This window comes from Rhinoderma darwinii, chromosome 2 (genome assembly GCF_050947455.1).
Source record: "Rhinoderma darwinii isolate aRhiDar2 chromosome 2, aRhiDar2.hap1, whole genome shotgun sequence".
In the NCBI taxonomy this organism is placed as follows: Eukaryota; Metazoa; Chordata; class Amphibia; order Anura; family Rhinodermatidae; genus Rhinoderma; species Rhinoderma darwinii.
The window spans coordinates 119,636,227-119,708,315 of record NC_134688.1 but is presented as its reverse complement, the minus strand read 5'-3'; positions in this window follow the sequence as shown (position 1 = coordinate 119,708,315).

Genomic DNA, 72,089 nt, shown 5'->3' with positions numbered 1-72,089 from the left:
TGAATTGGGCTGAGAATTTTAAAAAATATATTTTTTTCCAATAATATGCAGTTTTAGCTCAAAATTTCTTATTTTTACAAGAAATAAAAATACTCCATTTTGTTGCCCAATTTGTCCTGAGTGTAGCAATACCCCATTTGTGGTGACAAACTGCTGTTTGGGCCCATGGGAGGGCTCAGAAGGAAAGGAGTGCTATTTGTTCTTTGGAGTGCAGATTTTTCTGGATTGGTTTTCGGGTGCCATGTCGCATTTGCAGGGCCCCAGAGATATCAAAGCAATAGAAACACACCAGAAGTGACCCCATTTTGGAAACTACACCCCTCAAGGAATTCATTTATTGGTGTTGTGACCATTTAGACCCCATAGTTTCTTCACAGAACTTATTTGAATTGGGCTGGGAATTCAAACTAAATTAATTTTTTCCAATAATATGTAGTTTTTGCTGAAAATGTCTTATTTTCACAAGAAATAAAATACCCCATTTTGTTGCCCAATTTGTCCTGAGTGCGGCAATGCCCAATTTGTGGTGATAAACTGACGTTTGGGCCCATGGGAGGGCTCAGAAGGAAAGGACCACCATTTGGCCTACTGGGGATTCTCTGGTGCTAAGTCATGTATGCAGAAGCCCCTGACAGGGCCGGCCCTAGGATAGATGGCGCCCTGTGCGAAATGATCTTTCAGCGCCCCACCCATCATAAAAAAAAAATGCCCCATAAAAAAATGATAATGCCCCTTTAGTGCCACCATACAGTATAACAATAATCTAATATATTACAACCCCTTCAAGGACACAGTATTTTGTCCTCTAATTGTGTCCACAGTATTATGCCATCTGTAGTACCCCTACACAGTATAATGTTCGCTTAGTGGCCCCCACACAGTATAGTTCCCCCCTGTAGATTTTGTCAAACAGCATCCCTGTAGACAGTGCATAATTCCCCACCTCCTTTTTGTAGATCGTGCCATACAGCCCTCCACCTCCCTCTTGTAGACAGTGCCATACAGCCCCCCACCACCCCCTTGTAGACAGTGCCATACAGTCCCCCACCTTCCCCTTGTAGATAGTGCCATACAGTCCCCACACCTCCCCCTTGTAGACAGTGCCATACAGTCCCCCACCTTCCCCTTGTAGACAGTGCCATACAGTCCCCCACCTCCCCCTTGTAGACAAAAATTGTACTCACCTAGGCCCCGTTCCCATGACGAACTGAGCTGCTCCATGACCCTGTAGCCTAGTACAGAATTTCCCAACCTTTTCGGACTCGAGGCAGCACTGGAAAAACAAAATTTCCTCAGGGCCCCCCTACCAAAAATTGTATTGAGAAAAACAGAAAACGGCTAAGAACAAGCACTCCACTCGTAGGGTATGTTCACACACGTTTTTTGTAATGCAAAAAAAATCTGCCTGAAAATTCCTTCAGCAGCTGACAGCATTGGAAACCACTTGAAGACCATCAGTAAAATGACCATCAACCCCCCGCTTACAGTAAAAGGACCATCAGCCCACCACTCACAGTAAAATGACCATCAGCCCCCCACTCACAGATTCCCCCTGTAGGTAGCGCCACACAGCCTCTTGTAGGTAATGCCATACAGCCCCTTGTGGGTAGCGCCACACGGCCCCCTTGTAGGTAGCGCCAGACAGCCCCCTTGTAGGTAGCGCCTCACAGCCCCTTGTGGGTAGCGCCACACAGCCCCCTTGTGGGTAGCGCCAGGCAGCCCACTTGTAGGTAGCGCCACACAGCCCCCTTGGAGGTAGCGCCACACAGCCCCCTTGTAGATAGCGCCACACAGCCCCCTTGTAGATAGCGCCACACAGCCCCCTTGTAGATAGCGCCACACAGCCCCCTGTAGAGTGGGCCGCACAGCCCCCTGTAGGGAGGGCCGCACAGCCTCCTGTAGGGAGGGCCGCACAGCCTCCTGTAGGGAGGGCCGCACAGCCCCCTGTAGGGAGAGCCGCACAGCCCCCTGTAGGGAGTGCCGCACAGCCCCCTGTAGGGAGTGCCGCACAGACCACTGTAGGTGGTGCCGCACAGCCCCCTGTAGGGAGTGCCGCAAATACCCCTGGTAGGGAGTGCCACACAGCCCACGGTTGGTAGTGCCCCATAACCCCCTGGTTGGTAGTGCCCCACAGCCCACTGGTTGGTAGTGCCCCAAAGCCCGCTGGTTGGTAGTGCCACACAGCCCACAGCCCCCTGGTTGGTAGTGCCACACAGCCCACAGCTCCCTGGTTGGTAGTGCCACACAGCCCACTGCCCCCTGGTTGGTAGAGCCACACAGCCCCCTGGTAGGTAGTACCACAAAGCCCCCTGGTTGGTAGTGCCACACAGCCCACAGCCCCCTGGTTGGTAGTGCCACACAGCCCACAGCCCCCTGGTTGGTAGTGCCACACAGCCCACAGCCCCCTGGTAGGAAGTGCCACACTGCCCACAGCCCCCTTGTAGGTAGTGCAAGGACTACAAAATGACCCTGATAGCTGGCGGGCAATAGACATTCAAAAAAGGACAACTGTGCAGGAGCACACAAAATACCCAGCTTTCCCAGCTATCAAATAAATGTGTGGCAATAAACTAAGATATAACTTTTATTTAGTCTGAGTAAAGGATTAATCCTTTTAGCTAGATTAAATAAAGGTTATATCTTAGTTTATTTCCACACTTTTTTTGATACCCGGGAAAGCTGGGTATTTTGTGTGCTCCTGCACAGTTGTTATTTGTAGGTAGTGCCACACAGCCCACAGCCCCCCTGTAGATAGCAACCCCCCTTCCAATAAAGATAACACCACTGTAGCTCCCTGAAGGAGCGGAATCCCCGTGTGGCCGGGGGATTCCGCTCCTGGAGCGCTGCTTGATGCCTCTGTCCATATATGGACAGTGACATCAGGGAAAAGTCCTGAATTGGAATCCCCGGTCACAACGTTGCAGACGCTATGACCGTCGATTCCACTCCAGGAGAAGCTCCTGTCGTCTGTGTCCATGACGTCATCGGCTTCTCCTGGAGTGGAATCCCCGGTCATAGAATCTGCAATTCTGTGACCGGGGAATCCGCTTCAGGAGTTTCCCCTAATGTCACTGTCCATATATGGACAGAAACATCAAGCAGCGCTCCAGGAGCGGAATCCCCGGTCACACGGGGATTCCGCTCCTTCAGGGAGCTACAGTGGCGCTAGTAGACAGCAGAGCAGGGAGATACCACCCTGCTCTGCTATAGTGCCCCCCTGTAGATAGCAACCCCTCCCCCCTTCCAGTATAGATAGTGCCACTGTAGCTCCCTGAAGGAGCGGAATCCCCGTGTGCCCGGGGATTCCGCTCCTGGAGCGCTGCTTGATGTCACTGTCCATATATGGACAGAAACATCAAGCAGCGCTCCAGGAGCAGAATCCCCGGCAACACGGGGATTCCGCTCCTTCAGGGAGCTACAGTGGCACTAGTAGACAGCAGAGCAGGGAGATATCTCCCTGCTCTGCTATAGTGCCGATGCTACCGCTATAGCAGCTGCAGCGGCTGCTAGCGGCGCCACCGCCCTCGTTCTCGGTGTCACCGTTAGCAGCCGCTATGGCTGCTACAGCGGTAGCGACGGCCACTAAGTGAAGAAGCGCCCAGGTGGAAAGGCGCCTGCAGTTAGTGTGTGTATCCCCGCTGCTAGTTGCAACGGCGCAGGGATACACACACCCGCTGGCGCCCCTCTTGCCGTGTGGTGGCTGGCGCCCTGTGCGACCGCACTGGTCGAACATAGCTAAGACCGGCCATGGCCCCTGAGGTACCAGTACAGTTGTAACCCCCAAGAAGTGACCCCGTTTTAAAAACGACACCCCATAAGGCATTCATCTAGAGGTGTAGTGAGCATTTTTACCGGAGACATATACCCCATAAACTGTAATGTGGGTTCTCCCGGGTACGCCAATACCCTCAATGTGGCTGTTATCAGCTGCCTGGGCACACGGCAGGGCTCAGAACGGAAAGATGAGGGGGATAAGTTGTGCGGAGTGCATTAGGGTAAGTAAAACTGAGGTAGATTAAAAATCAAGGGATGTATGATACATTTTTAAGCACTCTTTCATACGGAGCCTCTTGAAATTCCAGGAAAGTTCCCGTCTGGCCTGCACATCGACGTAGCACGTACACATTGTACAATGCCATCTGTATGATGTGCACGGCCAGCTTCTTATACCACACCGCATGGCGCTGTAGGGCTTCAGGGCTTGATCTGTCAAGTCCACCCCTCCCATGTACCTACTGTAATCCAGGATGCAGTCTGGTTTGGGGGTGTCTGTACTGGTACCTCGTACAGGTACATGGGTACTGGTGTTGGCATGTATTGTTGTCAATACAAGGACATCTCTCTTGTCCTTGTACTTGATACACAATATGTTGCTGCTGGATTGTGCCCTGCTCTCACCCCTTCTGAGTGTTTGCCCAAGCAGAGTCTTAGGGAGGCCTCTCAGATTTCTTCTAGCAGTGTCGCATGCCGCAGTACTTCTGGAAACGAGGCACTTGAAGAGTGGGACGCTGGTATAAAAATTATCCAGGTAGAGGTGGTAACCCTGGTCCAGCAGTGGGTGCAACAAATTGCACACAATTTTTGCATTAACTCCCAGTAATGGGGGGCATTCTGGGGGCTAAATACTGGTGTCCTTCCCTTCATATATCGTAAATTTGTAGGTATACCCTGATGCACTCTCGCACAGCTTATACATCTTCACGCCATACCTTGCCCTCTTACTCGGCAGGTACTGGCGGAATTGAAGCCTCCCTTTAAAATGTACCGAGGACTCATCAATAGAAATACACGTCTCGGTGGTGTATGCTTGGGAAAACCGGGCACTGAAACGGTCTAATAGGGGTCTCCGTTTATACAAACGGTCAAAACTGGGGTCATCTTGGAGTAGGCAATGCTCATTAGGAGAAGCGAAGTATTGCCTCTTTTTTTTTTTAGGTTCCAGTTCAGTTCTGAAGTTGCTTTCAGGGGCCTATATATTAGACACCCACATCAAACACCCCATTTTAGAAACTAGACCCCTCAAAGTATTCGCAACAGCATATAGAAAGTTTATGAACTCTTTAGGTGTTTCACAGGAATTTAGAGCAAAGTGGAGGTGAAATTTACATATTTATTTTTGTCAGAAAATCCTTTTTATACCATTTTTTTCTAAGACACAAAAGGTTTTACCAGAAAAATGCAACTCAATACTTATTGCCCAGATTTTGCAGTTTAGGGAAATATCCCACATGTGGCCCTAGTGTGATAATGGATTGAAGCACCGGCCTCCGAAGCAAAGGAGCACCTAGTGGATTTTGAGGCCTCTTTTTTATTAGGCACCATATCTGGTTTGAAGAGGTCTTGTGCCAAAACAGTGGAAACCCCCCAAAAGTGACCCCATTTTGGAAACTAGACCCCTTGAGGAATCCATTGTAGTTTTCTTGGGGTGCATGCGGCTTTTTGATCAGTTTTTATTCTATTTTTAGGTGGCGTGGTGACTAAAAAACAGCAATTCTACTATTGTTTTTTTATTCTATTTTTTTTACAGCGTTCACCGTGCGCTATAAATGACATATTCACTTTATTCTGCGGGGCGATACGATTACGGTGATACTATATATTTATAGTTTTTTTTATGTCTTATGGCGTTTGCACACTAAAATAAGTTTTGGAAAAAATCATTCACTTTTTGTGTTACCTTATTCTAAGAGCCAGAACTTTTTTATTTTTCCATCAATAAAGCCATGCAAGGACTTATTTTTTGCGTAACGAACTGTAGTTTCAATCATTACCATTTTTAGGTACGTGTGACTTTTTGATCTCTTTTTATTCCATTTGTTGGGAGGTGAAGTGACCAAACAATTGTGATTGTGGTACGGTTTATTATTATTTTCTTTTACGGCGTTCACCGTGCGGGATAAATAACAAAATAATTTTGTAGTTCAGGGCGTTACGGATGCGGCAATACCAATTATGTATAGTTTATTTGTTTATTTATCTATTTTTATTAATAATAAAGGACTGATAATGGAAAAAGGGGGATTTTTACTTTTATTACTTTTAAAACTTTTATTTTCTTATTTTTACACATCTTTTTTTACTTTATTACTTTATCCCACTAGGGGACTTGAGGGCAGGAGGCCCTGATCGCTATTCTAATACACTGCACTACATGCGTAGTGCAGTGTATTAGAGCTGTCAGCTACTCACTGACAGCAAGCATAGTGGGTCCTGACTTTGTCAGGACCCACTAGGCTTCCATCGATGGCATAGCTGGACGCCATTATTTGGTGTCCGGTTGCCATAGTAACCATCGTCGGCCGCTATCGTGTAGCAGGCCGGCGATGGTAGCTTAACCCCTAAAAAGCCGCGATCTCTATTGAACGCGGCTTTTAAGGGGTAAATCAGCGCGGACACAGCGATCGGACCCCGCTATAGGAGCTGCGGCAGCTGCTGTACGAGACAGCAGCTGTCACAGTTCCTGTATGTGCCGGGAGGACGGCCGAAACGGCCGCTACTCCCGAGACGTACTATTAGGTCATGGAGCGCGAATGATACAGCTACCATGACCTAATAGTACGTCCAGGAGCGGGAAGGGGTTAAGGGGTTAAAGACCAGGCCAATTTGAGTTTTTATTTTCGATATTTCCTCCCCGCATTACAATAGCCAGAACGTTTCTATTTCTTCAGCGACATAGCCATATGAGGTCTTGTTTTTTGCGGGACAAGTTGTCGTTTTTCATAGCACCATTTATTGTGCTGCATAATGTACTGGGAATCTGAAAATAAATTATTTGTGGGGTAAAATGGGCAAAAAACAGCGATTACACCATTTTTTGGGGGGTTTTGTTTTTACAGCGGCCATCAGGCGGTAAAAACAACATATTCTCCTTATTCTACAGGTTGATACGATTACGGTAATACCAAATTGTTTTGTTTTATGTTTTACCTCTTAAAAAAAATAAAACTATTTGGTAAAAAAAAAAAATTAACTTTACTTTTTTTTCCATCAATTTAGAGGTGTGAGGGCTTAAATTTTGCGCGGCAAGCTGTAGTTTTCACCAATACCGTTTTCGGCTACATGCAACTTTTTGATAACTTTTTATTCCTTCTTTTTGGAGAGCTAAGGTGGCCAAGAAACAGCAATTTGCATGTTTTATATACTCTTTTTTTTTTTTTTACGTCGTTAACCGAACGGGTTAAACAATGCAATATTGAGATAGATCGGACTTTTACGGATTCGGCGATACCAGTTATGTTAACTTTTTTTTTATTTTTTAACATTGCTTTAGGGAATAAATGGGAAAAGGATTTTTTTAACTTTTAATATTTTTTTTGGGGAACATTATAAAAATCTTTATTTAACTGTTTTTTACTTTTTTTTATTAGTCCCCTTAGGAGACTTGAAGCAGCGATCGTTGGATCGCTTGCATGATATACTGCAATACTGATGTATTGCAGTATATCGAGATTCTGATAGTCTCATTTGAAGCCCTGCCGTAGGCCCAGAGGCTGCCATAACAACCACTGTAAATGGCCGATCGTGCCGCGGGAGGGTACGATGGAGTGCTTGAGGGGGCGGCCCCCCCTGACTCTAACAATTTAAATGCAGCGGTCGCGATTGACTGCAACATTTAAGGTGTTAAACCGGCGGAATGAAAGTGATCTTTGATTCCGCCCGTTGCAGTGAGGTGTCGGCTGTATAACACAGCCGTCACCCGCTGCGTATGGAGCGAGCTCAGCCAGTGAGCCCGCTCCATACTTTCCCTAAATGGCTGCCGTGTACCAGTACATAACATGTCGTTAAGGGGTTAATATTTATCCAAGTACCTCCGAAGATGGAGGTACAGTTTAAGGTTGCTACACTTTCAAATCCTCTAAGGCTGGGTTCACACGTGGCGGAATTTCACTTAAATTCCGCTGCGGACACTCCGCAGCGTTAATCCGCAGCGGAGCCGTTTGTCCATTGACTTACACTTTAATTTAGCAGTGTTCGTTTAGACGAGGCGTAAAATTCCGCTGCGGAGCATAGGCTGCGGAGCGGAATTTGGTGTCCGCAGCATGCTCTGTCTGTTGCGGAGCAGTGGCGGACTCATGGCGGAATTTCACCATTGACTTCAATGGAGATTCTAATTTCCGCAATGAAGTCCGCAGCTGTCATGCACATGTTATGTGTGCTGCGGATCCGTCTTGCTTTTTTAACTTGACATTTCTTCATTCTGGCTGGACCTATGTATTTCTAGGTCTACAGCCAGACTGAGGAAGTCAATGGGGCTCCCGTAATGACGGGAGCGTTGCTAGGAGACGTCAGTAAATAGTCACTGTCCAGGGTGCTCAAAGAGTTAAGCGATCGGCAGTAACTGTTTCTGCACCCGGGACAGTGACTACCGATCCCAATATACATGTATCTGTAAAAAAAAATGAAGTTCATACTTACCGAGAACTCCCTGCTTCTGTCTCCAGTCCGGCCTCCCAGGATGACGTTTCAGTCTAAGTGACGGCTGCAGCCAATCACAGGCTAATAACAGGCTGCAGCGGTCACATGGACTGGCGCGTCATCCAGGGAGATCGGGCTGGATGCCGAAGGAGGGACGCGTCACCAAGACAACGGGCGGTAAGTATGAATTTCTTTGACTTTCACAAGGGAAAGTGCTGGCCCTTCTCTCTATCCTGCACTGATAGGGAGAAGGGAAGTACTTTTACCGCAGTCCGCAGCAGCTAGTCCGCATCAATTTACTGCACATTTTGTGCAGATCCGCAGCAGAATCTGCAACGCAGATTCTGTGCGGCATTGATGCGGACAGTTGCGGAGGAAATCCGCCACGTGTGGTCATGCCCTAAATGAGAAAATGAAGCTGAAATACTCTCTTCTGCTGTTCTTGTCAACTGACTATGTATTATACCCGCTATTACCTGACTTCTTCAGGAGTGATCATTCCATCATTTCTGCACTTTCTGATCAAGGAGATGTTTCATCAAATAAGATCCTCAATTATGTTTAGGGAACGTTACAGTAGTCACAGGACAGGACGCTGACACTGTGATATTTATTGCCAAGAGATATTGTGACACTGGAAAAATTAGGCTGCCCAGATATTAATAACATAGGATCTACTTTTACCGTGGTCACTTTCTCTCAAGAACTACCATTCAACCAGTAGCTACCATGGAAGCAAATTATCCCGCATTTTTATGTACATCGCATAAATTCCACAAGACTTTCACAAGCTAAGGCCTCATGCACACGACCGGAATAGTTTTTACTGTCTGCAAATACAAATCTAATGGCTACGGATATACTTTACTGCACGGATACATGGATATTGCAATTGCGGAAGTGCCCATAGACTTTTATGGGCGAGTCCGTGACGCAATTGCGGACAAGAATAGGACATGTTCTATATGTTGCAGATCACTTCTACGGCCCGGATACACATCTGGATATATATACGGAAAGTTGTCAGTGGCCAATAGAAATAAATGGGTCCGCAATTTAAAAAGGCTCTGTCACCAGATTATAACTGCCCTATCTCCTACATAATCTGATCAGCACTGTAATGTAGATAACAACAGTGGTTTTTATTTTCAAAAACAATCATTTTTGAGCAAGTTATGAACAATTTTAGATTTATGCTAATTAGTGCTGTGTGAGTAAGTCCCACAAAAACTTTACTGAAGTGTTGGGAGTGAACCTGAATCCTAGCTGGAGGCAATGTCTATTCACTCTCAAGACACTTCAGTAAAGTTAATGTGGGTGTATGTGACAGCACAGCGTGATCTCGCGAGATCAGGTTGTGCTGTGAATACAGATGAACATGAATGGAGAGAAGTGTATGATGCTGATTGGTCAGCGTCATACACTTCTCTTTACAACTCCCACTTGGTCAAAAGTTAAAAAACGCCCAGTTGGGCATTAAGAAACTAATTAGCATAAATCTAAAATTGTTCGTAACTTGATAAAAAAATTATTGTTTTTCAAAATAAAAACCACTGTTATCTGCATTACAGCGCCTATCAGATTAGGTAGGGGATATGGCATTTATAATCTGGTGACAGAGCCTCTTTAATATGTAAATACGGATGAGAATTACGGTCGTGTACATAGTGCCTAACAAGCATGTTTTTTGTTTATTTTCTGAATGGGCAGGGTAGATAAACTGAGCATACATCCTAGCATCCATCAGAAAAAGGATCCTAGGTCAGTATGTAGAGGTTCACCTTTACTAGACCATTTTGGGGATGCGATAATAAAAGATCAGTTATTGTGACAGATGACCTTTACATTCTGAACTGGGATTTAAGATTAAATTGCTCAAATGTTAGGCCAATATTTAAAGGGAACCTGTTATTAAGCTTATGCCACCCTCACTGAGGGTGGCTGTTTAATGTTCAGATGCATCAGTTCCTCCAGGGAGGGATGCTCTTTGTAGCCACTCTCTGTTCTGTAATTCTTTAAATTAGTGAATACCTCTGGTGTGCTAGGACAGCAATGGTGTCAAGGCTCTGCAGCTTCAAACGAGAACTAAAAAGCCTTAATTGATATAAGAAAGAAAGGTGTGGTTTTGCAAGTGCTGCTGCAAGTATTCACATATGCCACAGAAATTGGTATTGACTATGGGGGCATGGCTATTAAGAGTAAAACTAAACATATAAAATTCACAAAAGAAATAAAAATATATCCCAGCACTTTTTCACTCTCTCTTGTCTTTGATGACTGAGAAATTTATAAAGAAATCTTCTCTGTGTGTCCCAGGATCTCGACTACGTCTCCCCTCCTCCTGTCTTGTGTCGTGCTGTATGATAACTGGCTGCAGCAGGAGACTGCCCCCTCTGATCTGTCTGCAGTAGGACAAAAAGGTTTTAAAAACATGTTATTTTTGTGAAAGAATAAATGACTGCAAACTAGAATAGTTAAAATAATGGGACATTTCCTTTAAATCTAAATCTGAAAATTAAGTCCTTAAAACAACTTGAGTCACATATCCTTAGCTGTTCCTCAGTTTTACCAAAGTTGCTTGCACATCAACAAATGGGAATTTAAGACTGGGGCTGGCTCATTATTGCAGTACTGACTTGTTAGATTGTTGGCTTTCACCCCAGCACCGCACCAAGCTGATCAATGCCTCTAATCCATGGTCATTACTAAGTGAGAATTCTTTGCACATAACATACTATTTTCATTTGTTTGAAGAGGTAAGTGATCATTGACGGCGTGAGTGCCCTATGACTTACAGCTGTAGTAATATTTCAAGAATTCAACATCTTAAGATTCAGTAAACTAATCAAAGCCTCATTCTCATCTAAGAATCCCCGGTTTTCATAGCAGTTATAAATACAGGGTGGCCCATTTATATGGATACACCTAAATAAAATGGGAATGGTTGGTGATATTAACTTCCTGTTTGTGGCACATTAGTATATGGGAGGGGGGAAACTTTTCAAGCTGGGTTTTGACCATGGCGGCCATTTTGAAGTCGGCCATTTTGTATCCAACTTTAGTTTTTTCAATGGGAAGAGGGTCATGTGACACATCAAACGTATCGAAAATTTCACAAGAAAAACAATGGTGTGCTTGGTTTTAACGTTACTTTATTCTTTCATGAGTTATTTACAAATGAATGGAACAAAATGGAACAAAATCTGACGTATATCATAGCACCATAAATAGGCTCTGTCACCAGATTATAAGTGCCCTATCTCCTACATAATCTGATCTGCGCTGTAATGTAGATAACAGTGGTTTTTATTTTGAAAAACGATCATTTTTGAGCAAGTTATGAACAATTTAGATTTATGCTAATCACGCTGATGACGGGACTTCCTCCCACAGGTCCTTCACTGGAGCAATGGCTTTTCAGTCTTCCATGGCACCGATGAAGAACCTGTGGTAGGAAGTCCCGTCACAGCGTGAACTCGCGAGATCACGCTGTGCAGTGAAACAAGCTGGGATGTGTAGCGTCCATGGCCGTGGGCCGTCGGGTTTACTCACCTCCCGACGCCCGCAGCCATGGATCCGTGAGCGCTGGTCCCCGTCTCCCTCCTAGGAGACGCCAGCGCTCACTTCCGCTCCATTCGGCTGTGTCCCTTAGGGTGCGCGCGCACGCTCGCAACCCGGCCTTAAAGGGCCAGTGCGCGCAAATAGGAAGTCGTCATCATCATCAACTACCACGATTTCCTGGTCTATAAGAAGGCCCCAGGCCTTCTAATCCTTGCTTGAGCGTTGTTAGTCTATCCCAGTCTGTCTCGCAAATGGTCCCTTAGTGTTTCCCGTTCCAGCTGTTACCCGAGCCCTGTTACCTGTTCCTGTAATCCGTATTGTTCCAGTTCCTGTGCCTACCAGCGTTGGAGTCGTGTCTTCTGCCACGTCCAGTGTCTTCTGCCACGTCCAGTGTCTTCTGCCACGTCCAGAGTCGTCTGCCACGTCCAGTGTCGTCTGCTTCATCGCATACTGCCCGCCACGTCTGGCGCCACCTGCCGCACCAGCCTCCATCCATGCTGTAGCCACAGCCACTGTCCGGACTATTTCAGGTACCCAAGCATTACTGTCTGCCATTGACTTTCGCATAGACTGTGACCTGGTCAGCTGCCTCCCCGCTACGGCGGAGCGGCCTAGTGGGTCCACATACCCTGTGTCCGTGACAGGATGGAATGAAGAGAAGTGCATGACGCTGATTGGTCAGCATCATACGCTTCTCTTTACAACACCCACTTGGTAAAAAGTAAAAAAACACCCAGTTGGTAATTAGCATAAATCTAAAATTGTTCATAACTTGCTAAAAAAAATAAATATCATTTTTCAAAATAAAAACCACTATTATCTACATTACAGCGCTGATCAGATTATGTAGGAGATAGGGCACTTATAATCTGGTGACAGAGCCTCTTTAAAGGGAATGTGTTGCTAGCAAAAAATGTATTATTTTTTTTAGTTAAACAATTAGTGTGTAGGTGATTAAACATTGTTCTAATTCTTTTTATTTTTTTCACGAGTCAGGAAATATTATAAATTAGATTCTAATTTATAATATTTCCCAGCACTGGTCACTAGATGGAGCAATTCCCAAAATTGCAGCATTGCATGTGGTAAAGCAACCACATTGCTTTATGCTGCAAAATTGGAAAAAAATCCCTCGCTCTAGTGAGCTCTCAGAATCCCCCCCTCCTTTATCCTGGCTAGTGCCGGGAGAAACGAGGGGATTGAACGGTCAAACCTCCTACACTGTGTGTCACCATTTTTTGAGCTAACACACAGTGTAGAAGGTTTACATACACTAGTAAACACACACTGAAACACGAACATACATAGAAATCACTTACCTGCTCCTGCCGCCGCCGCTCCCTCCGGTCCGTCCGCTCCGTCTGCTGCCGCTGCTCCAAGTGCACAAGTCCGGAAGCCGCGATCGGAAGTAGTAATCTTACTGTCCGGCCGCGACTTCCGGTCTACAGGAAAATGGCGCCGGACGGCGCTCAGTTCAACTTGGACTGTGTGGGAGCGGCGCATGCGCCGTTCCCACACAGACGGTGTACAACATAGTGGATGGAACGGGCCCCGTTCGCATTCACTATGGGACTGTAGCTGCCGTATTCCATGTCTCTATGTGTCGTTAATCGACACATACAGAAATGGAAAAAAAAATGGCAGCCCCCATAGGGAAGAAAAAGTAAAAAAATAAAAAAAGTAACACACAAACACACAAATAAATACAAAAGTTTTTTTTATAAAACACTAACATCAAACTGATATAAAAATTTTTTTGGGCGTGACACTGTTCCTTTAAAGAGGCTCTGTCACCAGATTTTGCAACCCCTATCTGCTATTGCAGCAGATAGGCGCTGCAATGTAGATTACAGTAACGTTTTTATTTTAAAAAAACAAGCATTTTTGGCCAAGTTATGACCATTTTTGTAGTTATGCAAATGAGGCTTGCAAAAGTCCAAGTGGGTGTGTTTAAAAGTAAAAGTCCAAGTGGGCGTGTATTATGTGCGTACATCGGGGCGTTTTTAATACTTTCACTAGCTGGGCGCTCTGAAGAGAAGTTACATCCTCTTCTCTTCAGAACGCCCAGCTTCTGACAGTGCAGATCTGTGACGTCACTCACAGGTCCTGCATCGTGACGGCCACATCGGCACCAGAGGCTACAGTTGATTCTGCAGCAGCATCAGCGTTTGCAGGTAAGTCGATCTTACGCCCCGATGTACGCACATAATACACGCCCACTTGGACTTTTACTTTTAAACACACCCACTTGGACTTTTGCAAGCTTCATTTGCATAACTACAAAAATGGTCATAACTTGGCCAAAAATGCTCGTTTTTTAAAAATAAAAACGTTACTGTAATCTACATTGCAGCGCCTATCTGCTGCAATAGCAGATAGGGGTTGCAAAATCTGGTGACAGAGCCTCTTTAAGGCCAGGATCACGCAAACAATTTTGATGCAGTTTTTGTGGCAGTGTATGGCTCAGTTTTTTGAGCCAAACACAGGAGTGGACAAAAGAAAGAAATACACATCAGTCTTTCCTTAATAACCTTTCTTCCTTTTGTATCCACTTCTGGCTTTAGCTCAAAAGAGTGAGCGAAAAACTGCCACAAAGACTGCATCAAAACTCTGTGTGTGATCCTGGCCAAAGGCTGGAATCACACATTAAATTTTTGATGCAGTTGTTTGTGCCAAATCCAGGGGTGGATCAAAAAAGAAGGGAGGTTTAAAAGAAAGACTAATACATTTTCTCTCTTTGAATACACTCAGATTCAGTTGGAAGAGGGACCAGCGCGGTCAGCGCTTTCTGGCAACAGGGGCCCTGTGGGACAGGCAGGCTTAGGGGCCAGGTCGCAGTTGCGACCACTATAGCTACGCAACTGCTTTTCTATATACCTTTCCTTCCTTATGGATTCACTTCTGAATGCAAGCCTTTTTTTAAAGCCATCTACTGTCCCTGCTGCGACCGGCTCCTGCGGTAGGCTATTCCATAGATTCACAGTTCTCACAGTAAAGAAGGCTTGTCGCCTCTGCAGGTTGAACCTTTTTTTCTCCAGACGGAGGGAGTGCCCCCTTGTTTTGTTTTTTTAAATTCTCTTTTTTATTGAACATTTTTTGAGAAAATAAACATACAAAATTGTACATAGTGCAGATCCCCAAAATGATAATGACATACAATCAAGGAGGTTCAATGATACAAAATCTTCAGGGGATATAGTAATGACACAGAGTAACTTCATCAGAGATGAAAATATAACAAATAACCAGTGCAGCGGACAAAGTAGTATGAAAAGAATCCTATTACAGGGAATACAAATCAGCTCCAATACATGTTGTACAACCAAGTAATCTACAGAAACTATATACAAAGACTCAAAATATCTGGCATATATAGAGTTATTGTGTGTAAAAAAGGAGGGGCGGTAAAAAGGGGAAAGGAGAGGAAGAGGGGGAGGGTTATGGGGATCCATACCAGAAATAACAAAGACTAATTTAAAGAACCTCTATGTTCCCTCCATGTTGACAAGGTATTCATGAACGCCGAGTGTCTTCTATCTGCCCAACTAGCCAACTCCTCCATTCTGCAGATATTATCTACTTTTTCCACCCATTTGCAAAATCTCGGTGGGGAGGTATTTCTCCAGTGTAGGGGAATTAAGAGCTTTGCTGCAGTTGATAGATGGGTGGAGAGGTCGTTTTTGGAAGGCCTAATTAGCCATAGAAGTTGACATTAATAAGATTACCTCTGGGGAGGGAGAAATACTCTTCCATGTAAGACGGTGTATACCAGGGGTCTCAAACTCGGCCGGGTAAGTGGGCCGCATATAGAAAAAATGGGAAGTTGACGGGCCGCATTACTTTCAAATTTGATACAATATAAAATTATTGTTAATCAATTAGTTATTTGAACTACTATAACACTACATTACTATAATAATAATACTACATTACTATAATAATAGCGCTAGGTTTAAAATTATGCTTATTTCAACAATCCAGCTTTCCAGTTTAAGTGTCGCCAAATGCAGTCCGGCGGCTCAGTTAGCACACATGTCAAGATTGGGCAGCCCCTTTTTAGATAGTGCCGCAGTGCCCTCTGTGGATGCTGCCGCAGTGCCCTCTGTGGATGCTGCCGCAGTGCCCTCTGTGGATGCTGCCGCAGTGCCCTCTGTGGATAATGCAACACACCCCTAGATAATAAATCCTATATACAGGGCATGCATGCTGCATCATCTGGCACAATATATATATATCCTCCCTTATAACTTGCGACTGTACTCCCAAAATATATTACACCGAACAAGGAAAGAACCAAGGAGTCTCTAAGTCAAAAAAATATATATACATAATCTTTTTATTTGACAATATTACACTGTTTACACAAAACGAGTTTCTAAAAATTAAACACAAATAAAAGCATGGCCGCCACATGGGTCAACTGTTAATCAAATATGGTCATGTAAGTAAAGACATATTAAAGTATACCTCAAAACAACAGTATAGGTAGCATAATATAGATAAGGTGAGGTATACTGGCTACAGGTGATATGTTAAACTGCTTCAAAAAGTCTGTGAGAGGGATGTTACTCCCATGCATGAAAAGTGCAATAGAAATAGGACTGAATGAACAATGTGTTATAATGTCCAAAAAAGAGAGCTAATGTATGTATAGATACTAGGCTAATAACCATATATATATAAAGGCCCAAATACCAAAAAAGCAGCGAACAATAGACCAAGGAGTACTAGCAAAGTACTAACCCATGTAGCTGAGACTCCAAGAATGGCGGCCGGCCCCAACGCGTTTCGGCTTCCGCCTTCGTCTGGGGGTGGCATCTACAAATATATCCCTCCTATTTATCTAACCTAGGGACCAATCAGGGAACGATTAGCCAGGTGAAAATATTATACAATACAATTACCTCAATCAGCTGTGGCGTCATGTCCGCGTTTGTCAGTAGACAAATATCACATGGTGTGGGCATCATGTGATACGCGATGAGTGCGCCGCGTGATGATGTCACAGCGGCGCCCTTCATCCCGCGCACATCAAGATGCCGACTCCTAGTGAGTTGCTAAGGACGCCAGCGCATGCGCACTAGATTGAGGCATGTGGATGATAATTCCACCAAGTACAATATGTACGTATAGAAAAAGATTACACACCGTGCAATAGAATTAAGATATTCAATGTTTATAAGTGTATCAGTACCCATAGCTGTCTATGAAAATATATGGTTTTTAACACAAGGAAAGCACCTTTGTGATATACAGCACAAGATCTTTAAGAAATTGCATAATAGATTATATTAAAATACGTGACTTTATATTAAAAGAAATATTGACTCATAGGTGAGCATGGATTAAACCATATTCACACAGAATATACTGTGTTTAAAAATACAAATTAGTGTATATACATATATTTTTTATAGTGAAAAAAAGAAATAAAGTGAATAAGTAAGTGTTGTACATGACAGGAAAATATATACATATATATACATGCAAAATATACGTCGCAAACGCATGACAATATATTATATAAAGTGAATATAGAAATAGATATATATCATAAAGTGATGAATAATTATTGTCATACTCATGTATATATCTGTACATAGATCATATGCATATATAGTCGGGTAAAGAAATATATATATATATATATATATATATATATATATATAAAAATTTGTGTACAAAGTAAATTAGTGCTAATATAATACATAAGGGTATAAAAATATACATTTCAATACTAAAGTGCAATAGTGCAAGAATTCATAGAATTGACAAATTTGTTAAAAATTATACATTTCATTATTTTATTTTACGCTGCCATATATAGACTACTGTAGGAATTAGAAAACATCTGAAAAGCAAGTTACTCTATGTATATAAATCAATAGGAAAAGAGGGGGGAGGAATCCTCCAGCTCACCTGACACTGTGGGTTTGTGTCACGAATAGCGCCCGGATCCTCGTGTCGGCACACGGTCTGAAGCAAGGACCATTAAACTTGGAACTCGTTTCCGTTTTAAACCCCACACAGCGCTGGATCCACACACCCCTCTTCTTCCTATATAAATCAATGTAACACAACGCTTTGGCATAGTTTGTTGTCTTTCACTGCGAAAATAATGCATCACTGAATATCGATGGTATTTCATACACGTCTACATCTGGTAAACTAGGAAAGAGAAACTAGGAGAGAAAAGGAACATATGTTAAAATCACAATTTTCCTGTCATATACAACACTTACTTATTCACTTTATTTCTTTTTTTCACTATAAAAAATATATGTATATACACTAATTTGTATTTTTAAACACAGTATATTCTGTGTGAATATGGTTTAATCCATGCTCACCTATGAGTCAATATTTCTTTTAATATAAAGTCACGTATTTTAATATAATCTATTATGCAATTTCTTAAAGATCTTGTGCTGTATATCACAAAGGTGCTTTCCTTGTGTTAAAAACCATATATTTTCATAGACCGCTATGGGTACTGATACACTTATAAACATTGAATATCTTAATTCTATTGCACGGTGTGTAATCTTTTTCTATACGTACATATTGTACTTGGTGGAATTATCATCCACATGCCTCAATCTAGTGCGCATGCGCTGGCGTCCTTAGCAACTCACTAGGAGTCGGCATCTTGATGTGCGCGGGATGAAGGGCGCCGCTGTGACATCATCACGCGGCGCACTCATCGCGTATCACATGATGCCCACACCATGTGATGTTTGTCTACTGACAAACGCGGACATGACGCCACAGCTGATTGAGGTAATTGTATTGTATAATATTTTCACCTGGCCAATCGTTCCCTGATTGGTCCCTAGGTTAGATAAATAGGAGGGATATATTTGTAGATGCCACCCCCAGACGAAGGCGGAAGCCGAAACGCGTTGGGGCCGGCCGCCATTCTTGGAGTCTCAGCTACATGGGTTAGTACTTTGCTAGTACTCCTTGGTCTATTGTTCGCTGCTTTTTTGGTATTTGGGCCTTTACATATATATGGTTATTAGCCTAGTATCTATACATACATTAGCTCTCTTTTTTGGACATTATAACACATTGTTGATTCAGTCCTATTTCTATTGCACTTTTCATGCATGGGAGTAACATCCCTCTCACCGACATTTTGAAGCAGTTTAACATATCACCTGTAGCCAGTATACCTCACCTTATCTATATTATGCTATCTATACTGTTGTTTTGAGGTATACTTTAATATGTCTTTACTTACATGACCATATTTGATTAACAGTTGACCCTTGTGGCGGCCATGCTTTTATTTGTGATTCATTTTTAGAAACTCGTTTTGTGTAAACAGTGTAATATTGTCAAATAAAAATATTATGTATAAATATTTTTTTGACTTAGAGACTCCTTGGTTCTTTCCTTGTTCGGTGTAACACCCCTAGATAAGGCCACAGTGCCCTCTGTAGATAAGGCCACAGTGCCCTCTGTAGATAAGGCCACAGTGCCCTCTGTAGATAAGGCCACAGTGCCCTCTGTAGATAAGGCCACAGTGCCCTCTGTAGATAAGGCCACAGTGCCCTCTGTAGATAAGGCCACAGTGCCCTCTGTAGATAAGGCCACAGTGCCCTCTGTAGATAAGGCCACAGTGCCCTCTGTAGATAAGGCCACAGTGCCCTCTGTAGATAAGGTCTCAGTGCCCTCTGTAGATAAGGCCACAGTGCCCTCTGTAGATAAGGCCGCTGTGCCCTCTGTAGATAATGCAACACACCCCTAGATAATGCCAGTGTCCTCTTCAGATACTGTCACACACCCACTTGTAGATAACGCCACAGTGCCCTCTGTAGAGGCTGCCACAGTGCCCTCTGTAGAGGCTGCCACAGTGCCCTCTGTAGAGGCTGCCAGAGTGCCCTCTGTAGAGGCTGCCAAAGTGCCCTCTGTAGAGGCTGTCAAAGTGCCCTCTGTAGAGGCTGCCCCAGTGCCCTCTGTAGAGGCTGCCCCAGTGCCCTCTGTAGAGGCTGCCCCAGTGCCCTCTGTAGAGGCTGCCCCAGTGATGTCAGGGGCTTGCCCAGAGCTGGAGTCCCAGGCAGAGCGCTAGTAGGCTCTTCCTGGGACTCCAGCTGTGCTCCTGACATCACTGGCACTCCTGCTCTGGGGAAGCCCCTGACATCATTATCGATGTATGGACAGCGATGTCAGAGGCTTCCCCAGAGTCCCGGAGCAGAGCCAATAATAGCGCTCTGCCCGGGACTCCGCTCTGGGGAAGACCCTGACACACTGTCCATATATGGGCAGATATGTCAGGGAATTTCGCAGCGTCCCGGAGCAGAGCCTATACTAGCGCTCTGCCCGGGACTCCACTATGGGGAAGACCCTGACACACTGTCCACATATGGGCAGCGATGTCAGGGAATTCCACAGAGTCCCGGAGCAGAGCCGACACCAGCGCTCTGCTCGGGACTCCGGCTCTGGGGAAGCCCCAGACATCGCTGTTCATATGTGGACAACGATGTCAGGGAATTCCACAGGGTCCAGGAGCAGAGCCGACACAGCGCTCTGCTCCGCTCTGGGCAAGACCCTGACACACTGTCCATATATGGGCAACGATGTCAGGGAATTCCACAGAGTCCCGGAGCAGAGCCGACACCAGCGCTCTGCTCGGGACTCCGGCTCTGGGGAAGCCCCAGACATCGCTGTTCATATGTGGACAGCGATGTCAGGGAATTCCACAGAGTCCAGGAGCAGAGCCGACACCAGCGCTCTGCTCCGCTCTGGGCAAGACCCTGACACACTGTCCATATATGGGCAGCGATGTCAGGGAATTCCACAGAGTCCCGGAGCAGAGCCTGTACTAGCGCTCTGCTCGGGACTCCGGCTCTGGGGAAGCCCCAGACATCGCTGTTCATATGTGGACAGCGATGTCAGGGAATTCCACAGGGTCCCGGAGCAGAGCCGACACCAGCGCTCTGCTCGGGACTCCGGCTCTGGGGAAGCCCCAGACATCGCTGTTCATATGTGGACAGCGATGTCAGGGAATTCCAGAGTCTCGGAGCAGAGCCGATACTAGCGGCTCTGTGTCCCGCGGGCCGCAGATGACAGCCCCAGGGGCCGCATGCGGCCCGCGGGCCGCGTGCTTGAGACCCCTGGTGTATACAATCAAGTATCTCCCGCCAATAAAGTTTAATAAGAGGGCATTCCCACCAAATATGGAGATATGAGCCTATACCCCAGACATCTCCAACATCTTTTATCAGGAATGAGGTTGATTTTGTGTAAATATTCCGGCGTTCGATACCACCTGGTGAGCAATTTGAAGGAATTATCCTGGATTGTCACACATCGCGAGAAACCATGAGAATTGCGAAGAATAACCAATGTTTCTTCTTTAGACCATGTAAAGGAAAGTTCAGATTGCCAGGCCAAAATATAGGAAGGTTTAGAAGGAGTATCCCTTCCCACTAGTTCAGTGTAAATGTTTAAAATTAATTTAGTAGGAGGAGAGGGAAAATTAAGGAGGGTGTCCAACCACGATGGAGGGTGAAGACTGGGAAACTTGTTAAGGAAATGTTTAGTTAGATTTTTTTATGCTCTCAGCGTGTAGAAAGTTAAATTTATCCTTTGGCGAAGAGTTTATTATAGAGTCTAGTCTGGGGAGCGAGAAAGCCTGAAAAGCTTTATCGAGCGGCAAGTCATTCATGTTATACCATACGCTCCCCTCATTGAGTGGGAGACCTAGTGTAAGAGGGAGTAGATTAATCGGTGTCAATGAAGAGAAGTGAGTGGCTGGATCTTGGTTTTCCAGACATCTATGGAAAGCCATGATAGTCCCTTTTTAGATGGGATTTAGTGTGGCAACCGGAATAGAGGACGTAATTGAGCTCCACAACAATGGTGCAAATTTTGAACCCAATATAAATCTTTCTACATCTATAGGAGGAGGGGTTTCACTTTTCCTTTGTAGAAGGACCCAACGACTGAGATGATTGGCAAGATAATATTTGTAAAAGTCTGGCAAGCACATACCACAAGAAATCTTTCTCAGCTAAAGGAATCTGTGTGACAGTCTAGGGTGCTTCTTCACCTAGAGGAATTTGGAAAAGGTTCGTTGGATGCTAGAGAAAAAATATTGGGGAGAAAGATTGGCACTGTTTGGATGGTATAAAGGATCTTCGGGAGGATATATGATTTAAGAAGGTTTTTTCTACCTATCCAGGAGACAAACTGAATTTTTAGTTAGTTTAGTTGGGAGTCTATCAGGTTTAGTAATGGTTTATAATTTAGGGTAAATAATTGTTTCGGGTCCTTGGGTAACTGTATCCCCAGGTACTTTATCTGAGATACTGGCCATTTGAAGGGGGATCCCGGTTTGAGTGAAGCTATATCTAAAGAAAATGCTGAAATATTTAAAACTTCAGATTTGGAGAAATGTATTTTGAAATTTGAAACCGTACTGAAATCCTCAAATAACTGCATTACCTGAGGGAAAGCCTGTACCGGATTGGTCATAAGGAGAAGCAGATGCTTCTGTGAAAGCAGCAGTGTGGCATGACCCCCTTGTTTTTTGAGGCGCTTTTACATGGAACAGGATTTCACCATGTTTTTTGTATGTGCCATTAATATATTTATATAAGTTAATCAGGTCCCCCCCTTAGTCGTCTCTTTTCAAGGCTAAATAGGTTTAATTATTTTAATCTTTCCTCATAACTTGGATTTTCCATGCCCCTTATTAGCTTCATTGCTCTTCTTTGTATTTTTTCCAACTCCAGGGCATCCTTTCTATGAACTGGAGCCGAGAACTGAACTGCATATTCGAGATGAGGCTTTGTAAAATGGTAATATTATACTCCTGTCCCGCGAATCCATGCCTCTTTTAATACACGACAATATCTTGCTGTCGTTTGAAGCAGCTGATTGACATTGCATGATTTTATTTAGTTTATGATCTACAAGTACCCCCAGAACCTTCTGAACAAGTGACACCCCAGTGTAGCTCCCCCTAGGACATATGATGAAGGTTGTTGGTACCCAGATGCATAACTTTACATTTATCTACATTAAACTTCATTTGCCAAGTGGACGCCCAAACACATAGGCCTCATGCACACGACCGTATTTTTTCCCACGCGTAAATACTGGCGTAAACATGGGTCCGGTGTCACCCGTATTCCACCCGTATTTACGGGCACGTGTTTGGCTGCAAAATAGCACTGCACTAATTGGCAGCCCTTCTCTCTATCAGTGCAGGATAGAGAGAAGCGGCAGCCCTTTCTGTAATAAAAGTTAAAGAAATTCATACATACCTGGCCGTTGCCTTGGTGACGCGTCCCTCTCTTAACATACAGCCCGACATCCCTGGATGACGCGGCAGTCCATGTGACCGCTGCAGCCTGTGATTAACCTGTGATTGGCTGCAGCGGTCACATGGGCTGAAACGTCATCCAGGAATGTCGGGCCGGATGTCGAGAGGGACGCGTCACCAAGGTAACGGCCGGGAGACCAGACTGGAGGAAGCAGGAAGTTCTCGGTAAGTATGAACGTCTTTTATTTTATTTTTTTACAGGTTGCTCTATATTCTGATAGGAATTCACTGTCCAGGGTGCTGAAAGAGTTACTGCCGATCAGTTAACTCTTTCAGCACCCTGGACAGTGACTATTTACTGACGTCGCCTAACAACGCTGCCGTAATGATGGGTGCACACACGTAGCCACCCGTCATTACGGGAGCTCCATAGACTTCTATGGGCTGTCCGTGCCGTTATTACGGCCTGAAATAGGACATGTTCTATCTTTTTCAACGACACGGGCACCTTCCCGTAAGAAAACGAGAAGGTACCCGTGGCCAATGGAAGTCTATGAGCCCGTTATTACGGATCGTAATTACGACCCGTAATAACGGGAGTTTTTACGGTCGTGTGCATGAGGCCTTAGTTTGTTTAAATCCGCTTGCAATTCACGAACATCTTTCATAGACTAGGCTGAACATTACTACATAGCTTGGTGTCATCTGAAAAAATAGAAATAGTGCTATTAATCCCATCCTCTATATCATTAACCCTTTCAGGACCAAGGGTTATCGATGCCTCAATGACCATTTTTTCAAATCTGACGTGTAATTTTATGTGGTAATAACTCTGGAATGCTTTTGCCTATCCAAGCGATTCAGAGATTGTTTTCTCGTGACATATTGTACTTTATGTTAGTGGGAAAATTTGGTCAATAAATTCATAGCTTATTTGTGAAAAACACCAAAGTTGAAAGAAAATGTGAAAAATTATGATTTTTCTAATTTTAAATGTAATCTACTTGTAAAACAGATAGTAATACCACACAAAATTGTTGCTAATTAACATCCCCCATACAGTGAAGGAAATAAGTATTTGATCCCTTGCTGATTTTGTAAGTTTGCCCACTGTCAAAGACATGAACAGTCTAGAATCACATTGTCAAAATTATATATATTTATTTGCATTGTGCACAGAGAAATAAGTATTTTATCCCCTACCAACCATTAAGAGTTCAGCCTCCTCCAGACCAGTTACACGCTCCAAATCAACTTGGTGCCTGAATTAAAGACAGCTGTCTTAAATGATCACCTGTATAAAAGACTCCTGTCCACAGACTCAATTAATCAGTCTGACTCTAACCCCTACAACATGGGCAAGACCAAAGAGCTTTCTAAGGATGTCAGGGACAAGATCATAGACCTGCACAAGGCTGGAATGGGCTACAAAACCATAAGTAAGACGCTGGTTGAGAAGGAGACAACTGTTGGTGCAATAGTAAGAAAATGGAAGACATACAAAATGACTGTCAATCGACATCGATCTGGGGCTCCATGCAAAATCTCACCTCGTGGGGTATCCTTGATCCTGAGGAAGGTGAGCGCTCAGCTGAAAACTACACGGGGGGAACTTGTTAATGATCTCAAGGCATCTGGGACCACAGTCACCAAGAAAACCATTGGTAACACATTACGCCGTAATGGATTAAAATCCTGCAGTGCCCGCAAGGTCCCCCTGCTCAAGAAGGCACATGTACAGGCCCGTCTGAAGTTTGCAAATGAACATCTGGATGATTCTGAGAGTGATTGGGAGAAGGTGCTGTGGTCAGATGAGACTAAAATTGAGCTCTTTGGCATTAACTCAACTCGCCGTGTTTGGAGGAAGAGAAATGCTGCCTATGACCCAAAGAACACCATCCCCACTGTCAAGCATGGAGGTGGAAACATTATGTTTTGGGGGTGTTTCTCTGCTAAGGGCACAGGACTACTTCACCGCATCAATGGGAGAATGGATGGAGCCATGTACCGTCAAATCCTGAGTGACAACCTCCTTCCCTCCACCAGGACATTAAAAATGGCTCGTGGCTGGGTCTTCCAGCACGACAATGACCCGAAACATACAGCCAAGGCAACAAAGGAGTGGCTCAAAAAGAAGCACATTAAGGTCATGGAGTGGCCTAGCCAGTCTCCAGACCTTAATCCCATCGAAAACTTATGGAGGGAGCTGAAGATCCGAGTTGCCAAGCGGCAGCCTCGAAATCTTAATGATTTACAGATGATCTGCAAAGAGGAGTGGGCCAAAATTCCATCTAACATGTGTGCAAACCTCATCATCAACTACAAAAAACGTCTGACTGCTGTGCTTGCCAACAAGGGTTTTGCCACCAAGTATTAAGTCTTGTTTGCCAAAGGGATCAAATACTTATTTCTCTGTGCACAATGCAAATAAATATATATAATTTTGACAATGTGATTTTCTTCTTTTTATTTTTAATATAATCTATTTCTCACTGGTAAAATTAACCTAGCCTAAAAATTCTAGACTGTTCATGTCTTTGACAGTGGGCAAACTTACAAAATCAGCAAGGGATCAAATACTTATTTCCTTCACTGTATGTCTACTTTATATTTGCATTGTTTATTGAAAATTATTTTATTTTTCTAGGACATTATAAGGCTTAGAACTTTAGCAGCAATTTCTCACATTTTCAAGAAAATTTCAAAAGGCTATTTTGTTAAAGACCAGTTCAGATCTGAAGTGGCTTTGAGGGCCTTATGTACTAGACAGACCCCATAAATCACTCCATTTTAAAAACGGCACCCCTCAAAGTATTCAAAACAGCATTCAGAAAGTCTATTAACCCTTTAGGCGTTAAACAGGAATTAAAGCAAAGTAGAGGTGAAATTGACAAATTTAATTTTTTTGCCGAAATTCATATGTAATACATTTTTTTCTGTAACATAGAAGGTTTTATCCAGAGAAATGCAACTCAATATTTTTGCCCAGATTCTGCAGTTTTTAGAAATATCCCACATGTGGCTCTAGTGTGATAATGGACTGAAGCACCGGCCTCAGAAACAAAGGAGCACCTAGAGGATTTTGGGGTCTCCTTTTTTTAGAATATATTTTAGGCACCATGTCAGGTTTGAAGAGGTCTTGTGGTGCCAAAACAGTGGAATCTCCCCAAAAGTGGTTTTGGAAACTACACACCTCAAGGAATTTATCTAGGGGTATAGTTAGAATCTTGACCCAACTGGTCTTTTGCTATATTTATTGGAATATGTCTGTGAAAATGAAAATCAACTTTTTTTCTGAAAAAATAGAAACATTTTTTTTTTACAAGGAATAAAGAATAAAAAGCACCCCAAAACTTGTAAAGCTGTTTCTCACGATTACAGCAATACCACATATGTAGTAATAAACTGCTGTTTGGACCCACGGCAGAGCTCTGACCCACGACAGAGCTCAGAAGAGAAGGAGCGCCATTTGGCTTTTCGAGCGCAGATTTTGCTTGATAATAGTTCTGTTTGGGGGGGCGTGACCGTGAGCGCATGGAGTAGGACGCGTTTTGCCTTAGCTCCGCTGCTCCTAGGCTAATATCGGCTCAAAACGGCTCTTACAATAATCTAAACTAGACCTACAGTGTCACATAAGGACACCGGAACGCTGCCTGCACTTATCTGTCATGGGCAGAATAAAGAAAAAGATGGTGGCGGCAAAAGTCACGGAGTTCTGCCCGGCGGCAAGGATCCAAGATGGCACCGACGCGCCTGCAGTGGAACTTCAGGGAGACTTGGCTGCAAACAGGAGGTCATCAGGGGCTGCTAGAGGTGCGGTCCTCGCAGTCTCGTCACCGAGTCTACCTCGGTCCACCGATGCTTCACTGCGGCACTCTGCTTCCTCCCCAGCTGGACTGTTCTCCTCCAGGCCTCCATCTTCTCCATCTGTGAGTAATATTAGCTCTCCTGCAGAGCACGTGTTGAATACAGCGCCTATGTTAATGCAAACTGAGGGAACTGACAAACCAGTCACTGAAGCTGCACTCAAATATTTATTACATGATCTAAATGCTTCCATACAAATATCAATTCAGAATGCATTCCATGACCTGCAGAGAGATTTTATAGCATTAGGAGACAGGACGTCTCATATTGAAACAAAGATGGCTGAATTCTCAACTGCTCATAATGCTCTGGTGGATACTACTACGGTATTAGAAGAACAAGTGGAGGCGCTGACGCACAAAGTTGCAGATATGGAAGACAGGTCGCGCCGCAATAATGTTCGTTTTAGAGGCATCCCTGAAGATATCACAAATACTCGATTGGTGGAATACTTGACGGATCTTTTTGTGGCTCTCCTGCCGGATACACCTCAATTAGACCTGCTGATTGACAGGGCACATCGTATCCCTAAACCACGTTCCCTGCCTACTTCAACGCCGAGAGATGTCATTGCCCAGATCCATTATTATCACTTTAAGGATAAACTTCTCCTTGCAGCACGGCCTGCGAACTCCCTTCCTGACTGTTTCCGGGACGTTCAGCTATTTGCGGACTTATCTGCAGCTACCTTATTACGCAGGAGAGAATTTGCGTCTACCACAAAGGTTCTTCGGGATTGCCAGATTCCGTATAAATGGGGATTCCCTGTTAAGCTCATTATTTCATTCAGAGATTCGAAGCATGTAGTGGAGTCTCCGACCAAGGCTGCAGCTTTGGTTGAAAGTTGGAACTTGAACGCTGCGAGAAGTGCTAATCCCGGTACTTTCTTACAAGTTCCTGCTGGATCATCACCTAAGAGCTCCCTTCGCCTGGATGCAGAATGGCGGGAAGTACATCATCACCGTCGCTCTTCTGTGTCTTAATTATGCATTGCAAATTTCACTTCAAACAGTGGAGTATAAATGTGATATTCTGTTATTTTTCCTGATGGTAGCACTCTGGTGTACATGTCTTATGCTTTTCTCCTAGTTCGGTCTTTTAGGTTATTTCATTGGTATAGCCTAGGGTGGGGTCATGTCTGTACCATGGTACTACAGATTTCCCTCCCGTCTAGGATTGCACTGTCGGTCCGACAAGTGCGAACTAGATTGCAATACTTGGTTTGGTTTGTATTTTTTGTTTGCCTATTAGTTTGGGCTGTTTTATTTGCTCAGCTCACAAGACAGGGCATATGTAATCTACATATAATGCTACGAATCTATGTTGCCTTAAAAAGGACGTGGAAAGTTTCATACGACAAATGTTCTTTTATAACTTACAATGGTACTTAGATTCTCCTCATTAAACACCAAAGGGTTAAATAGTCCATATAAAAGGTCGATGCTATGGGCCGAGGCCAAAAGGTTGAAGGCCTCTGTGTTTTGCCTGCAAGAAACACACTTAAACCTGACAGATATTGGTAGGCTTAAGCATAAACATTACCCGCATGTATACTCTGCTCCGGCTGTCTCCAAAAAAAGGGGCGTTTCTATAGCAATTCATCAGTCAGTCGCATTTGTACAAGATTACATTCAGGTTGATAAAGATGGCCGATACATTATCCTTGTCTGTCATTTGAACAATGTACAATACACTATTGTTAATATGTATGGGCCAAATACACACCAGATCCGTTTTCTTAACAAATTACTTAAACAGATCCATAAATGTCAAAAAGGACGTCTTATACTAGTAGGAGATTACAAAGATTATGTGGCCATCTTTAGACTCTTCAGCACTAGGAGCTATGCATTCTCCTTCGGATTTATTTCAGGTCATGTCTAAAGAGGGGTTGCTAGATGTTTGGCGTATGCAACATTTGAACGAAAAGGACTTCACGTTCTTCTCGCATCCACATGGGACATATTCGCGTATTGACATGTTTTTTGTGGATAAGGTGTTGTTTGAAAAGATTTCCTCGTCCCATATAGGTCTGATTACCTGGTCGGATCATGCGCCCATTTCAATGTTGATATCTGAAGACTTTAATAAGCCTCCTTCCTTTACTTGGAGAATTAATCATTTTATATTGAACTCCCCTAACTACCAAGACTCACATAGTTCCACTATGGAAGAGTTCTTTAAATGTAATACTACTCCTGATGTGGCTCCTACATTGGTATGGTGTGCTCATAAGGCTTTCATGAGGGGTCATTTTCTTAGCTTAGCAGCTAGGGAAAAGAAAAATAGAGAAGCAAAGCGTCTTCGCATACTAGAAGAACTTACCCGCCTTACACAATTAAATAAAGTCATGCCATGCACAAATCGGTCTAGGTTGATCAGTCATCTCCATGCACAACTACACCAGCTTGACTTATATAAGTACGACAAGGCTTTACGAAGATTAAAAGTAAAATATTACAGACATAGCAACCGGGCAGGGGCTTTACTAGCACAACAACTAAAAGCCAAGGCCTTTAAGGCCAGAATACCCTTTCTTCACAATCAGCGAAAAGAGGTTATATTTAATCCTCAAGAAATTGCTAACTCCATTGCACAATACTACTCCTCTTTGTACAATTTAAATCAGGATCCAGCGGTTCCGCAACCTACTCCCACGGCGATTAGGGACTTTTTGGCTTCCATTTCTCTCCCAAAAATTACGCCCTCCCAGCTAAATGTGTTGTCCCAGCCCTTTCAGTTGTTAGAAGTCTTGGATGCCATAGCCACTTTAAAACCACAGAAATCCCCCGGTCCTGATGGCCTTACAAACGATTATTTAAAAAATGTTTAGACCATTTTAGCCCCCCAACTCCTCCAATTGTTTACGCATATACATTCCACCAGTCAAATACCCCCAGAAATGCTTCAAGCGACCATTATAACTTTGCCCAAACCGGGCAAGCCTGTGGATAGACTGCAAAACTTCAGGCCTATTAGTCTACTCAATACTGATTTGAAACTATACTCAAAAATTTTGGCCCTACGACTGGCCTCAATATTACCTGATCTAATCCACCAAGATCAAGTTGGCTTTGTTAAGCAGAGATCATCTGTAGACGGAACGAGAAGATTTATAAATCTTATAGAATGGGTGGGGCGCAATCAAACGTCTTCCTTGCTCTTATCTTTAGATGCGGAGAAGGCATTTGACCGAGTCCACTGGGGGTACTTGGATGCAGTGCTTGGTAAATTTGGAATTGTGGGGAAAGCGCGCGATATTATTATGGCTTTGTATACCCAACCCTCTACCACTGTCCTAGCTTCAGGTTATCAATCATCATCCTTCTCTATATCCAATGGCACACGTCAAGGATGCCCACCCTCCCCGTTAATTTTTACGTTGGTGATGGAACCTTTGGCAGAGGTCATAAGAACAACTCCAGATATTAAAGGGGTTACTATTGGGCATACTGAGCACAAAATTGGTCTTTTTGCAGATGACGTACTTATGGTCTTATCTAATCCTTGTACCTCTCTTCCTTGCATTATGTCAATTCTGAACACATTTAGCGCTGTTTCATATTATAAATTGAATGAGAACAAGTCCAAAATTATGAATATAGGATTATCAGCACAAGATGTTCACACTTTGCAAAATTCATATACCTTTGAGTGGACTTCTCAAGGGCTTCCATATTTAGGGGTTCAGCTGGTCCATCCTGTGTCACGACTGTATGCTCTTAATTATACCCCTTTACTTTCGCAGCTGGAAAAAGAGCTCGACGACCAACTGAAATTTGAAATTTCGTGGGTAGGACGTATTGCAGCCCTTAAAATGTTGATTCTTCCTAAATTTCTTTATTTATTTAGAAATCTGGCTATATGGGTCCCTGCTTCATATTTACATAAACTACAAATGCTTTTAGTCAAATATGTCTGGAAGAAACAAAAAGCGTGGGTGGCTAATCAAATCTTATGTCTTCCTGTATCTAAAGGAGGGTTGGGATTTCCCCATATGGCAGCATATTACCATTCTTGTATCTTGGATCAAGTACGACAATGGCTTAACCACGTCCCTTCAAAGTCGTGGGTCTTAATGGAAGAGTCCTGTGGACATTTTGACTCTCTTTTTACCTATCTATGGGCTGCAACACTTAAATTGTCCTTCCCTACTCCACCTTTGTTAACCATTAAGGCTGCTATATGTTCGTGGAAATTAATGGTGGTTCAGAAGGCTCTTTTTCCTCTAAGAATATCAGACATGTCTATGCAGACCCTTTCACACTTACTTCCTAATCTAAATTTGTCAATGTGGGAAACTCTGGGAATTGAAAAAGTTGGGGACATATGGAGTGGAGGTGTTCTTTCTACATTTACAGAACTGGGCACTAGGTTTTCCTTACCATCTACAGAATTTTATAAATATATCAGGATTCTGCATTTTTTGCAAACTATTGGCAAAATCACTTTACGAAGAATATTTTTTTCGATTTTTAAAAACCACAAAGGGCGTTTCCAAGGCTTATTCAGCAATTTTAGATGTCCAGCCACAGCCAAATCTCCAATGTGTCAAGAGGTGGGAGGGGGACCTAGCCTTACCTCAGGATAGTGTGGATTGGGAGGCCACCTTTTCATTGGCCTCTCAATTATCCAACTCTACACATCATCTAGAAGCTACCAGAAAAATGTTCTACAGATGGTATTTGACACCTTACCGTCTTTCATTGATATATCCTACCTCATCTAATATTTGCTGGAGATGCAAATCAGGAGTAGGGACACTGAAACATCTTTTTTTGTATTGTCTGGCCATTCAAATCTTTTGGGGCAAGATTGCTAAACTGCTATCAAATATCCTACAATACCCCCTAGTTTGCACTCCTGCTTTAGCACTGCTTAATATACGGTTGGTTGATTTTCATTTTCATGATAGGTCAATAATTTTTCATGTGCTATGCTCTGCTAGAATCCTTATAGCTAGATATTGGAAGAACACCTCCACTCCGACGTTAACTGAGGTGATACAGTCGGTTAACTATACATGTATTATGGAAAGAACGATTTTTCTACAAAGATCACAAACTTCTCAATGTCTCCAATGGGATAAATGGACTTCCTCTAAATACTATGTAGATTCTCTTTATACCTAATTCTCCTGGTATGATGTAACTTCTATGACCTTGTGAACTGAGCTGAGTTTGTTTAGTTTCTTTGTTTTGTTTTGTTTATTTCTTGGTTTATTAAGTTTATTCTATGCCAAATTACTGATTTACAGTCTTCCTCCTCACGGTGCGCATCTGTTTGGCTTTCATAACACCCTGCGACAGTGAATGGGACAATATTTCTAACTGTTATTAAAGTGATTATGGCCTTATGCAAAGTTTATATGCTCGAACCGTGCACTATATACTGTCAATTTTGTTAAAAAGTCAGCAGGGGACGACCTGTTTTCAAGATGTTTATGCCACTGTATGTGATACCTTACTTTTCTCTCAATAAAAACTAATGTTGTAAAATAGTTCTGTTTGAGGTTTTGCTGGTATTTCAGTTTATAATGTGGGGGTATATGTAAGCTGGGCAGAGTACATCAGGGCATAATAAGAGGGTATAATAATGGGGTAAACAAATAATTCATTGATATGTGGCCGGTGTCGCACTGATAAATGGTGCCCAATCTTATCCGCTTTTGGACACTCTGCACAATTTCTGTCGCTATATGCTGAGCGCCAGAACTTTTTTCTATTTTTTTCTCCACCGGAACCGTACGAGGGCTTATTTGTTACGTTACAATCTGTAGTTTTCATTGGTACCATTTTAGGGTACATGTGATTTTTTTGATCACTTTTTATTCAATTTTTTGGCAAGCAAAGTGACAAAAAAAACATACATTTTGACAATGTTTTTGACAATATTTTACTTTATTCTGCAGGCCGGTACGATTACGGCGATACCATATGTATATAGTTTTTTTATGTTTTGTGGCGTTTGCGCAATAAAATCACTTTTCTATAAAATTATTTATTTTTTGTGTCACCATATTCTGAGAGCCATAATTTTTTTATTCTTCAGTCAAAAAAGCGGTATAAGGGCTTGTTTTTTGCGGGACAGATTGTAGTTTTTATTGGTATTATTTTGGGGTACATGCGACTTTTTGATTACTTTTTATTCTATATTTTGAGAGGGGTGATGACCAAAAAAATAGTTATGCTAGTATTGTTTTTTTAATTATTTTTAGCGGTGTTCACCATGCGGGAAAATGAATATTTATGATATATATACCAAATATGTGTACTTTTTTAAAGTTTTATTTTTTTCCCTATAATAAAAGACTTATTATAGGAAAAAAAGCATTGCTTTCTATTTTTATAACTTTTTTTTTTACTTGTTTTACTTGAAGACCTGCAGCACTGTTGGCTGCTATAACACATTAGACTACCTAGGTAGTGTAACGTGTTATAAACTGTCAGTGTGACATTGACAGTCACACTGACAGGAAGCCTATGAGGACCAGCTGGGTCCATAGGCTTCCGTGAATGCAGACCGGAGGCCGTTGCATGGCCTCCGGTTTTGCCATGCAACAGACGGCAGCACCCGCAATCGGTCCTCGGGAAAGTTTGTTGTAGCAACAAACTCTCCAGTTTGTTGCTACAACAAACTTTCCCTGCGATCACATGATCGGGACCTGAACCAATCAGGTCCCGATCATGTCTCCGGGACCAGGGGCAGGGGTTAACAGCGCAATCCGGGTGTCAGCACTACTCTGAGACACCCGGATCGCGCTTTTAACACCCACTGTGAATTCACGTCGGCGCTGCACAGAGCCCAGCAAGCGGCGACGTGAATTTACTTTGGGTGGTCAGGAAGCAGTTAATAATGGTGATCATGTTCTCTGTAGCCGAACCAATCGGTTGCTGGGGAGCCGGGGACACTGACACAGCCGGTGTCCGAGCGCTTTTCACAGCGCTATGCCGGCTGCAACAGAGATCTGTATATTCACGCCCAGGCAGCACGGTGTATGTGCAAAAAGGACGTGTATCTACAGATTGTCGGCATGAAAGGGTTAATAAATAAGTTGAATAATAGTGGTCCCAGCACGGAACTCCGGGGCACACCACTTATAACCGGGAACTATTCAGAATAGGAATCATTGACCACAACTCTCTGATTGAGCCAATTCTCAATCCAATTACAAACTATACTGTAACATCCGTGGTCGCTGACCACAAACTCCTTCCATCCAGACGACGCCCTTCTCTCAAGAGATGTCGGCATATACGGCCGTCTTGCTCCACAGTGACCACCAGGTTGCGCTCACAAGCTCAGTCCAGACTTAAGAAGCCAGAGTCCACGCATGTTGGTGATTGAGCTAATTGCTCCAGAGCACCCTGGGCTATAAGAAGGTCCCAGCCCCATCCTCCCACACCTGAGCTTTGTTGTTGTATTCCAGGTCTGTCTTGCAAATGGTCCCCTACTGTTTCCTGCTCCCAGTGTTCCCTGTTCCTGTATCCTGTAACCTGATCTAGTGCCGTGCTAGCCCGAGCTGCCACAGGTGCCCTATATAAACTATAGACTCTGACATGCGCCCTGTTGGCCAGCTGCCAAGGCGGTACGGCCCAGTGGGTCCACCAACCCTACGTGACAAATACTTTCTAAACCTATAGTCCTTAATTTACCCATTAGACGTCTATGAGGGACAGTGTGAAATGCCTTTGCAATGTCCAAAAACACTATATCCACAGCGGCCTGTCTGTCTAGGCTTCTGCTCACCTCTTCATAAAAACAAATCAGGTTGGTTTGACAACTTCTGTCCTTAGTAAAGTGGTGGATTTCATCCATATTTTGATGTGGATTCACCCCAAAATCCCTGTCATATACAATGAAAATCCACATCCCATGCATATGGATGGGGTTTCTACAACCCCATTCATATGCTACAAAAATAGTTTGTGATAAATTTTTGTCTGCAACCCTGAAAAAATATTAGCCTTATTGAATGACAATGGGGCCAATCCTCGTGCGAATCTGCTGCACACCCGCAGCACATCCACAGCAGAAATCCGAGGGTGAGCTTCAAATTTCTGCCGCGGAAAAACAAGTCAAAATTTTATGCACTATGTTAAAAGCGTCTAAGGGATATCTATCCTCTTTCGAGATGGATCTTAAAATAAGAGAAATGTTTTGGATGGAGTAATACTTTAATTATACGGTAATATATTATCAATAGTTTTTTTAAAAGGCTATATTGATCCTGTCCTCCTGCTTCAACTAGTTATGCATTCATTCCAGCTCAAGAGAGTGGGATTCTTGGCAAAAACAAGTCCTAGACTGTAGAAAAATATCTGACATCTATGATTCCTGACATGTCCTGATTAGGCATGTGTGCTCCAACTAAAATGAGAAGTGTTAATTGTAGTCAAAACCCTCTATTAAAGGGACTGTTTTATGAATGACAACCATTTTGGCATGTATGAGGTTAAAGGCAATTATATTGGGAGAAGGAATGGTACAGGGAAATCTAGGAGACAAGAAAATAACAAAAATGAAATAAGAAAGAGATAATGAAATAATCATAGGAAAGAATAAGAAAGTGAATAAAAATTCAAAAGCATGGAAAACGCCCTGAAGGTGAACAGCACTTGAACGAGCGAATGTTCTTAGCGTTAAAAGAGCTTTATAATTTTTTTACTTAAACAGGGAAAAAACAGAAAGATTACTAAGAGATATATACTAGAAAGTCTACCTCCAGGGAAAAATAAAAAGTGCACAGTGCTCTTAAATCCTCATGTGCAGTGCCTTGTAAGAGAAGCCATCTTACCTTTCTCAACAGAGAAGTAGATCTCCTAGGCCACAATCGGTTTGGCACTGGCTAGACTGGGGTGCGAAGTCTTCACCCTTAATCCCCTGCAAGGGGGAATGAACTTTTCGGGTCAGATTCCTAGGTCACAGTCCATGAAAAAGTCACTAATTAGCGACAAATGCACTATAGGAGTCAGGAACGTAGTAAGGGATCAACGGATTAGTAGTCAGGAAGAAGCAAGCCGGAGGATAAGACAGAAAAGGAGTCAGGCCAAGAGTTGATGCCAGGAGTAGATCCACCGGAACCAAGCGAATCCAAAGGGTGAGACAACAGCATAATCCAGGAGCAAGGCTCAGGTCAAGGTCAGGATAAAACTCAGGAGCAGGGTCAAATAGCAATAGGAACAATAGCCAAACAAAGGATGTACGTTGATCGACAGGCAAGACATAGCAGGCTGATTCCTTTTAAAGGGGCCACCAAGCCGGAAGTCAGAAGACAGTCAAGAACAGGAGCCGAGACCGCTTGCTGCGAGGTAAGTAATAGTACCCCTCTTTTGGGGTCCTCCCTTAAGAGGTCCCAACAGCCTTGAGGGGATACTTCAAAATAAACTTCTTGATGAGCTGTGGAGCATAAATAGGCCTTAAGAATCCAGGTTCTTTCCTCAGGACCATATCCCTTCCAGTTGATTAGATATTATAGAGTCTCTTACAAACCCTCTTACAATCTAGGATTTGCTTAACCTCAAAATCTGATCAGGATTTGGGAGCAGGGGCAAAATAAGTCGTGACCTTTGTAGAAAACCTGTTGTTGACCAGAGGTAGAAGAAGAGAGATATGGGAGCTATTGGGAATCTGGAAAGAATGCTGCAACTTCAGGCAAATGGTAACTTGGTAAAGTACTTAAAGAGGCTCTGTCACCAGATTTTGCAACCCCTATCTGCTATTGCAGCAGATAGGCGCTGCAATGTAGATTACAGTAACGTTTTTATTTTTAAAAAACGAGCATTTTTGGCCAAGTTATGACCATTTTTGTAGTTATGCCAGATCACGCTGTGACCTCACTCACAGGTCCTGCATCGTGTCAGACGAGCGAGGACACCAGAGGCTTCAGTTGATTCTGCAGCAGCATCGGCGTTAGCAGGTAAGTCGATGTAGCTACTTACCTGCAAACGCTGATGCTGCTGCAGAATCAACTGTAGCCTCTGGTGCTGGTGTCCTCGCTCGTCTGACACGATGCAGGACCTGTGAGTGACGACACAGCGTGATCTCTCGAGAACACGGCTGTGTCTGCACTGCCAGAAGCTGGGCGTTCTGAAGAGAAGTGGATGATACTTCTCATCAGAACGCCCAGCTAGTAAAAGTATTAAAAACGCCCCGATGTACGCACATAATACACGCCCAGTTGGACTTTTACTTTTAAACACACCCACTTGGACTTTTGCAAGCCTCATTTGCATAACTACAAAAATGGTCATAACTTGGCCAAAAATGCTCGTTTTTTACAAATAAAAACGTTACTGTAATCTACATTGCAGCGCCTATCTGCTGCAATAGCAGATAGGGGTTGCAAAATCTGGTGACAGAGCCTCTTTAAGTACCTGGAAAGGGGAGGAAGGGGGTTCACTGTGCAGCCTGGCTGATGGTGGGCGGACTCTGCAGAATGGAGACAGAGGCCAGAGGGGATGGGGGAGGAGTTACAGAAGGAGGCTGCCTGTTGGGAAGAAGTAGGAGAAACTCTATATGAAAAAAATACTGGTCTGCTCCCTGTGCACCTCAGTTGTTATAAGCACCATGCTGTAATAATATCGGTGCTTATAGACATGGATGATTCAGCGTCGATACCAGATGCAAATGGTAGATATATTGAGGAAGATAATGTCCAGTACTTGGTCCGTTAAAATCCAAACTTTAATTCATAAGTTTAAAACAAAGTAAAAATATTTCCAGGTGCACAAATATTATAAGGAGGCACTGCTAGTGGCACTGAAATTTTCAGGAGGCAACCAATATATGTGGCAGTATTTTCAGGGGGCACAGTGTGAGGCATTACATTCGGGGCACGGTGTGTGGCACTATTATGTTCAGGGGGCACAGAGTGTGACACCATTATATTCACAGCTGATATGGTAGTATTATATTAAAGGGGTACAGCTGTAGCTGTATATTCAGGGGCACAGCATATGGTGCATTATTATCACGGGTGCAGTTTGTGGCACTATAAGAAGTTTGTATAGCTATAGAGGAAATGGATGTGCTGCAAAAGCGAGAATCCAACAAGACTTCTAGGGGCAAACTCTGTTGAGACAGGTCCCATCTAGGAGAAGTCATCATAGCGATTTGGGGAGAACGAAAAAGAAAAAGGAGAACAGCTTCACTCGGAGAAGATGTCACCTGTGAGTCACTGGATCTTAATATTTATTCTGCCTCTGATTGCGTCAGATCAGTAATACAACCACTCATTGCAGGGGTGCACAACCCACGGTCTGCATGTCACTTGTTTCTGCCCACGCTCAGCTGATTGCCTGCTTGTGCAATCAGCTATGTCTCTAAGTAGCCCCGGATGAGCGCTGTGATCGTCGGGACAGGAGTGAGACACCACTGCAATGTTTCTTACAGACAGCTTACCTATACCCAGTCACCGCATCAGCAAGAAAAAGGAGGCACCAATGGTGGGTTCCACCAACAGAGGTGACCTACCGGCCGGGAGTGGATCCAGAGTGAGAGGGGAAGGACGGAGGACCTCAGGGAAGACAATGAGAGAGTGCTGTGGTGCAGCCAGAAGGGGAGATGTTGAGAGGCCAGCTGGAAGAGATTGGAGGCCCTGGGGCTGTTCAGACACAGAAGGCTGCAAAGAGAGACATGCTTTCAAGTACAGAGCCAACGTGGGCGCAAAGCAGGTACCAGAGGTGAAATCCACAGAAAAATTCGCACCAATAGGATTTGCTTGAGGATTTTTTTCGCCATTGAATTCATTGGGGTACATCCACAACAAATCCGTATACTTTCCACTGCACCGCCAGTCAATATCTATGCGGAAAATTTCTGCAGTGTGTGGATGAGATTTGTTAAAATCCACTTGGTTGCTACTGTATATTTCACTGCAGATTTTCCGTCCACAAATCCAGACGGAAAATCTGCAACAAATCTGATATGTGTGAACATAGCCTAAGGCCTTGTTCACACAATGTAGATACATGCAAAATCTTCCGCAAATCTGCACTGTATAAACAAGGCCTAACACTGCAAGCTGTCCGGCTTTGCTTGATCCCACGCCTACGGACTGAACTGTGACCCTAACCTCACCCTGCCCCATACCCGGGTGCAGTACCCCTTAGTACAGGCACTCTTTGTCGAAGAATAGCATGCCCATCACCGGAGTACACCCCAAGGACAGTGGAAAGTGCAGTTAAATGCTTTTCTTCTGTTCCCCTTGCCCCCTCTTATGCCCACATAGCCCCTGACACCTTATATTGTACCCAATACCTCCACAGAGCCCATTTCAGAATGGCTTTTTGGGGGTGGGGTGTCAGGGAATGCTTGTGACGCGATAGAGGCCAATACCTTATATGGCAGACACACCAGGGTCCCAGGGCTGTCTGACCTGACTTTAAAGGATCGAATACTTCAGTCAGCTTACCTTCTAACCTCTCACCCCTTCCCCTGAATAAAACTCAGACAACTGTTGTGGTGAAAGGCCATAGCAGCCATATTTATTAACATTTTCAAACAAATATGCCAATTCAGCATAATCATAAATATATACGCATAACATCCATTGTGGGGAAAATGTTTGAGTGGCTATTGTGGGACTATATACAGAATTATACTATTATAAATAGTATTATAAGTGACAGCCAGCACGCTTTTACTAAGGACAGAACCTGTCAAACCAACCTGATTTGTTTTTATGAAGAGGTGAGCAGAAGCCTAGACAGACGGGCCGTTGTGGATATAGTGTTTTTGGACTTTGCAAAGGCATTTGACACTGTCCCTCATAGACGTTTAATGGGTAAATTAAAGACTATAGGTTTAGAAAGTATAGTTTGTAATTGGATTGAGAATTCGCTCAAGGACCGTATCCAGAGAGTTGTGGTAAATGATTCCTACTCTGAATGGTCCCCGGTTATAAGTGGTGTACCACAGGGTTCAGTGCTGGGACCACTACTATTCAACTTATTTATTAACCCCTTCCCCTTCCTTGACGTACTATTACGTCATGGCAGCTGTATCGTTCGCGCTCCATGCCGTAATAGTACGTCACGGGAGTAACGGCCGTTTCGGCCGTCCTCCCGACACATACAGGAGCTGTGACGCTGCTGTCTTGTTCAGCAGCTGTCACAGCTCCTACAGCGGGGACCGATCGCTATGTCCCCCGCTGATTAACCCCTTAAAAGCCGCGTTCTATAGAGATCGCGGCTTTTTAGGGGTTAAGCTGCCATCGCCGGCCTGCTACGCGATAGCGGCCGGCGATGGTGACTATGGCAACCGGACACCAAACAATGGCGTCCGGCTATGCCATAGACGGAAGCCTAGTGGGTCCTGACAACGTCAGGACCCACTATGCTTGCTGTCAGTGAGTAGCTGACAGTTCTAATACACTGCACTACGCATGTAGTGCAGTGTATTAGAATAGCGATCAGGGCCTCCTGCCCTCAAGTCCCCTAGTGGGACAAAGTAATAAAGTTAAAAAAAAGTTAAAAAAAGATGTGTAAAAATAAGAAAATAAAAGATTTTAAAGTAATAAAAGTAAAAATCCCCCCTTTTCCCTTATCAGTCCTTTATTATTAATAAAAATATATAAACAAACAAATAAACTATACATAATTGGTATCGCCGTGTCCGTAACGGCCTGAACTACAAAATTATTTCATTATTTATCCCGCACGATGAACGCCGTAAAATAAAATAATAATAAACCGTACCACAATCACAATTCTTTGGTCACTTCACCTCCCAAAAAATGGAATAAAAAGAGATCAAAAAGTCGCATGTACCTAAAAATGGTACTGATCGAAACTACAGTTCGTTACGCAAAAAATAAGTCCTCGCACGGCTTTATTGATTGAAAAACAAAAACGTTCTGGCTCTTAGAATAAGGTAACACAAAAAGTGAATGATTGTTTACAAAACGTATTTTATTGTGCAAACGCCATAAGACATAAAAAAAAACTATAAACATCTGGTATCGCCGTAATCGTATCGCCCCGCAGAATAAAGTGAATATGTCATTTATAGCGCACGGTGAACGCTGTAAAAAAAAAAGAATAAAAAAACAATAGTAGAATTGCTGTTTTTTAGTCACTACGCCTCTTAAAAATAGAATAAAAACTGATCAAAAAGCCGCATGCACCCCAAGAAAACTACAATGGATTCCTCAAGGGGTCTAGTTTTCAAATTGGGATCACTTTTGGGGGGTTCCCAATGTTTTGGCACCACAAGACCTCTTCAAACCGGACATGGTGCCTAATAAAAAAGAGGCCTCAAAATCCACTGGGTGCTCCTTTGCTTCGGAGGCCGGTGCTTCAGTCCATTACCGCCCAAGGGCCACATGTGGGATATTTCTCTAAACTGCAGAATCTGGGCAATACGTATTAAGTTGCGTTTCTGTGATAAATCCTTTTGTGTTATAAAAAAAATGGTATAAAGAGGATTTTCTGACAAAAAAAAAATGTAAATTTCACCTCTACTTTGCTCTAAATTTTTGTGAAACACCTAAAGGGTTCATAAACTTTCTACATGCTGTTGGGAATACTTTGAGGGGTCTAGTTTCTAAAATGGGGTATTTGATAGGGGTTTCTAATATATGGGCCCCTCAAAGCAACTTCAGAACTGAACTGGAACCTAAAAAAATAAATAAATAAATGAGGCAATACTTCGCTTCTTACATTATACTGATAATGAGCCGTGCCCACCCCGAGATTACCCCAGTTTTGACCGTTTGTCTAAACGGAGACCCCTATTAGACCGTTCCAGTGCCCGGTTTTCCCAAGCATACACCCCCGAGAAGTGTATTTCTATTGATGAGTCCCTGGTACATTTTAAAGGGAGGGTTCAATTCCGCGAGTACCTGCCGGGTAAGAGGGCAAGGTATGGCGTGAAGATGTATAAGCTGTGAGAGTGCATCAGGGTATACCTACAGGTTTAGGATATATGAAGGAAAGGCCACCCCCAAACCAGACTGCATCCTGGACTACAATAGGTACATGGGAGTGATGGACTTGTAAGATCAAGCCCTGAAGCCCTACAGCGCCATGCGGTGTGGTATAAGAAGCTGGCCGGGAACATCATATAGATGGCTTTGTACAATGCGTACGTGCTACGTCGATGTGCAGGCCAGACGGGAACTTTCCTGGAATTTCAAGAGGTGATTATCAAGAACCTAATCTTTAGGGACCAAGAAGGGGGGGCACCCAGTACTTCTGGAAGCGAGCCCACACGCATCGTACCAGGGCAACACTTTCCAGGGGAAGTTCCCCAAACTGGCAAGAAGGGAAAAAGTCAAAAGAGGTGCAAAGTCTGCTATAAGAGGGGGATAAGGGAGGACACAATATATCAATGTGACACGTGTCCCGAATAACCAGAGCTCTGTATGAAAGTGTTTTAAAATTTATCATACATCCCTTTGTTTATAATTTACCCCAATTTTACTTACCCTGATGCACTCCGCACAGCTTATCCCCCCTCGTCTTTCCCCTCTGGGCCCTGCTGTGTGTCCAGGCAGCTGATAACAGCCACATGTAGGGTATTGCCATACCCGGGAGAACATTATCCCTTTTTGGGGGCAGACGTCTGCCGGTGTTTATACAAACACGGTGGTATCGGTAAGTTAACAAGCTGTCATAAAATTTAAAATTTTTGGGGAATACCAACAGGTTTGGTGTTATTTTAAATTAAAAAAACAAATTTTATATATATATATATATATAAATATGTATATATATATATATATTATCCACCACTTACACGACTACATGTGCCAGTGACACTGTGCCTGATCGTCGATTTTTACTCTATTTATTTGCAAAGTAATAGTCACTTGGACACAGACTGATGTATAACGGCACAGTAAAACTGCTTGGTGCAGAATACTATGCCAATTTTTGGTGCCACTTTTATAAGCAATTAGACATATGCAAATCGATGAGTGACATTATGTCACGTCCATGATGTCTGTATCAAGTGGGCTATCAGCACCAGGATTTAAATCCTTTTTTGTTTTTAAATGGTCACTTGGACATAGACTGAAGTATAACGGCCAAACAACCAAAGTGGGAGTGGCTATTATTATTTAAAGCACCTGCTCACTCCTTCATCAGCGTTTCTGAACTGGCTGTGTCCATTTGTAAGTATGGCCTTTTTTGGTGGTTTTGTATATGTCCCCTTGTTTTTATCGGTTCTGTCTGTACATCAGGAACATTCTGTTCCATTTAAGGAGTTAGGGACTCGCAAGTCTGGGAATCCTTGTCGTGGATTGCGAGCTTGCGTCCTTTTGGCCAAAATGATTACTAATACCCCAGGTATTTTTCATTACTACGTATATTCGCTTCTCTTGGACACAGCCGGGTCTTTGATGCTGGGAGAGCATGGTGTGTTGTTGTTTGGCATAGCAAGCAGGGTAGCCCGCTCTATGAATTATCAAGGCGTCACAAATAGGCTTCTACCTGGCTATACACGTTGTGCCTCATGACGTACACACTATCTCTCCATGTTTCACTCACTTGCACCCCATTATCCATTTATTTCTATTGAGGCACTTCATTTATTACTGCCCCCTATATTTCACTTATAGTATTACACTTGCACACACACTATTCATTTATTATTTCTTACTACACATCCCATGCACCACACACCACTCCCCTCAAGACTAGTGGGAGTGGCTATTATTATTTAAAGCACCTGCTCGCCCTTTCATCAGCATTTCTGGCCTGGCTGTGTCCATTTGCAAGTATGGCCTTTTTCGGTGTTTCTGTATATGTCCCTGTGTTTTTATCGGTTCTGTTTGTGCATCAGGAACGTTCTGTTCCAGTTTAGGATTTAGGGACTCGCAAGTCTGGGGATCCTTGTCGTGGATTGCGAGCTTGCGTCCTTTTGGCCAAAATGATTACCAATACCCCAGGTATTTTTCATTATTATGTATATTCGCTTCTCTTGGACACAGCCGGGTCTTTGATGCTGGGAGAGCATGGTGTGTTGTTGTTTGGCATAGCAAGCAGGGTAGCCCGCTCTATGAATTATCAAGGCGTCACAAATAGGCTTCTACCTGGCTATACACGTTGTGCCTCATGACGTACACACTATCTCTCCATGTTTCACTCACTTGCACCCCATTATCCATTTATTTCTATTGAGGCACTTCATTTATTACTGCCCCCTATATTTCACTTATAGTATTACACTTGCACACACACTATTCATTTATTATTTCTTACTACACATCCCATGCACCACACACCACTCCCCTCAAGACTAGTGGGAGTGGCTATTATTATTTAAAGCACCTGCTCGCCCTTTCATCAGCATTTCTGGCCTGGCTGTGTCCATTTGCAAGTATGGCCTTTTTCGGTGTTTCTGTATATGTCCCTGTGTTTTTATCGGTTCTGTTTGTGCATCAGGAACGTTCTGTTCCAGTTTAGGATATAGGGACTCGCAAGTCTGGGGATCCTTGTCGTGGATTGCGAGCTTGCGTCCTTTTGGCCAAAATGATTACCAATACCCCAGGTATTTTTCATTATTATGTATATTCGCTTCTCTTGGACACAGCCGGGTCTTTGATGCTGGGAGAGCATGGTGTGTTGTTGTTTGGCATAGCAAGCAGGGTAGCCCGCTCTATGAATTATCAAGGCGTCACAAATAGGCTTCTACCTGGCTATACACGTTGTGCCTCATGACGTACACACTATCTCTCCATGTTTCACTCACTTGCACCCCATTATCCATTTATTTCTATTGAGGCACTTCATTTATTACTGCCCCCTATATTTCACTTATAGTATTACACTTGCACACACACTATTCATTTATTATTTCTTACTACACATCCCATGCACCACACACCACTCCCCTCAAGACTAGTGGGAGTGGCTATTATTATTTAAAGCACCTGCTCGCCCTTTCATCAGCATTTCTGGCCTGGCTGTGTCCATTTGCAAGTATGGCCTTTTTCGGTGTTTCTGTATATGTCCCTGTGTTTTTATCGGTTCTGTTTGTGCATCAGGAACGTTCTGTTCCAGTTTAGGATTTAGGGACTCGCAAGTCTGGGGATCCTTGTCGTGGATTGCGAGCTTGCGTCCTTTTGGCCAAAATGATTACCAATACCCCAGGTATTTTTCATTATTATGTATATTCGCTTCTCTTGGACACAGCCGGGTCTTTGATGCTGGGAGAGCATGGTGTGTTGTTGTTTGGCATAGCAAGCAGGGTAGCCCGCTCTATGAATTATCAAGGCGTCACAAATAGGCTTCTACCTGGCTATACACGTTGTGCCTCATGACGTACACACTATCTCTCCATGTTTCACTCACTTGCACCCCATTATCCATTTATTTCTATTGAGGCACTTCATTTATTACTGCCCCCTATATTTCACTTATAGTATTACACTTGCACACACACTATTCATTTATTATTTCTTACTACACATCCCATGCACCACACACCACTCCCCTCAAGACTAGTGGGAGTGGCTATTATTATTTAAAGCACCTGCTCGCCCTTTCATCAGCATTTCTGGCCTGGCTGTGTCCATTTGCAAGTATGGCCTTTTTCGGTGTTTCTGTATATGTCCCTGTGTTTTTATCGGTTCTGTTTGTGCATCAGGAACGTTCTGTTCCAGTTTAGGATTTAGGGACTCGCAAGTCTGGGGATCCTTGTCGTGGATTGCGAGCTTGCGTCCTTTTGGCCAAAATGATTACCAATACCCCAGGTATTTTTCATTATTATGTATATTCGCTTCTCTTGGACACAGCCGGGTCTTTGATGCTGGGAGAGCATGGTGTGTTGTTGTTTGGCATAGCAAGCAGGGTAGCCCGCTCTATGAATTATCAAGGCGTCACAAATAGGCTTCTACCTGGCTATACACGTTGTGCCTCATGACGTACACACTATCTCTCCATGTTTCACTCACTTGCACCCCATTATCCATTTATTTCTATTGAGGCACTTCATTTATTACTGCCCCCTATATTTCACTTATAGTATTACACTTGCACACACACTATTCATTTATTATTTCTTACTACACATCCCATGCACCACACACCACTCCCCTCAAGACTAGTGGGAGTGGCTATTATTATTTAAAGCACCTGCTCGCCCTTTCATCAGCATTTCTGGCCTGGCTGTGTCCATTTGCAAGTATGGCCTTTTTCGGTGTTTCTGTATATGTCCCTGTGTTTTTATCGGTTCTGTTTGTGCATCAGGAACGTTCTGTTCCAGTTTAGGATTTAGGGACTCGCAAGTCTGGGGATCCTTGTCGTGGATTGCGAGCTTGCGTCCTTTTGGCCAAAATGATTACCAATACCCCAGGTATTTTTCATTATTATGTATATTCGCTTCTCTTGGACACAGCCGGGTCTTTGATGCTGGGAGAGCATGGTGTGTTGTTGTTTGGCATAGCAAGCAGGGTAGCCCGCTCTATGAATTATCAAGGCGTCACAAATAGGCTTCTACCTGGCTATACACGTTGTGCCTCATGACGTACACACTATCTCTCCATGTTTCACTCACTTGCACCCCATTATCCATTTATTTCTATTGAGGCACTTCATTTATTACTGCCCCCTATATTTCACTTATAGTATTACACTTGCACACACACTATTCATTTATTATTTCTTACTACACATCCCATGCACCACACACCACTCCCCTCAAGACTAGTGGGAGTGGCTATTATTATTTAAAGCACCTGCTCGCCCTTTCATCAGCATTTCTGGCCTGGCTGTGTCCATTTGCAAGTATGGCCTTTTTCGGTGTTTCTGTATATGTCCCTGTGTTTTTATCGGTTCTGTTTGTGCATCAGGAACGTTCTGTTCCAGTTTAGGATTTAGGGACTCGCAAGTCTGGGGATCCTTGTCGTGGATTGCGAGCTTGCGTCCTTTTGGCCAAAATGATTACCAATACCCCAGGTATTTTTCATTATTATGTATATTCGCTTCTCTTGGACACAGCCGGGTCTTTGATGCTGGGAGAGCATGGTGTGTTGTTGTTTGGCATAGCAAGCAGGGTAGCCCGCTCTATGAATTATCAAGGCGTCACAAATAGGCTTCTACCTGGCTATACACGTTGTGCCTCATGACGTACACACTATCTCTCCATGTTTCACTCACTTGCACCCCATTATCCATTTATTTCTATTGAGGCACTTCATTTATTACTGCCCCCTATATTTCACTTATAGTATTACACTTGCACACACACTATTCATTTATTATTTCTTACTACACATCCCATGCACCACACACCACTCCCCTCAAGACTAGTGGGAGTGGCTATTATTATTTAAAGCACCTGCTCGCCCTTTCATCAGCATTTCTGGCCTGGCTGTGTCCATTTGCAAGTATGGCCTTTTTCGGTGTTTCTGTATATGTCCCTGTGTTTTTATCGGTTCTGTTTGTGCATCAGGAACGTTCTGTTCCAGTTTAGGATTTAGGGACTCGCAAGTCTGGGGATCCTTGTCGTGGATTGCGAGCTTGCGTCCTTTTGGCCAAAATGATTACCAATACCCCAGGTATTTTTCATTATTATGTATATTCGCTTCTCTTGGACACAGCCGGGTCTTTGATGCTGGGAGAGCATGGTGTGTTGTTGTTTGGCATAGCAAGCAGGGTAGCCCGCTCTATGAATTATCAAGGCGTCACAAATAGGCTTCTACCTGGCTATACACGTTGTGCCTCATGACGTACACACTATCTCTCCATGTTTCACTCACTTGCACCCCATTATCCATTTATTTCTATTGAGGCACTTCATTTATTACTGCCCCCTATATTTCACTTATAGTATTACACTTGCACACACACTATTCATTTATTATTTCTTACTACACATCCCATGCACCACACACCACTCCCCTCAAGACTAGTGGGAGTGGCTATTATTATTTAAAGCACCTGCTCGCCCTTTCATCAGCATTTCTGGCCTGGCTGTGTCCATTTGCAAGTATGGCCTTTTTCGGTGTTTCTAATAAAAAAGAGGTCTCAAAATCCACTAGGTGCTCCTTTGCTTCGGAGGCCGGTGCTTCAGTCCATTACCGCCCGAGGGCCACATGGAGGATATTTCTAAAAACTGCAGAATCTGGGCAATACGTATTAATTTGCGTTTCACTGATAAATCCTTTTGTGTTATAAAAAAAATGGTATAAAGAGGATTTTCTGACAAAAAAAAAAATGTACATTTCACCTCTACTTTGCTCTAAATTTTTGTGAAACACCTAAAGGGTTCATAAACTTTCTAAATGCTGTTGTGAATACTTTGAGGGGTCTAGTTTCTAAAATGGGGTATTTCATAGGGGTTTCTAATATATGGGCCCCTCAAAACAACTTCAGAACTGAACTGGAACCTAAAAAAACAAATAAATGAGGCAATACTTCATTTCTTACATTATACTGATAATGAGCCGTGCCCACCCCGAGATGACCCCCAGTTTTGACCGTTTATATAAATGGAGACCCCTATTAGACCGTTTCAGTGCCCGGTTTTCCCAAGCATACACCCCGAGAAGTGTATTTCTATTGATGAGTCCCTGGTACATTTTAAAGGGAGGGTTCAATTCCGCGAGTACCTGCCGGGTAAGAGGGCAAGGTATGGCGTGAAGATGTATAAGCTGTGTGAGAGTGCATCAGGGTATACCTACAGGTTTAGGATATATGAAGGAAAGGCCACCCCCAAACCAGATTGCATCCTGGACTACAATAGGTACATGGGAGGGATGGACTTGTCAGATCAAATCCTGAAGCCCTACAGCGCCATGCGGTGTGGTATAAGAAGCTGGCCGGGCACATCATACAGATGGCTTTGTACAATGCGTACGTGCTACGTCGATGTGCAGGCCAGACGGGAACTTTCCTGGAATTTCAAGAGGTGATTATCAAGAACCTAATCTTTAGGGACCAAGAAGGGGGGGCACCCAGTACTTCTGGAAGCGGGGCCACACGCATCGTACCAGGGCAACACTTTCCAGGGGAAGTTCCCCAAACTGGCAAGAAGGGAAAAAGTCAAAAGAGGTGCAAAGTCTGCTATAAGAGGGCGATAAGGGATGACACAATATATCAATGTGACACGTGTCCCGAATAACCAGAGCTCTGTATGAAAGAGTGTTTTAAAATTTATCATACATCCCTTGGTTTATAATTTACCCCAATTTTACTTACCCTGATGCCCTCCGCACAGCTTATCCCCCCTCGTCTTTCCCCTCTGAGCCCTGCTGTGTGCCCAGGCAGCTGATAACAGCCACATGTAGGGTATTGCCATACCCGGGAGAACCCACATTACAGTTTATGGGGTGTAGGTCTCCGGTCAAAATGCTCACTACACCTCTAGATGAATGCCTTAAGGGTGTAGTTTTTAAAACGGGGTCACTTCTTGCGGGTTTCAACTGTACTCGTACCTCAGGTGCTTCTGCATACATGACTTCGCACTAGAAAATCCCCAGTAGGCCAAATGGTGGTCCTTTCCTTCTGAGCCCTCCCATGGGCCCAAACGGCAGCTTATCACAACAAATGGGGTATTGCGGCCCTCAGAACAAATTGCGCAACAGAATGGGGTATTTTGTTTCTTGTGAAAATAAGAATTTTTGAGCTAAAATGACATATTATTGGAAAAAATATATATTTATTTAATTCCCAGCCCAATTCAAATAAGTTCTGTGAAGAAACTATCGGGTCTAAATGGTCACATTACCCATAAATGAATTCCTTGAGGGGTGTAGTTTCCAAAATGGGGTCACTTTTGGTGGGTTTCCATTGCTTTGATACCCCTGAGGCTCTGCAAATGCGACATGGCACCCGAAAACCAATCCAGCAAAATCTGGACTCCAACAAACATATAGCGCTCTTTTCCTTCTGAGCCCTCCCATGGGCCCAAACGGCAGTTTATCACCACAAATGGGGTATTGCCACACTAAGGACAAATTGGGCAACAAAATGGGGTATTTTGTTCCCTGTGAAAATAAGAAATTTTGATCACAAATGACATTTTATTGGAAAAAATTTCATTTTTTCATTTCACAGCCCAATTCAAATACGTGCTGTGAAAAAACTGTGCGGTCAAAATGGTAACAACAACCATAAATGAATTCCTTGAGGGGTGTAGTTTCCAAAATGGGGTCACTATTGGGGGATTCCTACTGTTTTGGCACCTCAACACCTCTTCAAACCTGGCATGCTGCCTAAAATATATTCTAATAAAAAAAGAGGACTCAAAATGCACTAGGTGCTTCTTTGCTTCTAGGGCTTGTGTTTTAGTCCACGAGCGCAGTAGGGCCACATGTGGGACATTTCTAAAAACTGCAGAATCTGGACATTACATATTTAGTAGTGTCTCTCTGGTAAAACCTTCTGTGTTACAGAAAAAAAAATGAATAAAATTTAAATTCCGCAAGAAAAATGAAATTTGCAAAGTTCACCTCCACTTTGCTTTAATTCCTGTGAAATGCCTGAAGGGTTAAAAAACTTTCTAAATGCTGTTTTGAATACTTTGAGGGGTCTAGTTTTTAAAAATGGGGTGTTTTATCAGGGTTTCTAATACATAGGCCCCTCAAAGCCACTTCAGAACTGAACAGGTACCTTAAATAAAAGGCATTTGACATTTTCTTAAAAATATGAGAAATTGCTGTTTATGTTCTAAGCCTTGTAACGTCCAAGAAAAATAAAAGAATGTTCAAAAAACGATGCCAATCTAAAGTAGACATATGGGAAATGTGAACTAGTGACTATTGTGGGTGGTATAACCGTCTGTTTTACAAGCAGATACATTTAAATTCTGAAAAATGCAATTTTTTCGAAATTTTCTCTACATTTTGAAATTTTTCACCAATAAACACTGAATATATCGACCAAATTTTACCACGAACATGAAGCCCAATGTGTCACGAGAAAACAATCTCAGAATCGCTTGGGTAGGTTTAAGCATTCCCACGTTATTACCACATAAAGTGAAATATGTCAGATTTGAAAAATGGGCTCTGAGCCTTAAGGCCAAAACTAGGCTGCGTCCTTAAGGGGTTAAGGATATAGAGCAGACATGGGCAAACTACGGCCCGCGGGCCACATACCGCCCGTTAGGCTTTTTAATCCGGCCCGCCGAACTTGTCCAAGATATATCCGTCCTCAGCAGCTGCTAGTTCGCGCAGGAGGACGGATATATCCGTCCTGTGATCGCGCGGGTACTGACAGTTTACCCACGCGATCAGCGGCAGGAGCACGGCTGTTATACACAGCCTGGCTCCTGCTGCAACTGCCGGAATCGAAGCACGCGCCGATTCCGGCAGTTTAACCCATTAAATGCCGCTGTCAACAGTGACAGCGGCATTTAATGTGTTTGACAGAGGGGGGAACTCCCTCTGTCTCCCGATCGGCGCCCCCGCAAACAAATCGCGGGTCGCCGTCGGGTTTCCATGACAGCCGGGGGTCTAACAAAGACCCCCAGGTCTGTCTTCAGCATCTGCCTGTTAGGCGATGCCAGAGGCATGACCTAACAGGTTGCCTGTCAGTTTTACACTGACAGGCAATAATGCTTTGGTATACGAAGTATACCAAAGCATTATATATGCGATCGGCATATCGCATAGTGAAGTCCCCTGGTGGGACTAAAAAAAAAAAAGTAAAACCGTTAAATAAAGTTTGTGAAAAAAAAAATAAAAAAAATTACAGTCAAAGTCAAATAAAACTACTTTTTTGCCCCAAAAAGTGGTTTTATTTAATAAAACGGTCAAAACAAATCACACATACACATATATGGTATCCCCGCGATCATAACAACTTGACCAATAAAATGAACACATTAATGAAACTGCCGGATGTACGGCGTCCAAAAAACCCGCAAAAAACAACGGCAAAATTCTCTCTTTTCTCCCATTCCCCCCATAAAAAATAAAATAAAAGTTAATCTATAAGTCCTATATACCCCAAAATAGTACTAATGAAAACTACGCATTGGCCCGCAAAAATCAATCCCACGTACGGTCACATCGACGGAAAAATAAAAAAATGACGGCTCTTGGAACGCGGCGATGCAAAAACAAGTAATTTTTTTCTAAAAGGGTTTTTATTGTGCAAACATAGGAAAACATATAAAACCTTTACATATTTGGTATCCTCGTAATCGTGCCGACCCGTAGAATAAAGGTAACATGTTATTTATGCTGCATAGTAAAGGGCATAAATTTATAACGTGAAAATTAATGCTGGAATAGCTGCTTATTTTCAATTCTCTCCTAAAATAAAGTTAATAAAAGTTAATCAATATATTGTAAGCATCTAAAAATGGTGCAATTACAAAATACAACTCGTCCCGCAAAAAACAAGCCCTTATACGGCTATGTCGACGTAATAAAAAAAAAGTTACGACTCTTGGAATGCGACCGTGAAAAACCAAAAAATAATCCTTGGTCATTAACGTGCAAAATGGCCCGGTCATTAAGGGGTTAATGTGGCGCGTATTTCTCTTTATTTCACTTTAATTTTCACTTCGTTTCACGTCACCATTAAGCCCTTCGGTTTTCAAAGAGTACAATATCAGCCGTCACTTTGCCACGAAGCATGCAAACTATGCTAGCAAACAGTCAACACAAGAACGGGCGGCTACTGCTCAGAGGTTGGCAGCTAATTTACAGAGTCAACAGAACTTTTTTCTTGATAAATCACAGTGCGTATGTTATTTTAATCTATTTACATTTCCTCCTCCCAGTATCTGCGAAATAGTATGTAAATGCCATATCTTGCATATTCCTTGAGACAAATTTATTAACTGATAAGGGCTATTTTTCACATTTGAAAGACAGTTAATAAATTGGGTTGTAGTGTTCTTACTGTGCTATGAGGTTTGCACACACTACATTTAATGCTTTAGTATATCCGGCCCAAACACTCCCTCCAAATGCTCCTGGCCCGGCCCCTCTGTCAAATTTTAGAACCCATTGTGGCCCGCGAGTCAAAAAGTTTGCCCACCCCTGATATAGAGGATGGGATTAATAGCACTATTTCTATTTTTGCAGATGACAGCAAGCTATGTAATATAGTTAAGACTATGGAAGATGTTCGTGAATTGCAAGCGGATTTAAACAAACTGAGTGTTTGGGCGTCCACTTGGCAAATTAAGTTTAATGTAGATAAATGTAAAGTTATGCACATGGGTACGAACAACCTGCATGCATCATATGTCCTAGGGGGAGCTACACTGGGGGAGTCACTTGTTGAGAAGGATCTGGATGTTATCACCTGAGATATGCCTTACATAAGAGTGGGCACCAACAGTTAGACCCTAACCCCGGACGAAGGCAGGTGCCGAAACGCGCGTCGGGTGTAGACGTCTCATCCACATTCACAATGTCCACTGGTATGTTCAAACTAATCTCTGTCTCTTTGTAGCAGCCTGTATTGAATTTGTCATTTCTTAACTGCATTTAAGATTGGCCTTTCTACATTTTCCTACACTTTTTGTAGACTGGTTGCGGTGCATATTATGTCCCTACTTAGGAACCGCTCCCATTTTTACAGATACTAGCCATATATCCACTGCAGTCAAGATTGACCTTTTCTCTACAGTCTGGCTTGACTCCATTTATCTTTTGTGCTGCTGCATTACTATGCCCATCTATAACACGCTGAGAAAACAACCATACCTGGCTTATGATCTATTTGACGTCTTTTTTATTGTGTGACTTATCCTCTGTTCCATTTTTAACTTGTTCAATGTCTCTATGTAATAAAATTTGTATATTTTTTGTATTCTCATGTGCCTTAGTCGATCATTCTTTCTTGGTAGTCTCTCATGTTAATTATTGATCGATGCACCAAGGAAATCTTGGTCAATACCCAGGATACAATATTGTGCAGTTTACGTAGCTAGCAATGGTGTTGCACAGTTCAATGGTGACCTTTTAAGCACTACTTATATTGTATTCCTTTTCGTTGGTATTTTTGGTTTATACCCCCACCAATATAGTCTGACCCCTCTCTAACCTGGCTACCCCTTTTTTTTCTACATTGACCTCCCTCCTCAGCCCTAGTTTAAATACTCCACCACCCCAGCTAGAATTCTCTCCCCCAGCACAGTGGACCCCCTTCCATTTAGGTGCAAATCATCTGCAGAATACAGTTTGTACCCCAATGAAAAGTCAGCCCAGTGCTCTAGGAACCCAAATCCTTCTCCTCTACACCAAGACTTCAGCCATGCATTTAACTCCCTGAGCTCTCGCTGTCTTTCCTGTGATGCGCATGGCACAGGCAGTATTCCTGAGAATACTACTTTGGAGGTCCTTCCCTTCAGCTTGTAGCCTAGTTCTTTAAAATTATTCTTAACACATGCAGACAATCCCCATATCCCATCTAATACAACAATTGAGGACGAACATAACCCTTAAATCTGGCAGACTCCCAGCGCTCAATTCTCATAATCACAGAATCAGACAGCCCCCACCTAGACGCCTCCGTGGCTGCTCCAATCCTGAAGGAATGTGAACAAAATTCTCGCACCTCCATACCTAAGGAGGCCGAAGATTTTCGAAACACTGCCACAAACTGATACCGGGATAAAAATCTACCATTCACATGCAAAAAAAGAGGCGCGCCATCCCGTGGCCGAACTACCAAGAAGCTCTCCACACATCCAACCGGACACGATCCCTCCAACCGCGCCAACACCACCCTCAAACCTCTACCCATCTGATCAGTTTTGGACCGCCGGATCGTAAAGGACAAATAATCCACCCCAAGCCACACATCACCCATCAACAAACCACCAACCATCGTCCCACTTCGCACCACTAACTCTGAAACTCGAAACGCCCCAAAGAACGCCAAAGAAAATGCCGCCCTAAATAAACAAACCTCATACACAGAGGAACATACCCGGTTCAAACACTCACTCAACAATGCCAACAACTCAAAAGTAACTGGCCGGCAAGAATCTCTCCGCACAACCTGTTTCCTATAACGCTTCAAAGCCTGCTTAACCATAAAAGGACTTAGAAACATCACAAATGCCACTTAATTTGCACAAAAAAGCCACAGCCGCCACGCGCTGTGAAGCCACCAAAAAAGAAGCCCCTTTACTAAAAGATAAACCTACAAAGTACAAGAGCAATGCTCCCAGCGCCCCTACCGACTCGTGCCTCCCCACCTGGCCCAACAAATCCTACCCAGCAGGCCCATACTCTGGAAAATGCCGCCCAGGTAGCAGTACTCACAAACTGACGAATCAACGTTGCCGACACCCCTGGACCACATCCCACAGCCACATGGGGCAAGACTTCCCAAGCCGCTCCGCACCCGGTGCCAACCTGTGAAATCTGTCCCACTGAAAACGAGAGAGAGAATCAGCGATGTCGTTTACAATTCCAGGCACATGAACCGCCAAAAAGCAGGCATTCAAAACCAGACAGCATAACACTAACTGGCGAAGCAAACGAACCACAGGAGGTGAATTGGCGATCAGTTTGTTTATGGCTTGTACCACCCCCAGGTTATCGCAACAAAAACGGACCTTCTTGTTGAGAAAACGTTCGCCCCAAATTTCCGTTGCCATTGCAATGGGGAACAATTCCAGCAAAGCCATATTCGTCACCAAACGCCTGAAAATACGCACCAAACCCATGCGCACCCGAAGCATCCGTATGTGTTTCCATATCCACACTAGACAAAACCGCGTCCATCCACACAGACCTGTCATTGTATTGAACCAGAAATTCCTTCCACACCACTAGATCAGCCTGTGCATCCGCCGACAAGCAAATACAATAATGAGGCACTGCCAACCTCGCCGTAGCTAAGGCCAGCCGGCGGCAGAACACTCGCTCCATGGGCATAATCTGACAGGCAAAATTTAACTTCCCAAGTAGGGACTGTACCTTACGCAGCTGCACTTTACCTGCCCCCCACACCAGAGCTACCGTTGCCTTTAGATCAAGAACCTTGTCGTCCGGCAACCGACACTCCATGCAGACGGCAACCGACACTCCATGCGGACGGCATCAATGACGATGCCCAAAAATGTCACCTTCGTCACTGGTCCTTCTGTCTTTTCAGGTGCTAACGGCACCCCAAACAACGCCGCCACACGCTCCATGCTATGCAACAATATGGAGCAAACATTCGATCCCACCGGGCCCACAAACAAGAAATCATCCAGGTAGTGTAGCACGGAACACCATCCAGCTTCCTGCTTCACCACCCACTCCAAAAAGATACTGAACATCTCGAAATATGTACACGAGATAGAACAGCCCATAGGCAAGCAACAATCCACGTAAAATCCCCCCCCCCCAACAACGGAAAACTATCCGGATGGACTGGCAACATCCAAAACGCTGCTTCAATGTCGGTTTTAGCTAGTAGTGCCCCCTCACCAAACTTCCTAATCCAAGAAACCGCCGAATCAAACGACGTATCCTCCCGAGATCCACCTCCTTCTTGATTTTATCCGCTACCACCCCTGACCTAGCCAGCGCCGACGCCAAATTCTTACGTACGATAAAAGGCCCATCTGGATGACTCGGGATACGAAAACCATCCGTGAACCTCGCCTGCAAAAACTCATCTGCCACATTATCTGGGTACTTCCCTAGATAGTGTCCTTCATTGAACTGCCAACAATAGCCCTTTAGTGTCCCAGCTGAGAAGCCCGAACCGAGGCACCCTCGGCTGCCCAGGAAAGGGCTGGCCGCTACTTCTTGGCGCAGCCATAAGCCGCAGCCTCAAACTAATATTCTTATGGTCCCAACGCAGCGTGGGCCGTACGGATTTTCCCTGACGGAATTGCTCATCGTAGCGCAACCAAGCCACCCCGCCATACACCTGATAAGCCTCTCCAATCCCGTCCATATAGAAAAACAGTGCGGGAACAATTCTCCGGCGCTTTTTGCCCCACCACACTAGCCAAAATCGGGAATGCCTGGAGCCACTTAGCAAAAGCGTCACCGACGCTTCTCCTCGTCCTTTTTACTCTCATCTGGCTTCACACGATCCAAGTTAAACTTCTCCAACGGCAACAAGGAGAAGATCTCAACGTAATCGTTCTTCCAGATCTTCTCCTTGAACTCTGGCTTCAGGTGAACCCCGAGCGTCCCCTCAAACCGGATGTAAACCTCCCCTTTGGCCGCGTCCATCAACCTAACATCCTCCACCGGTTTTGCCTTACTGGGCACGCCCCCCTCTGCTGCGCATGTGCCCCCCCCAGACGAGGCTGTCGCCTGCACTTCTACCACAGTTCCAACACTCACCGCCCCTTGTGTACTTCGTGTAGCAGCCTCTGCCTCCGCCACCACTACAGATCCCGCCTGACCCACAGCAGACATACCTTCCCTATCTAAAACAGGCATTCCACACGGCTGCCCCAGCGCACACCACACTACCTCCGGGGATCCATTCAGACCCGGTGTTCCACCCCCCCAATATAGCCAGTAACGCCATCACCCCCAACAACACATCCTGCACAGACCGCTCATCCCCTAACATTCCCCCAGCTCCCGCAGTTAATACAGACCCCCAACCTCCCCACAACATGATCGCTCTTCACCTGGCTGTCCCTGGGCAGGACCCCCAGCAGCCATTAAGACCTCGTCTGGTGCTGTTGCTAGCGGGCTGGCAGCGCCACCGGCCATCATTCTGGGAACCCCTTCCTGACATGGGGGGACATCCAGATAATCATCCTCCTCTGCCTTCTCCGGTAATTCTCCGTCCTCCTGTTCTTCTCTGACGTCACTCGTGGGCGCCAGATCAGGGGAGCTAGGCCCCACCCCCTGGTTACAAAGAGCAGGCTGCCGGCCGATCCTCGTGCGCAGGCCGCAGCGCCTGACTTCCATGACTCCTGTGGTCCCGCTCACCGCTGCTCCTGCTGCTGAAGCCGCCGTCTGTTCTGCTGCTGGGGATCCTGCACCACACTGGGATAGTGCCGCTCCCGTTTACAGGACGGTTCTCTGCCTAGCTGCTTCCCCAGCCGGCCACTCACCAGATTGATCAGCTGTTCGGCTCCCACCTTCACGTTGTCTTAAACAAAGAGGGGGAGGAGCCCCCGCCCGCCTCCCGCCGAGCCCCGCCTTTGCATCAGATTCCTCCCCGCTCGCAGTCTCGCTGGAGCAGAGCGTCTCCGGACATCTGAGACAGGAGGGTCCCTCTGGCGGCTCCCCAAACTATGCTGGACTCGTGGGGTAACATCCGGGCTGAGGCATTCCGGTGGCCTAGAATGGCGGGCCCGGACCCTGACACCCTGTTCTGCCGCCGCATGCCCGCTATTGGATACATCTGCCATCACGCTGGACTGTACCCACTCTTGTCCTCTTTGCTGCACAGCCTCCCGAACCGCTGCTGGGAAATCATCCATGTAGGACGCCATTATCAACACTGCACACAGGTAAGCTCAGGCCTGAGCTTCTCCCTCTGCGCGCCAACTGCCTCACTTCCTCATTTAAGCCCCTTAAGTAAGCTGTCCCCTGCAAAAGCACACCCACTCTCCACCTACATTTACACCCCTATAACTTCCTGACCACGTTAACCCCTTACAGTCAGTTCTCAGCGTCCCTGATTCTACCCCAGTCAAGCCGCATTCCACTCCGGCTTCGCCCCACTCCATTGCTCTCCATATTTCCTGTTGGTAGGTTATACTTAGGCTATCAGTGGACAGGCTAATGTACTAAATACAGAGTTTATGCCAGTACATTATAGTTAAAAAATAAATATCAAAATTAAAAATTGCCCCATGGTATTAAAAATAAAGTTAAATTATTTTTTAAAAAGTAAAAATGTAGTTATAAAAAATAAAAAATAAATAAATATATATATATATATATATATCACACACACACTAGTCCTTCTCAATGAATTAGAATATCATCAAAAAGTTAAATAATTTCAGTCATTCAATTCAAAAAGTGAAATTCAAATATTATATAGATTCATTACACACAGAGTGATCGGTTTCCAGCAGTTTTTTCTTTTAATGTTGACGATTATGACTAACAGTTAATGAAAACCCAAAATTTAGAGTCTCAGAAAATTTGAATATTATATAAGCCTAATTTCAAAAATGATTTTTAATACTGAAATGTTTGCCTTCTGAAAAGTATTTACAGTATATGCACTCAATACTTGGTCGGGGCTCCTTCTGCATGAATTACTGCATCAATGCGGCGTGGCATGGGGGCGATCAGCCTGTGGCATTGCTGAGGTGTTATGGAAGCCCAGGTTGCTTTGATAGCGGCCTTCAGCTCGTCTGCATCGTTGGTTCTGGTGTCTCTCATCTTCCTCTTGACAATACCCCATAGATTCTCTATGGTGTTTAGGTCAGGCAAGTTTGCTGGCCAATTAAGCACAGTGATACTGTAGTTATTAAACCAGGTATTGGTACTTTTGGCAGTGTGGGCATGAGCCAAGTGCTGCTAGAAAATGAAATCAGCATCTCCATAAAGCTTGCCAGCAGAGGGAAGCATGAAGTGCTCTAAAATTTCCTGATAGACGGCCGTGTTGACTCTGGACTTGATATAACACAGTGGACCAACACCAGCAGATGAGATGGCTCCCCAAACCATCACTGACTGTGGCAACTTGGATTGAGAGCCTCTCCACTCTTCCACCAGGTGATTTCCAAATGAAATGCAAAATTTACTTTAATCTGAAAACAGGACTTTGGACCACTGAGCAACAGACCAGACCTTACACGGAGCGGCCCTGACACGGTCGTGACGCGGGCAACAACCGCACCAACACCATGTTCGGCACGGCTGTGAAATACCCTGTTAATGGCCGCACGTTATTGCGGCTAAAACGTCCCTTTACCTGCAAAATCGTGCGGCCATAAAGGATGCATTAATTAATGGAGGCACGATTTTGCAGATGAAGGGAAGTTTTACCCGCAATAATGCGCAGCCATTAACAGGGTATTTGACAGCCGCGCCGAACATGGTGCTGGCTCGGTTGTTGGCCGCGTCGCGACCTTATCAGGGCTGCTCCGTGTGGCCTTACGCTTAAAGGCTTAGGAAACCTTTGCAGGTGTGTTGAGTTGATTATGTGATTAGAGTGTGACACCATGAGTCTACAATCTTGAACATTTACCCAATATTATAATTTTCCGAAGGACTACATTTTGGATTTGGATTTCATTAACTGTAAGGGTATGTTCACAAGCTTAGCAAAAAACGTCTGAAAATACGGAGCTGTTTTCAAGGGAAAACAGCTCCTGATTTTTAGCCGTTTTTTAATCATACTCGCGTTTTTCGCTGCGTTTTTTTGGCCATCTTTGGAGCTGTTTTCCTATGTCAATGAAAAATGGCTCCAAGAACGGCTCAAGAAGTGACATGCACTTCTTTTTCGCAGGCGTTTTTTTTACGTAAAAAAACGCCATGTCGGAACAGAACGCCGTTTTTCCCATTGAAATCAATGGGCAGATGTTTGGAGGCGTTCTGCTTCTGATTTTTCGGCCATTTACAGCCCAAAAAACGGCTGAAAATAAGTCGTGTGAACATACCCTTAGCTAGAATCTTCAACATTAAAAGAAAAACATGCTGGAAATAGATCACTCTGTGTGTAATGAATCTATATAATATGAGTTTCACTTTTTGAATTGAATTACTGAAATTAAATTAACTTTTTGATGATACTCTAATTCATTGAGAAGGACTAGTACATATCAATTTATACTGTAAACAAATGCATATGTTTTTTACAATAAATAAACCTTATTAAATTAAATTCCAAAACATAAAATAATATACACATATTTGGCATTGTCACGATGTAACAACCTGCTCAATAATTGTATAGCATCATTTATGATGATCAATGTATGCTGTAAAAAAGAAAACTGCGCCAAAACTGCTTTTTTGCACCTACATAAAGTACAACTAGTCCCCCCAAAAATAAAGCCTCATACGGCTACGTTAAACAAAAAATTAAAAAAATTATGACCGCTGGGATGCAAGGATGAAAAAAATAAATAAATTGCCTTCCTTTGTGCCCTACACAGTAATAGTACCACTTTTGTGCCACACAGTAATGATGTCCCTTCACAGTATTGGTGCCCCCTTAGTGAGCCCTCACAGTATTGGCGCCCCCTAAGTGACTCCCAAGGTATTGGTGCCCCCTTGAGATAATAAAATTTATACTCACCTAGGACTTGTCCCATGACAAATGGAACACAACAGTCTACAGGTCTCTTCTAGCATGTGCAGTCCAGTGCAGGCAGACGAGATAACGCTTCTTCAACGGTACAGTCATGGCATCGGTATCCTGTCCTAGCATCTTGTCGGCTACAGGCAAATTTAGACTTGTAGTCCACAAGAAACCAGAACTGAAACCCACACAGGCTGGCACGATGAATTGATGTCATGGTGCCTACCTGTGCAGAGCTGTTGAAGACAGTGAATCGTGGAGCAGGGATCCGGGCAAGCACCATTGTCAACTGTGGTGAAGCAATTGGCAGTTGACAGTGGTACTGGCCCAGGGACAATAGTGCTCTCCCGATGGTAGCGACGCCACTGTCGAAAATGTTTTTAAGTGGATCACTGGAGGTACGGTATATAGGGAATGAGAGGATATTTAAAGAAAGTAAATAAGAGTGAAGTAAATAATTAAAAGGTAGTAAAGAAGTACATCTATTATTAAAACACAGCATAATTTTACCGCTCAGACGGCACTGGTTAAATAGTCCAACTTGCAATCGGTATGGACACTCTCTCCCAGTAAAATTTAGTAGACAGTCCGCGATCCAGTGAGGGTATAGATGGTTATTATTATCCCTGTAGTTCCACAGAGCTCCGTAAATTCTCTCTACGTTCAAAACTCCTGGTAGGACAAGATTTAATGTCTCTAGTAGATGGAAAAAAGAGACATAGTGCAACACCCTCTAGAAACTGTTCGCTCCACGCTAGGTTTAATCCATACTCACAAAAATAACAATGAATAAAAACATCAAATGGGTAAAACATGATAAGAATTCGTAAGCGGCACGCCAAACACTCTCGCGCGACCCTGGGTTTCGCCCTTCCGGCTTCCTCTGGTGCATGTGTGACGTGTCTAATTGACATGTTTAAATAGTCGCTAAAACATTTATGGTCATATACAAATACATTGCACTAATATCATAATAGTTTAAAAAGATATATACATACATATAATAATCTCTCAAATATAAGCAATAACATTAAAAAGACAACAAATATTATCATCAGTATTATGTACATTTTGTATAGTTCAATTTGCATACATTTTACGACTACACCATTCAAAAAAAGTCAAGTATAAAAGGCCTATTCACCACCTATGTAATTAAGAGGAAATTACATGGCATAGCAAGCAGGGCAGCCCGCTCTATGTACTATCATGGCGTTACAAATTGGCTGCTACCAGGCTATATAGGCTGTGCCTCATGATTTACGCATTAGCCCTCCATGTTTTACACACTGTACCCACACTTCATGCATCACTCACGTTCCTGACCCTTTTAGTACTGCCCCCTATATTTTACACTTTATTCACCACTCACTATACTCAGTACTGCCCCCTGATATTTCACACATATTATTTGTTAGGGATCTGCCAGGTACTTCATCTAGCTATACTCCTGGGATTAATCAATCCACACCTGAGGCCAGACCTGCTCGACTGACACCATCTCCCACCAACCAGGGTGGCAGGCTCAGGAGTGGGAGAGCCTATCGCGGCCTGGTCTCTCGGAGTTAGCTCCGCCCCCTGCCCTTTATTACCTGCCCTGTGCTCTCCCTCAGGGCTTGTAATTATGTAATGGCAGGAAGGAGGTGAAGGGAAAGTGAGCCCTAATCTACCCACCGCCCTGTCCCTGCCTACTTGCAACGACCCGCCCTAGGCGACGAGGTACAACTGGGCGGCGGTCCCTACGCTGGCTAAGTGCACAGGAAGACAAACAGGGAACACGCAAGGGAAGGGGCAGTAGCCACGGAACGCCACGAGGAAACGGGGCGGCGAACGAACAGTCAGGACCAGGACGAAGTGAGTACACCCGAGCAGGCACGGAGACAGAAGCAAGCCAGGGCAAGCAAGCAGGTCAAGCAGAACTGCAGCAAGGCAGAAGCACGGCAGAAGCAGGCTGGAGCAAGCAGCAGTGGGGCCAGGAATCCAAAAGAATTACAAGCACTGAGGGAGAGCACAGGGCAGGTAATAAAGGGCAGGGGGCGGAGCTAACTCCGAGAGACCAGGCCGCGATAGGCTCTCCCACTCCTGAGCCTGCCACCCTGGTTGGTGGGAGATGGTGTCAGTCGAGCAGGTCTGGCCTCAGGTGTGGATTGATTAATCCCAGGAGTATAGCTAGATGAAGTACCTGGCAGATCCCTAACATTATTACTACTTGCACATTATACACAATTCATTTACTTTTTACTACATATCCCATGCACCACACGCCACTTCCCTCAAGGCTAGTGGGAGTGGCTATTATTATTTAAACGCACCTGTGCACTTTCCTTCAGCAGCATTTTTGACCTGGCTGCGTCCTATTGGGATTATACCTGCCCAATTTGTGAGTATGGCCATTTTTTGTGTTTTTAATTATAAGAAGGGCCCAGCCCCTTCCTTTCATGCCTGAGCGTTGTTGTCGTACCCTAAGTTTGTCTAAGCAAATGGTCTTCTAATGTTTCCAAGTTCCCAGTGTTCCCCGTTCCTGTACCTCTATCCTGTATCCCGTGCTAGCTGGTCAACTGGCTGTGACCTGCGCCCTGTTGGCTAGCTGCCATACTGTCGAGGCGGTACGGCCCAGTGGGTCCACGTACCCAACGTGACAATATATGGGCAGTGATGTCGAGAGCTCCCGGAGGCATACGTTTAACGTATGCCTGTGGCAATACATTGGTCATCCATAGGCTCTCATGTTAAAAAAGTATATCGTGCGGGTATACTTTTTTCTGCGGGATCCCTGAAGATGGAATAGCGTAGTCTACTACACCACTCCATCCTTCGAAAAAAAAGTTATACCGACGTATACCAGCCTGACGGAAGCTTTCTCGACGTACAAGATAAACATAGTGCCTTAACGCGATGTGAATGGTGCCTTACAGATATGTTCACTCTTAACTTTTCTTTAATTGCGTTGTTGTACAATATGTCATGATACTAATGATACTAATTCAAAACAATCTCGCGACATCCAGTAAAAAAGCATATATGTTAAATGAATATTCCAAATCAATTAGCTAATATACATATAAGTATCTTCTAAATAAAAGTCCTACCATGTTTTCCACTCTTTAGCATCCATTTCCCCGCTCCATGTGTCAATCAAGCACTTCAACATGTGCGCTCCCGCACAGTGGCTTGGAGAAAACACACTGTGAAAGCCCTGATAGGGGCTTAGCAGCTATGTGCCGCGAAAAACACTATAGAACTGATCCAGGGCTACAGCGCTTGCCCAGAAGCAGTCCTATAGACTAGCATAGAGCTGCATAGAGGAGGCCATGCAGGGAGCTACTGCCCATGCACGCTCCTGAGATCCCAGCCATTCTCTCTAAAACAAGCTAAGACAGAACAGCGCAAGAACGGCCACCGCTGCTCAATTGTAATGGAGGCCTAATCCATAGGCAAACATGCACAAACAATAAAGGGGGACATGGATGGAGTGCTATCTGGATCTGCATAAGGTACTTCATTGGCAATTGAATGTATTTGAAAAAAAATTGGGGATTTTTTGTCAATTTAAGTAGAATTAACAAGATGGAAATTTTATTATCATGGGATTTAATGGGCGACGGATGGCTGATGGAGGCATCCATCCAGAAAAAAAAAAATGTTAAACGTATACATCTATTTAACATGGAAGCGGGAGGGCGACGGATGGCTGGTGGATGGCCTCCATCGAAGGCATCCATTGGATGTATACATTTTTTTCTTATGTTTATTTATTTATTTAACATATTTAATTTTGGGATATGTTGGGTTAAGAGAGAAGTTAGGGGAGGACACCTCCGTATCTTAGGGAAACCAATACCAATAACCTGTAGGGGAACAGTCAGGCTTTCCCTATAGAAATTAGATTTTCAGCAAAACTCACCAAAACTGATTTGCGAACAAAGAACTATAGCCAGATTTAGTGTCTCCAATATCACACTACTGAATTGTATATGGTGTAAAGATGACACTTTCCATTATATAAATTACCAGAATACCTTCTGTGCAATCTGCAAGGAGTGCTGGTAAATTTGAGCTATGCAGAATTGTGAATACAGCTCTGGACTATAACACAGGCTGTAATCCATGATTAATACAAGATCAACAATGAATTTTACAAGTAATGCAATGAATTTGCAAAGTTGCTGAATTATGTTATGTAGATTTGTTCAATTGTAAATGGTGTTTAAAGATTAACATATTCATTAAAATAAAGCAAGAATGAAATGATGTATTTGTGGGCTGCGTATGATAACAAGCAAATTAAAGTCAGTTTAGTAAGGCGTGGTATTATTATGTTTAGTTTCACATATACATAGTTTTGGGATGAAAAATCTAGTCATCTCACCAAATTAATTTAAATTCATAGGGTTTTTATCCAAAAAAAGGACTTTTAGTGAGATTTACTTTTTGCATCCTCCCATATAATTGTTAAAACACATTAAAAAAAATTGTGTTAGTATGTGTAATAAATGTCTTTGCTATATAATATCCAATTTACTGGGCATCTACTATAGTCTATTGTCAGAGCAGAGCAAAGGACTGTAAGCGACTACAACAGATAAAAAGATTTGTGTTGCCCAGTAACAGCAGACCTGTCAAGCCAGGGATAAGGTTTCTGTAGTAGATCATAGCTGTCAAAAGCCTGTAGGGCCTCGGGATTCACACATTAGGTTTGTGTGACACACGCGGAAACTCTGATGCCCTTGGAAGGGGTAACCAATACTACCCTGACGGCTGCTTTTAAAGGCAGCACCTGTTACTTGTTGATTTGTCGTCCCCAAAAATAGAAGGGGAATCGTGAACCCTCGAAACGCCCTCTCCCAGAGAGAAATTATCTTCTGTCTGGCCGGCAGTCAAACACTTCACAGGGACAACAGTTCAGTTCTCATCTTCTGCTCACAATTTGTGGTATTTAACCCTTGTGTAGTCAGTGTGTTCAGGCAATAAGACAACGCATATAAGATACTGTATGACCAGGTTCACACAAGCAGAAAATCGTTAAGTCACTTTATTAAGAAATCCCAGGAAACCAGACAACCAACAATAAGTCTCTCACAAAATAATACAAAGAGGAAAAGATGGATAAGGGAGGCTGGGGCTGACAAAGGGAAAATAACACAACAGCTTGCCTAGATCTATATCCTAATTATTGCAGCCACAGACCTGGTGGCTAGTTAATTTTCACCTTAGGCTTGGTTCACACTGTGCATTTTTGCTGTGTTTTATAATTTTTTTTGTTGTTATTTTAATTTATGAAATTTCAGAGACATTGAAGTCGATCTACCATAACAAAAAAAAGCATGCTAAAATGGCAACAAAAATGCTCAGTGTGAACCCAGCCTAAATGTGAGTCTTGTCGTCAGTTAAGATTTATACAATAAGGGTGCACTGCAGCCGCATGCTGACGAAACGATGCCCACATGCAGTGACCAATGGCTGCATCACACGGTTACCAGCAAAATTACGAGGACACTGGCCAACGCTTGTGGGCGTGGCTTTGTCCGCATGCGGTTGCTACAGAATGAGAATGCACACTTAGGCACAAGACTTATAGCTAAATGAACTTTTTAAATTTCACCACTCTACAAGACTAGGTATATAATAATGTTACGAACGGTAATCATATGTTGTTTTGTTTTTTTGAATGCGTCATCTTCAGGGACAAAGTCTTTCATAGTTTAACTAATTGTAGAAGTTTTAATCAATATTTTATAAAATGATCATCAATTTCTATATGTTCACTGCTTCTCTTGATTAAAAAGTCATGATAAAATAAGTTTGCGCTATATAATAGTAGTAGATCTACAAGGTCACATCAACCACCTGCCACAAGTTAAACGAGTTGCCCATTTCCATTAGCTGGCCTTTATATCATTATATTCATTGATTTACAAATATGTACAGATGGGTGAGAAACAATGCCCCTGTGCTTCGCGCGGCCCAAAGGTCTCTCCCTCATATGTAAGTCCTATTAGTGTGCCACAATGATCTCATGTTAATTGCATAATATAACTAATATTAAATATGCTAGAATATAAAATATGTTAGACGTAACTCACCTAATAGAATTGGTGAATGCCTCACTTTCAAATACATTAAACAATGGAGTAGTTCTGTAGATCAGCACATGACATTATTGATAATTAGGCGGAGAGCCCAATTATTATTTGGAATTGAACCCCAGGATTTCACTTAATTTAAGGGGTGTAAAGGACATGAATTCAGAAGAATTTATTAAATGAAAAATCAGGTTTTATAAAGCGTAATATGCCCCACATACAATGACACAATAGCCCCACATACAACGACCAACTCCACATACTGTCAATTGGAAACTGGTACTAATATAGCCTAAATGGGTCAATTATGTAATAGGAAATGTAAATAGGAATGATAGTACCAATACTGAATATTCAGTTATACAATAGAAGTTTGGAGCAACTGCCTTAAAATTATAAATCCTTACATTTTCTTTTTTCTTTTCATTTGAATTTATTTGTATTGATCTACTGTATATATAGCAAGTACTTTGGTAGAACATTGAAATCTATATAAGTCTCATCTCTTACGGGCGATTCCCTTTGGTTCTCTATGTAACCCCATGTATGACTAAATAATGTGATCTGTTAACAGCAGGATCATGCTGCATAATCTTATGAGGAGGAGCTGGATATGACTTCACTTGAAGGTTAATGAGCAGGCAAGTGTGCAGTGCAGATATCTTTTCTAACTAACAAGGTGAATGATGACCTGTGGCCTTTGGAAGCTCTTAAAAGGTCATGCATTGACAGTGTTAAAAAAAAAATCAAGTCACATTAAATGTCCTTATAACTTACATTTAACAGCTATGTACATGCACAAATGGTGGGAATATGGAAACAATGAAATAAAATTAGACTGTACCTATTATTTAATTTTGTCATAAGGGGCTATTACGGAGATATATTACGACCTTTTGTATACAAGATGTCTAACATTTTTAAAGGAATACTAAGCCTAAAAAAATTATTGACAATAGAAAAAAAACAAACACAGCTATTTTTCAGCCTACAAAACTTGTGCAAGTTCAAACAGTCTTGCATAAATCTGGCACAGAAAACAGTTTTCCGTTTTCTCCCAATATTCTCCATCTCAGTTGGGGTGTGACTGTGGGGTGGGGCTTAGATATAGGGGCAGGCTTTAGCTGTGACTGGTCTGCCGCTGGAAATTTAATGGGAGGTCTGTCAGCAGAAGATGAATAGATTCTGTCACGCATATAGAAATCTTATTTTGTTTTTAATTTCCTTTACTTAATAGGGCACATGTTACTAGAATTTTTTTACATTTAGTGCCACTTTAAATGATAGAACCTCTTTAAGGGTATGCAGATCAGTGATCATCTGAACATTAATATCCCAATACCTCTAGGATGCATTTATATCTCAGGATATATTTTCAGTGTTTGCATTTGTGCCCATGAAATTGTATATGTGTAATGTTTGTCAGTGACCTCTAGTCCAAGCTAAACCAGGCTGTCATCATGTTAGGGAGACCAGCTTTGATTAAGGTAGCTGATAACAGACGGCAGCTAATTGCAGCTCATAGTGATAGTGATTTCGGGTTGCCTAGTTGTTAAGTTTGGTTGCATAGGTTCTACAACTCCATCTCTGTCCCATTCGGGTGAGTATACAAACAACATCTCCAAAAGGCAAACTCCAGAATTATATAATGTTACTCTGATAACATTGCATGTAGAATATAGAAGAAGGTCACATGTTTTGAACATGGCAAAAAAATAAAATATAAACCCCCTATTTATTTAGTTGGGTTACGTGATGCACCATTTTTAACCTCCAACTTATACACTCCTCATCATTGAAACTGCAACACCAAGAAGGGCAAGTCGTAAGGTTATGTAAATCGAGGAAGTAGCAGGTGTCACTAAGATCTGCAAATGATCAAATGTTCAAGCACCTAGCTCCAATCTGTGGCATGGGGGGGGGGGGCATAAAAGCCAGATTGAAAGCAACGTTTTTAAGCCACATAAAACCTCAAAAATCGGATCAAGTGGTGTGGGATGATTGTGTGATGCCTCCTGTTCGTCGACGTGCCAGCTATCGCCACTTGTCGCAAACTGAGAGGGACAGAATCCTTGAACTGAGAGACCTTGGTTTATCACTCCGGCAGATCACTATGCGCCTAGGCCGAGATGTCAGCACTGTTCAACGTTGCCTGTACCAGAGGTTAGGAGAACAAGAACGAACGGGAATGACAGCAAGAGGTGTGCGGAGGCGAACCTCTGCATGGACGGATCGCCTGATTGGAAGAATGGCACGTAGTGATCCATTCTGTACTGCAAGTGAAATCGGATGTCACATCCCAAGCCTAGAGCAGCAACCAGTGTCGACACAAACCATCACAAGGCGTTTGCGCGACATTGGGCTACGAGCCAGACTTTCTGTTACAGGTGTTCCATTGACCACACGCCACCGCTCAAAGACTATCATGGTGCACATCAAGACGGCAATGGAGGCCGGAATGGAGGTATATCCTCTTCAGCGATGAGTCCCACTTTTGTCTCGGACACAATGATAGCCGGAGATTGGTCTGGAGACCACGTGGGCAACACCATAAATAGGTGTCACATCGTTCCTACTCCCGGGATTATGGTGTGGGATGGCATATTGTACTGTAGCCGGAACCCTCTAGTCTTTATTTCAAGTACACGAACAGCTTGGCCTTACATTGATTTGGTCATGGAACCAGTGGTACAGCCATTTCTCCAAAGTGTCCCAGAAGCTATTTTTCAAAAGGACTATGCCAGACCCCATGATACTTATGCTACTGTGAGCAGTCAGTGTTGCCTAAACTTACTACCATGGCCTGCAGTATCTCCGGACTTGTCTCCCATGGAGCACATCTGGGACATCATTGGACAGCAATTTCAAAGGGAGCTGCCGGCAGCCAATCTTGATGATTGGCGTGCCAAAGTGCATTCAGCGTGGCATAATATTCCTCAGACAACCAATAATAACCTCATTGATAGCATGCCAAGGCGTGTAAGTGCGTGTATTTCTGTGTGTGGCGCTCATACTTGATACTGAATAAATCAAGATGTAGGAATATGTTGTTTCCATTTTTCTTATAATTTGCATATTATTAACATGTCTATCAATACTATGTTTTCCACAATTCCAAAACTTTTCCTTGTTGTTGCAATTTGAATGTTGAGGAGTGTATATCTACCCCACACTGGATAAACCATTAATTGACCTACATTGCCTAGTCGTCATCCAGTTGCCTAGGCTACAGGTCTGTTCACTCTCCGGCTACGTCTGCCAGTGGCACTTTAACATTCTGCCAGGAGTGCCTAACTGGAGCTCCACTTTAATCTTACAGCAAAACAACAATTCTTGAAGTCAGTGAGTTATAAAATCTGGTCACCGTACGTCACTATCTGGCTTCCCCTAGCGGCCGCCAGCATAATTTACCTGTGCACCAGCATCCTCCTCCTTCCTGAGGACGCTGGCATGTACTGCTCCCGTCTGCTGCTCTCTCCCGTTGGGTACACGTGCGCGCCTTGATGTCCTCTTAAGGGGCACCACTAGAATCGTCCCTAGCCTATTCCTGTGCACCCTGTCATATTTAAATCCATCCCACCTTCCTTCCTGTGCCTGAGCGTTGTTGTGTCTACTCATGTTCGTATAGCAAATGGTCCCTTAGTTGTATCCTGTTTCCTGTAACCAGTAACTGTGTATGTTTCTGAGCGAAATCTAGTGTTGGATTCGAGTACATCCTCACTGCCACACCAAGCGTCTTCTGCCACGCCAAGCCTTTTATACAATGTCAAGCGTCTTCTGCCACGCAAAGTGTCTTCTGCCAGGCCAAGCGTCATCTGCCACGCTGCTTGTCATCTGCCACATATCATCTGTGCCAAAGCGTCTGCTACGTCTCTTTTCTGTCAGGACTTTCATACAGTACTCTTGTGCTAGAGACTTTCATTGACTGTAGTTTGGCCAGCTGCTACTCCGCTACCGTGGTGTGGCCCAGTGGGTCCACATACCCCCAGAGTCGTGACAAAATCATTCCATTTTCTGCTGCCTTTAAACCCTTAAAAGGGAGTCTGTCACCACAAATTTGCCTATCAAAGCAGCAGCACAGTAATATAGTGTAGCCTCATCTGAATGTAATGTTTTCATTTTTCAGCTCAGTGGCTCCTTTGCAGCGATAATCACTTTATTCCTTATATGCAAATTAGCTTTTTAGAGCGACAAGGGCATCACCATTGCTACAAACTGCTCTACCTTCTATCCCCAGTTCGACCCTCCCGCCCTTCCTTCTTTGATTGACAGGGCCAGGCAGTGTAGAAGATGTGATCACGGCTGGCCCCGTATTCTCCAGGAGCGCACCCGCACCTCTGCTTCCGAAGCGGCACATGCGCAGTACATCACTGAAGTTTCACTGGTCTAATTGGCTGCAATGCACATGCGCCGATTATGTCACACTATACCCGGGTGTAGTGTGATGTAATCGGCACATGCGCAGTAAAGCTGATTAGACCGGTGAGGCTTCTGCATCCAGCCGGGCCTCCAGGGATGATGTTTCATCCCATGTGACTGCTGCAGCCATTTACACGCTGCAGCCATTTACGTGCTGTTTTCTGCAGTGGATATTCCGGACAAAAATATGCACAATTTGGTGCTGTTTTTCAGCCAGAATTCCCTGCAGAGACCAGGTCGGATACGCTGTGTGCTTTTACGCAGCGTATCCGCCATGTGTGAACGTACCCTTCAAAGATAGGTATTTGAGCACAATTTCTAATACATGTATATAAGAAAACTGTATGATTTCCTATTCTAGTAATTAAT